We start from the raw sequence: 72,089 nt of genomic DNA on the forward strand, positions 1-72,089 counted from the left end.
GGAGGAGAAACTGGAGGAATCTTAGGGAACCACTCGAGATGCTGTTATCGCTGTCGGAAGACACGTGAGTCCGCTTAGAGGTAAGGGATGAGTTATTCACAATTGGGGATTAGTGAGAACATGTGTAGGGATCCTTAGAGGATTAAATTGGGGTTTTATTTTGGGATGTTTGTTAAATTACAATTTTTCCTTTATGATTATAAATAAAATATTGATGTCCTAATGAAGATTGCTTGATAAATTGTGCTCTTGATATTTGTATGTTTCGACCTATGATTTTGATATAATTGTGTAATGTTATTTGAGGGGTTTTAGTCCTCATGTTGTGATGGCCTTTTATATAAATTATTATATTGAGGATATGAAATGATGATTCAAATTGTGAGTATGTGATGAATTGTAGAATAACATGTTCCTTTGAGATTATAATATTGTTATTGAGATTGAGTATAAGTGTAAAGTTGAACATGTGTTAATTTGTGAGATACGTGTAAACATGTGATGGTGGATTGTCACACTATGAGATGTGAAATTGTGAATGAGTTCTAGTTGTGGATAAGTGTGTAGTTAACACTTGATGTGAAATTACTTGTGTTGTAAGCTATGAATTGTACAATAACCCGACCAGTGTTATCTTGAGAAAAGCGTTGATGCGCAATGTTAAAGAGAAAATGTAGGTTTCCTATTTAGGAACCAGTGTTAAATCGTAGCGCAATTGTGTTGAACGTGTTTAAAACACGAGTGTAAGGTCGTGTGTATTGTATAATTCATGAGCAGTGTCTGCATGCAAAAATTATTTTAGGGGTTAGACCTGAATCAGGAGGGAGAGGCCCTGACGGACTCTTCGGAGTGTAGGCCTTGGGGGTCACCGGGTTTGAGTGCTCCTTTAAGCCTATGCTGATCTCATATGGTTGGAGCATTCTCGCAAAACATCGTGACCCTGACTGGTCTCCCTATGATCTTACTTAGTGAGAGTGACCTGACAAACTCATTGTGTGGTGTGTCTTGTTATGTACTCCTAAGCGCCCCAGGGTGGTTTTTCACTGACATGGTACCACATTGCATATAGGATTGAGTCTTAGCATAACTGTTGCATATGCTTGCTAATTGATGTGTTACTATATCTTGATCAGAGTGTGAGATTCTTGTGTAATGTGATTGATGATTGAAAAGTGAATTTTGAATGACGAAGTGGTGAAGTTACGTGAGCTATGTTTAAACAAGTGGTATCTCATTTATATAACATGTATATTTAATTGTCTTGTTTCTCTATTAGCTATGAATGTGATAACTCACTCCCTGTGTGTGGTTGTGTTTGGATCTTGTGATGATCTTAAACTTGTGTTCGGGGGAGCAGAAAATAGGTGGATGACTATGAAGAATCTCATGCTAGAGGACACGGGAACACAACGCTCTGATAGGATGTGACATTAGGATATAGGTTCTATATTAATTGTATGAAGCTTAGAGGACCTTGTTGTGTCGAGAATACTTTATTATTTATTTGGACAAGTTTGAATATGATGTAAAAGAAAATGAATGTGAACCTTTTTCCCCTTTGAAAGACTTGTAAAAAAAAATGTTTTAAAAATACTTTTAATTAATATTTGAATTTTTTATTCCTTATTAGTATATATGTGAGGGGTAGAGGGTGTCACATAAACAAACTAATTATATTTAGCAAAATAATTATATTAAAAATTTTAAATTTTTTACTAAAATAAATATATTATTATACAAAATTTAGAATTTAAAACAAATATTCATCCAAAAAATATCTTAAATAAATTAAATAATATAACAAAAATAATTAAATTTAATAATATCATTTTCTTAATAACAAAATTAATTTAATCAACCCTTAAAAAATCAATTTAATAATTAAGTAATTTTAAAACCAATTAAAAATAATTTTATATAGTATAATATTTATATTTTATAATATTTTAATTTATATAAAAAAAGATCAAGCAGGGAAGTCGGCGTGGCCAAACCCGACTTCCGTGAAGGGAAGTTCAAGATGCATTTTGGGAAAAAAATTTGAAAGGGGTATAGATTGGGAGTTTTGAGGCGAGAGAGAGTATCTAGAATGGTAAAAAAAACCTAAGTGAGGTTGAAGAGAGAAGGATTAACATGAGTTTATTTATTATCAAAATGATCATTTTTTAAAAATAATTTAATTTGTAAAAAAATTAATTTATTAAATTTTCTTAAAAATATAGATAATCAAGTCTAAAATTAAAAAAATATATTAAAATTACAATTTTTTAAAAATAGGAGATAAAATATTTCAATTAAAAAATGAAGATTAAAATCATAAATTTTTTAAAAATAAAAGATAAAATATCTCAATTAAAAAATACGAAAATTAAAATTATGAATTTAAAAAATAAGAAGACAAAATTATATTTTAGTCATTTTTTATCATTGTTTTAGCCGTTAATATAATACTACATATATTAATTTCAATTAGCTTAATTAATAAATTATGAATATGTTAATCTGACAAATTAGTTTAAATTTTCAAGTAAATAGACATTTTGGTTCTTGACTTTTGACCCATTTTGTAAATTAATCTCTATATTTTTGAAATGTAAAAAATAGTCTCTATCTTTGTATAAATTTTATAAAATAATCTTTGCCGTTAAATTGGAAAGGAATGCATTAATGAGGTATATTATTGATAATTTTAGTGTCACATAGACCACCTAATGTAACAAATTGTCTCATATTGTAGAGGCCATGGCTCTCAACCTCCTTCGGATCCGGATACCTATGATCAGCATGCTTACTACTTCCGCATGAATCTTGCCCAAGTCCACTGTCACGATCTTGGATGACACCACTTGAACGATCTTGTCTCCCATTAGCAACGACTTCATCTTTTACCAATCTTCTAACCTTCTATGGCAAAACCATCCAGATATTTGCTTTTCTGTCAATCCTAACTCCTCAGCAAGTACTAATTTCATTTCCTCTGTGGGGTATTCGTGCTCTGTTAACAAAGGTAAAACAAGGAAATTTCTCAAAAATTACCACTTTGCAAAATGCATTAACACCCATTTACAAAAAAAAAGTCTTCTTACCATTATAAAAATCCTCCAAGGCTTTAAGCTGGGCTGGTGTTTTCAGCTTTCTTTTCTTATTTTTCTCATTGGAGACTTTATTTTCTTCTTATTGCAATTCACTTGATTCTAAACACCAACAGAAATGCAGGAAGTTTAGTACATGTCTTTTGTGTTGGAATGGAAAAAATAATTCCAGTAATATATGCAAGAAGACACAAGACAGAAGGGAGCTACAATCCCAAGAGTGAGTATTGTGCAGTTAAAAAAATTAGGGAAGTGAAAAGCCAAATAAATCAAAATTTAGATAGTATTGTACATTATCTAAGATATCAAACCTCATCGGTACCCTTCAGTTTGACTCACTTTTTCAGACCCCAAATACCCCAAATTGAAGACCTTGGAGCCATACCCACCATTACCACGACATAACACAAACAATCCATATTATGGGTTCCAATAATCAATTTAAAAGCATGGAAATTGAAGTAATCTGAGAAAAATCAACCACAAAATCAAAGACCCAAATCTTTGATAAAGCCAAAGCTGAAGAGGAAAACACAGTACCTTCCATTGGGGTGAAGAATTGCGATAAACAACGACCTCTATTAAAGTTTAGGGGCAAAAGGAGCAAAATTTTTCAGTGGCTTGTGAGAAAAAAAAAAAACGTGTTTGTTGTAATTGAATGCGTTTTCAATTTGCCCCCCTAACTCCTCTTAGAATCAGATAAAGGAGCTTCTAGTGAAGGTGGAAAGACAAAAGGGAGAAAGAAATAAATTCGGTCAACTTGTCACAATTTAAAACAATTTGTCACTATCGTTCATGTGATACTAAAATTATCAGTCATGCACTTTATTAACGACAGCCATGCACCTCATTAACCGCATTATTTTTAAATTTAATGATAATGATTATTTTACAAAACTTATAAAAAAATAGAGACTATTTTTTATATTTCAAAAAAATAAAAATTAATTTATAAAATGAGTCAAAAGTCAAAGATAAAAATATCTATTCTCCCCTAAATTTTAAAAAAAAAAATATATATGTAATAAGTGAAAAGATTAGCATAAAGAGAAAAAAGTATTATAAACTAATAACATAGAAAATTTATATACTTATCTAATCATAATTTATCACATGCATCATGGAGACTATACTATAATTACCCCAAGTATGCTATCTTCAACATTAGTATACTTCACAGATCAAAGGTAGCCCAATCCTCTGTGCGCCGACAGAAATCACACTATAACGCGCTGGTGTACAAGCTTAAACAAAGGCATTTATTGATAATATATTACACGAGTATTTACATACTCAAAACACACGAGATATTAACACCAAATTACGCAACTTATAGATGCTGATAATAAGATTGTAAACTTTGTAATGCACCCCATATCAACAAACAAGTTAACATAAAATTACAATGTCCAGTTACTTTTGTTGTAATGATGGGGCATCACACTCTGTTTGAACATTTACTTCCAGTCAAGCATGTCCAACAGCCACAAGACTTCTTCCTTAGAATTTGCCACATCACAGAAATTCATTTGGATCGCAAATACATCCATGAGATCTTCATTTTTATCTTCCATGAATAGCAAAGAGATCCATGCACGGATGCGAGACACAAAAGGGTAGCAAGGGGATATGTCTAGGTAATCAAAACCCATGGCTCTATGTAATGAACGATCGATGTAACCAAACATGGACTTGGTTACTACAATGCAATCAACCGTGGACTTGGTTACTATGCGAGCAACCTTATTTGAATCCTTTCTCCCAACCATCACAGAGACACTAACATTCTGGTTTTGTCCTGAAGGGATAGTGAACCTATGTTCCACAGGAAAAGTCATCTTGTATTTAGAACCTTCCAATTGAAATTTGAGCACGTTGCAACCTCCAGATGCTGGAATTTTAAAACCTGCTTGAAGGACAGAGCCAGGCACCACTTCCGAGAAGAGTAATGTGTTTTCAGCCCAAATGTCAATGAAGAACTCCAAATCATCAAAAGAAATTCTCAGAGGGAGAAGAGTTCTGTGATGCTGGCGTTTATGAAAGGTTTTGTACAAGTTGTAGTATGTTAAAGTTGAAGGATTGGGTCGCTTGCAGATTGAAGGCCATCTCTTGGCACACAGACATTTCCAAAAGAAATCATCGCTAGCTATGTCTTTCCACTGCGTACAAACACCCATGCAAGAAGCAAGATCAACACTGTCCAGGAAAGGGAAAACAGCCTTCAGAACTTCTTCAGATGCCATTGCTAGTTCCAAGTTGCAATAAAAAATTGAATATATTATTGATCATACACTGCAATGAAGGATCCAAAATCTTAAGAATTCCAAGAAAAATAAAATAGAAGATATGAAAAATAAATTATCAAGACCTTTCAAAAGCAGGACTCAACATAAACACTTTACTAATAAAACATAATTTCCACATGGAAGAGAACTCATAATAATTCATGATTAGCAGCACATTGAAATGCATACAAAAATTAGTATATGTACTTTCCAAATAAAATTCCTATAATAAGAGATTTTTCTGTTTGATAAATTGAGAAAGATTTTGAAAGGAAAAAACACAGAAGTGAGGACCATATGAATATAGTTAACACAATTCCCTCTTAATGCAATTAAGGTTGGAAAATTCAAAATTTTCAAAATGTTCCATTCTATTAGAATGCACCAAAGCAAACCAAATATTTTTCAATTCACAAAACAATTACCCCTCCTTCTTTCAAAATTCCAAAGGAAGAATTGGGCAGATTAGAAGGAAAAAATTTGAACTTTTTTAAGTCAACACTAGTTTCACAAATCTACAACATTTGTGCAGGATTAATGTTGAAGAGAGTCCCTGACTTGAATGCTAAAAACATATGAAATGATTTTTTCAAAAAAAAAAAGATTTTAAAACTAACTCAACAGTCCTCTCCCCCCAACACTATACCTAATATTGAAGGACATAATCTCATTTCTCCACATTTAATGAGAATTTATTTGTTAGAAAAGTTAAGGGCTCAAATAAAATTCTTTCCTATCACCATGAAAGGAAAACAAAAAAAAAAAAAAAACAAAAAAACTGATTTTTTTTGCATAAAAATGTTCTTGCTTTTGGCTATCCTCATCCTCACAAACTTCCATGTTAATGCAAGAGTAAAATGAACAACGAAATAGATACAGAATTTAGAGCTTAAGCATACAAAAGGACAAGCAACAATTAACTCTTGCAAGATCCATCATAAAATTCTAATACAAGACTCCTATTTAATCCTTGAAAAGATTCTGCTCCTTCAGTATATAAAATCTATCCAAAAATTTTCTTTCCAGATACAGGGTGTTCAGGTGGAAAACAGAGATTGAAAAACAATTAGCAACCAAAAATGAATATATTGCAAATTTTGGATTAACAAATCTGTAAGCTGAAGTGCTGAACTTGCTGATTTAAAAATGGGAAATACATTTGCGAAGTTTTTTTTATGGCTTTTTCCTCTCTCTCAATTTAAATAGGTTCAAAGGCTTTCAGATAATGAAATCAACAACGATTTCTTACAATTTTGGCTCCTACCTCATACAACAAAAAAATAAATAAAGTTTCAATTACATCAATTAACACTGTACACAGAAGAAAAAACATTGATAAATTCCAAATAAAAGTAAACCTAGCAGTCTAGAAAGTATGTCTCCAGCAATGAGATGTCGAGTTAGAAGGAAAAATGAAGAAAAGATTAGAACGCTAAATCAAGTTAACGAAGAAGAAAAACCTAAGACATGACGAAAAGATTAGAACGCACGATTTTGACAAGATAGTCTATGTAACACGGGAGGGACGAATTTGTCAGTCTGAACATGTGACGACTTTAAAATAAAATTCTAAGGATTTCATTTGCAAATAAGGGCAACTAAAAACTGTTATTATATATTTTTTTCTTTTATTTTTCTTAGTTTTTAACTCCCTCCCATTAACACACATGATGTCTCTCTTTGTAAAAGAAAAAAAAATAGTGTTTGCAAATGAAACCACCAATTTTTTACCATAACACTGCCATCTCCAATTTGATGGAAAAGATGAAATTGATTTATCTCTTACAAATTTGAAGATCAAATTAAATCTATTAACAATTTGAGGATCAAATTAAATAATTTAAAATAATTTGAAAATCAAATTAATAATTAAATAAAAGAAAATCCATAATCTCAATAAAAAAATGTTAGCATGCAGCACCCTTCTTTTTATCTGATTTTTTCTAATCTATTCTTTATGACACAATCTATTATTTGTTAAAATTTATTTAAAAATACATAACTTGAGAGAGATTCACTAAATATAAAATGAAATTCAGAAAATTTTATAATTTATAATAAATTTTAGTTAATAATAAAATGTGTTAGAAAGTGTTTAGTTAGCATTTCTCTCTAGCTGTATTCAAACTTATTTTTTAATTATGGATGTGCAATGGGTTTGATCAGGTATTAGGTTGTTGCAGTTATGTCTGCTTTGCGTCTGTGTCGCCCTGGTGCTCTTTTGTAGTGAGTTTGTTCTCCGTAACTGTATTGCAATTTTTAGTTCATAATGTTTTTATCTTTTCAACTTTTGAGTTTATATATTTTTCTTCCAACTCTTTATGTGCTCTTTTCTTTCTGCTAGATTATTTAATTTTTTATTCTCTTTATCTTGTTTCTTTATGGTGTACATCATTCGTTGTTTTTCAATTCATCTTTTTTTGTTTTGAAATTTCAAGTTTTTGATCCCTTTTATTTTCTCCCTCAGATTTTTTGTATGATAAGTTCTTATGATTTTTTTTAATCTTTCCGGGTATTTTTAAATAAATTTTCTTTAAATATTAATTTCTTTCTATCTTCTTAAGTTCTTCTTCTTCTTATTATTTTTATCAAATTCTAACAACGGTGTAAAAAAAAGAGAGGTGTAAATCTAAAACTATCCATCCCAAACAACCAAAAGGCATAACTCCTAAGCTGTCATATGAAATTGCCTCTTGCTACTAACCAAAATATGGTTTCACAAACTAGCAAGTTAACTCTCACACCAAAGGTCAAAGACCAAAGTTACCTCCTAATCTTCCTTAAAAGCTAAGTAGTTAATATATATGGCATCTCCTTTCTCTCTATATGCCACTCAATGTAAGGAGAAAATGAACCCCACTTTCTCTCATGACTTGATAGTAGAAATTTTATTGAGGTTGCCAATCAAATCTATGTCAGGAGCATAGAAAGGGAAAAGAAACAAAGCCTGTGTTAGTTGTTCTCCCACACCTCACAGATATGTGAACTTGGAGTTCCATTAATGGAACAAAAAAAAAAAAAAAAACAAAAGGGTAAATGAAAATGAAATTCAGAACATGCAAATATCAATTCATTAAAACACATTATTACATTTTCAGATCAGTTCCACCACTTTGTCAACAACAAAAATTAACCTTCCATTATGTGGATTTGAAAGAAATTCAGAACCATTAATTTAAAACAAAATAAAGAGGAGGAAAGGAGAGGAAAAAAAAGGTAGCTTGAGAGGGAAAAAGGCTAAGAGAGTATGAGACCTTTGCTGTGTTATTTCAGGATTTGTTAAATTTTCCAAATGGTCATGCTTGCTTCTCAAGTGTACCTTAAAACGCAAAAAAAAAAAAAAAAAAAACAAAAAAATAATTCAGATTTTTTTCTGTTTTTTCTCTCCTTCATCCATCTGAAACAAAGGAGTTTGTATCCAGGACAAGACCTTAAATCCAAGACCAAAGCTTAGAAGCATTTTTTGGAGCTGAATTTTCAAGTTTACTTGTATTAATAGAACTACCACATTATCAAGTACTCATGGGATTTAGGAGATTCAAAGGATTGCAAGGCTCTCATGGTTCATTGATGTTTTTTTTTAACGTCTGATGTTATTTTTTCATTCAGCAATTGTGCATCTAATTGGATTTTAATATCCAGTGTCAAACATTGAACAAACAAGAAATATTTGAAGTTCAAGAAAGTGTTAAGAAAATGGTATCTGGTAGCTTTCGTTGATATCAAACAGTGAATAAATACATGATCATCTCTACCATCTTTTCATGATTATTGAGGACAAAATATCATAACAGAATCATAAAATAAAAAAGGAGAAAATATACAGAGATTTGGATAAATTACAATATAAATTCAAATTGTAGCTAATCCCTACAATTAATGGATTCTAACACTCCCTCTCAAGTTGGTGCATAAATGTCACACATTCCCAACTTGTCAAGAGAATTCTTAAGGGCCTTGGATGCTACTGCCTTGGTCAGCATATCATCAAGTTGTTGTTCTGATTTTACAAAAGGAAAGACATTAATACCATCTTCAATCTTCTCTTCGATGACATGTCTGTCAATTTTCACATATTTTGTATAATCATGTTGGACGGGGTTGTTAGCAATCTCTATGGTTGATTTATTATCACAGTAAAGCTTCATTGCAACCTTTTGTTCATATCCAATATCCTTTAAGAGACTTTTAATCCATAACAGTTCACATATTCCAACTGACATCCCTCAAAACTCTGCTTCAGCACTTGATCTAGCAACTATTTGTTGCTTTTTACTTCTCCAAGTTACTAGATTTCCTCCCACAAAAGTGAAGTAGCCAACATTAGACCTTCTGTCATCTGTTGACCCAGCCCAATCAGCATCCGTATAACCCTCAACTTTGAGGTTATCATGATTTGAGAAAAACAAACCTTTTCCTGGTGTAGATTTTAAGTACCTTAATATCCGTTCAACAACATCCATATGTGGTTTTTTTGGGTCATGCATAAATTGTCTCACGACATTGACTACATATGTTATGTTTGGTCTAGTATGAGACAAGTAAATTAGCTTTCCCACTAGTCTTTGATATCTTCCTCTATCTGCACTGGTTGCATCAGCACAATGAAAATTCTTGTGGTTTTGTTCTATGGGAGTATCAATTGTTTTACACTCAAGCATTCCTGTTTCAGCTAACAAGTCTAAAACATTCTTTCTTTGAGAAAGAAAGATACCATGCTAGGACCTTGCAACTTCGATCCCTAAAAAATATTTGAGATCTCCAAGTTGTTTCATGTCAAATTCAGAAGCTAAATGTCTTTGTAAGCTTAAAATTTCATCAGGATCATTTCCAGTCACAATCATATCATCAACATATATTATCAATGCAGTGACTTTACCTTGATTATGCTTGAGAGATAAGGTGTGATCAGAATTGCTTTGTGTGTAACCGAAAAACTTCATAGACTTTGTAAATCTTCCAAACCAAGCTCTTGGTGATTGTTTCAATCCGTATAAGGCCTTTTTAAGCTTACACACCAAAGGAATATTTGAGTACTTTGGTATACCGAGAGGAGGATCCATATAAACTTATTCCATTAAATCTCCATGTAAAAAAACATTTTTTTTACATCGAATTGAAGAAGTTGTCAATCTTGATTTGCTGCTAGTGATAATAACACATTCACTGTATTGAGCTTTGCAACTGGTGCAAAGGTTTCTTGGTAATCAACCCCAAAGGATTGAGTGTAACCCTTTGCAACTAGCCTTGCTTTATATCTCTCCACACTTCCATCAGCTTTATGTTTGACCGTAAACATCCATTTACAACCAATTGTACTCTTTCCATCTGGTAAGGTTACAAGTTCCTAAGTATCATTTTTATCCAATGCTTCCATTTCTGTTTTCATTGCCTGGATCCACCTAGAATCTGCTAGAGCTTCTTGCAAACTACTAGGAGTAAAGGCAATAGATAATTGAGATACAAAATTGACATATGACTTGGACAACCTTTCAGATGACACATAATTGTTTATGGGGTATTTGACTTTACAATTAAGAATGTGTTCATACTTAATTTGGGGTTGTCCTCTATTAGTACGAGGTGGAAGAGTTTAAGGGCTCACTATAGGGTCAGAATTTGGGGTAGAAGAGACATTGCATTGTATATCAGTGAAAACATAGTTTTGTGTATAAAAAACATAATGAAAAGGAGTAAGAGTTTCACATGATACCTCTACAAAATTATTTTCGGATTGGATCAACAGTGGATTTGAGGTTGAAGGAGAGATTATACTATCATCTTCGACCATATTCTTATTTACATTATTCTGAATTTGATCCTCCATGTTCTCATCTCCATTATCTTGAATTCCATCATTTGTTGGCATAACATTAAATAACTTGATATCTTTGTCAAGTCTATCATGATTCTGCACCTCCAAATCACCCCTCCCTTTGAGGTGAAGAATGAAGTGTTTTCAAGGGAAAAAACAATTCATGCTCATGAAATGTAACATCCATTGATACAAAAAATCTTTTTGTAGATTGATGATAGGCCTTATATCCTTTTTGAGTGGTGTTGATTCCCACAAAAACACATTTCATTGCTTTAGATTCTAATTTTGTTCACTAGTGAGGATGTAAATACACATATATGACACAACCAAAAATATGAGGTAGTAAATGATTGGCAAAATTAAGGGTGAAATGATGAGAAAGGGCATCAAGAGGTCTCTTAAAGTTTAACACACTTGAGGGAACTCTGCTAATAAGATAAACGGCAGAGCTTAAAGCTTCACCCCATAAGTAAGAAGGAATATTATCGCCAATCAATAGTGATCTAGTAACCTCCAAAAGATGTTTATTTTTTTCTCTCGGCTACTCCATTTTGCTGAGGGGAATTAGGACATGATGTTTAATGAAGAATACCAACATATTTCATAAAATTTGTCAGCTCATTTTTGTAGTATTTCCCTCCATTGTCAGACCTGACTATCTTTATTGGAGTATTAAATTATGTGCTTATCATTTTGTGAAAAAATTGAAAAACCTTACACACATCACTTTTGCGTTTAATAAGGTATAACCAAGTCATTCTTGTACAATCATCCACAAATGTCACCAACCATCGCATAATCAAGTCATTCTTGTACAAGTCATTTTGTGAGAATTACCTTCAAGATAGTATAATCCTTCACTTCTTTTACCACGGCTAATCTTCTTCTTCGTATGTATATTCTGTAGAGTACAATATGTGGGAAAGAACAAGAAAACACAGTTATGGGACTAGGTTAATTGATTAACAGAGAGAAAATTGCAATTGAGAGAAGGAACAAAAAAGCACATTAGAAATAGATAACAAGGGAGAAATGGATACTGTACGACTACCCATAACTGGGGAAGAAGCACCATTAGTGTTTATAATGACTGAAACAAAACTATTAGAGGAAAATTGTGTAAACATATTTCTATCACAAGTCATATGGTTTGCTGCACTTGTATCAATTATCCAATTATTACCCTTAGTAGTAACAGAAAAACCACAAATTGGTTGAAATGTACCAACAAATCCAGTAGCGGTGGTGGAGTTGTCCTTGGGAGACTTCACATTTTTTCCATTTTGGTGCCATTCAGGATAACTTGTACCATCAAGACGCTCAGGTGTAAGGATTGAAGATAGATCCTGCATATGTGGAGCAAAATCTGATTCATTTGACCTATTCTTCATTTTCATACTCAGAAGCTAATCTCCAATTTTTAAAGAAGAGAGTTAATTGGAGTTGGCTCTGATATCATGTTAAAAAAATGATATCTGGCAGCTTTCATTGATATGAAACAATGAATAAATACATAATCCTCTCTACCATCTTTTCATGATTATTAAGGACAAAATATCATAATCGAATCACAAAATAAAAAAGGAGAAAATATACATGGATTTGGATCAATTACAATTTAAATTCAAATCATAGCTAATATCTACAATTAATGGATTCTAACAGAAAGCTTATCACTTTTTCCTTTAGCTTGGATACATGTAAGTGGTCCACTAATGTTGGCTATTACTTATTCATTATTTTATTTATATTCATGAGCAAATGTTATTCTTCCTTGGGTGGTGACAACAAAAAAACTTAATATAAAGCAATGTTTTTTCGACAAAATTCAGTTGGTTAGAACTACTTTGTTTTTTAGGGGAAAATTCACTTGGTTACATAGCAAAAAGCAGCATAGAAGGTACAATTAGCCTTGATCAGCTAGGACAACAAAATGGTTCTCTGGTTTCAGTTTCTTATAATTTGGCCAACTGTCTATTCTAATGAACCAATGCCTAGAAAAGAGTTTGTAGGTGACAATTGTAGCAAGGGGTGACTAGTAATTGGATGATCATGGAGAAGCTATCAAGTTGGATGAAACATTAAGGGGAACACATATAGCTGAAATTGACTACACGGACAATATTCTTTGTCTTTATTAATTTAGTACTTTTGTGTCTCTCTCTCTAAATTCTCATATTTTGTTTCTTGGTTCATGACATGGAATTCATTAACTAACAATGGAAATTGGTTGATTCTTGAATGAGAATCAAATGTACAACAATAAAGATGAAGCTGAATGATGCTCTTCCAACTGCGAAAAGCCATTTTATTAGGTAGAAAAGAAGCAAGAACAAACCAGGATATCATAACTTATTTTCCAAAACATAAAACTACAATTGGAATGATGATAATCATAAAAAAGGATGGCACTCCCATGAAATTTAAGTATGATATTTTCAATTTAATCATATAAAAAGAATTTGGTGAACCAAAACTGTAGAAGATATTTTTCCAAAGGGAAGTAAATAATTGTTGAAGTTATTTTTCCTAATGACATAAATACTATACTAAAGAACGATATAGATTGCATTTTTCGGGAGGATTACAAAATTATCCTAGAACCCTAAGAGTGTGTTTGGATGAGACAATTTAAAGAATTTTAAATTCTTAGAATTTCAAATGCTCCAATTTAAATTTCTTTATTTTTTAAATTTTGTGTTTGGATTTCTTTATTAAAAGTCGAAGCCTCGTGAAGAATAGCATCGCATGTGCGCGCGGGAATCTCGACGGCGAAGGAGAACACAGTGTGTGCGCTGCTAAGACTCTCGCAGGTGGAGGAGAGCAAGGCGGCGATTGGGCGGTCCGACGCGATTCCACTGCTGGTGAGCCTCCTGGAGAGTGGGGGGTTCCGCGCAAAGAAGGACGCATCGATGACGCTGTACTCAGTGTGCAAGGTGAAGGAGAACAGGATCAGGACAGTGAAGGCGGGAATCATGAAGGTGCTAGTGGAGCTGATGGCGGACTTCGAGTCGAATATGGTGGACAAGTCGACGTACGTGGTGAGCGTGCTGGTGGTGGTACCGGAGGCCAGGGCGACGCTGGTGGAGGAAGGAGGCGTACCGGTGCAGGTGGAGATCATCAAAGTTAGGATGCAGCGGCAGAAGGAAATCACGGTGGTTATTCTCTTATAGGTTTGCGAGGACTTTGATGGAGAAGAGCATCACCGTGAAGATGTCGTCGACTCTGGCGTCGACAACCACGTCAAAGTAGTCTGCGATGGTGGCGTTCTGGTCACCAGATTTCTTCTTCAGCGCGACTTCCAGGTAGGTGAGGGCTTTTTCAGCGAGAATCCCGCGCATGCCGTCGCCGTCAATGGCGAGAATGCATATCTTACCGTCTACGGCGACAGTAGTCGTCAGAGTCTAAGAAACTTGCTTTCGATAATTTGAAATTCACTCTCTTGAAGATAACATTTGAAATTCTATTTTTTCAATTAACTAAAATCTCTTTTAAAATTTTTAAATTTTGAATTCCTTTTACTAAATATCCAAACTGTTACTTTTAATAAAAAAGAATTTAATTTCCTATAAAAAATACATTACCTAGTTAAATTATCCTATCCAAACACACTCTAAAGGATTTGACCGAATGTCTAATTCATGAAACCTGGAATTGTAGAATATTGTTGTAGCAAGAATCCTAATGGAAGGTGTTAATTAGCAAAACGAAATAGATACAATGTTAATCAATAACACACTACATAACCATGTTCTATTGTAAGGGTGTGACAAACCTAAAGATAGTAACAATGAGAACTGTTAACTATAAAGCAAGTTTTTCTATCCGATATTTCTTCTCAGCATTAAGTACCCTAAACACTTCAGCAACATCAGTGAGATGCTCTCTTTTGACAAACCTGAAACATGTAAATGGAATATTCATGACAAAATAACATAAAACATGCTTAAATGATAGCGGGCCTAAATGAAAGTATGAAACAAGTACAAACAGGTTCTCAATATACTCAAAAATATTGTTGTTGACACTTGGCATTTCCTATCCAATATATATGACACCCAAATTAATTCAACATTTGGATATACAAGTTGTAAAATTTTTAAGCATGAAAGTAACCGGGTCATCTGGCATGGACCAAGCAGGTTGATATCTACAAATTTGACACTTGGGATCTTCCAATTAAGACACATACCTTTCTCTTAGTTCATATTACACTAAACTTAATTAACTTCTTTCTCTATATATATTGTTTTGCTATTTTTTATAGGTCTTTAATGACTTTAGTTATCTAATAGATTTATGATTATTATGTGTGTAGAGTTGGCCACCACAGGAGAGAAAGACATGGTATTTCTACTGTCCTAGGGATAGAAAATGCAGAAACAGTGCAAGGCCTAATATGGTAATTGGAGTCAGGTTGCGAAAAAGGTTGGCATGCAAACTCTTATGAAGGGCCAGTCCATTTAGTTTGCATTTGATTCACTTCAGGTGAGAGTACAATTAGAACAACATGGAACAAGTTCTTGAGTTACAGCACAAGCTTTAGTTCTATCTGTTGTTGGGTGCAGATGCACAACACAAGCTATTTTTGGTTGTGTTGTTTGATATTCATGAGTACCGAAAATAACAGTGCAAAATTTACTTAATTATTAGTATTAATTATTCGTTATTGTTATTTGTTGTACATCATTTTTAATAAGTATTTTTTTTATTTTATGATGTGTTTGTCTAAATTATTTTTTTGAAAGTAATTTTTTTATACTTTCTGTAAGAAGAAAATCCTATTTATTTATTTATTACAAAAATGTTTTTAAAATAATTACTTTTTTTAAACTATTTTTTTTTATAAAAAATTGAAACAAACTAGCCCATTTACTTTGATTCTTGTTATTTTATGTAGAGAACTATAGTTTTACTTATTGCTATCTACCACTTACTTAACTCCATCATTCAAACGACCTTTTATTCTATTCCTATTTTTACTTCATCTTCTATCATAAAGAAGTCTACTAAAAACACTAAATTAATAAACTTAAAAAAGACTTGGCCTCTGTTTGAAATAACTTATTTATAGTTTATTTAGATTTATTTTATGAAATAAGCATTTGTGTAAGTGTTTGGAAGGTATGTGCTTTTTTATTTTTTATGTTATTTTTTTTCTTTATGTGGCAAGGTACCGGGAGCAGTTCCATGACATGAGTATAGCTTGCATTACATATGTCAAGATAACCTTGATCTCTCTAGTCTCGTGAATGTGGGAGCATTATTTCCATTTTAAGAGATTTGGCAGTTTGTCCAACTTGTACCTTCAGTGTTCCCTCATGATTAGATCCCGAATTGTACTTCTAGAAAAGGTTCTTATTAGTATAAGTTTATGATTGTTGTCTGACTCTGACAACACAGTAGATAGGGGGGAAATCTAACGTAAATTTGAATTTTAATTCATTAGTTGCAATGTATTCAACAATTCAAGCATGCATTATTTCATTTATTTATGATTTGAGGGAAACAAAGTATGGATTAACATTTTGTTCATACATAAAACATGTTCTAGAATCAGTTTCATTGTCCAAACACACTATTAGCTACTAGTTCAACATTTTCTCCTTGGATCTGCTGTATTGTTTCCTTGCATAGCAGGGTGTGACGGGATAAGTCAAAATTGGAAACAAATTTTTGCAGTGTTGAAATGGGTTTACTCAAGTGTAACAATTAGTTCTTGTATATATGAGAGGCCTCGTTAAATAAAGATAGTGCATGTACAAACTATTGTCCATATGACTCAGACATTACAACCGGCCTAGGTGTGGGTTCCTTGTTTATCCTAGTTGCCAATCAAGTGATCATTATGACTCCCAACTAGATGCCTGTGCTGTGGGAGAGCTATGAGACCCAATGGATCAAGATCATGGTCAATTAGCTTGTTCATTCACTACTTAGAAAGACATTACTATAGTTGGGTTTATAGATCAGTTGTATGAATAATCGCCTTAGAAATACAATATTGTAATTGGTTTTCTATATCGATTATCTGAACAACCGTCTTAGAAATGCAATACTGTAGATGATTTTCTAGATCGGTTGTCCAAATAACCGCCTTAGTAGCTGTACCATTCTAAGATGGGTTTTACATAACCAACTTAGAATTTGTATTTTTTTTTGGTGCTATCATAGCTTTAAGCAAGACACTACTGGCTGTACCTCAGTCCATCAATCCAAAAAGATTTGGAGGAATAGAAACTATGATAAATACATAATTCATAATTCATAAAAAATTCATAAGTTTATCAGCATTAAGTGCACCATGGACTTGTTTAGATAAATACATTAAAAACAAGACAAAACCTAATTTAACAACATGCTTGAGCTCAAGGAAGACCAGGATTTACACCCTGAAAAATTAGAAACACCAATGGCACTTTAGAAAAAAACTAAACAAGAATATAGGAGGAAATGTAGGAAGCCACCTAGTCTCAAGTTACTATAGTGTAGATTCTTTGGGAGATAAAGAAAACAAAACTAGTCTTGTTGTTATGAGGCAGCAGGCTAAAAATTAATAGGAAGTATGGTATTCAAGAACAGAAAACTAGTCTTGCTTGTATGGTATTCATACAAGCATACATTGTCAAATCTAACCTATTGGAACATGGAAAACCTTTGGAGAAAATTGGCACTGTGACAGTTATACATAGCATGATATGCCCTGAAGAGCTTGACTAGAAAGAAAGACATCACCAAAATTTTTCAGTTCATACTTATATATTATGACCATGAATTAATAAAAAGTAAATAATAGATAAATAACAAAAGTTACAAAAGCATTGTATTTGTTGAAAGGGGATGTGAATGCAAAGAACTGAGCTAGCTTAACACATTGAGGCCAAAATGGAAAGGCAAAAATAAAACAATCATTAGACAGAAATACAGCAAAGGTTTCAGAAACCAAACTGGGTTGTTGTGTAGGTGAATCCTTGGATTCATCATTAAGATATTGGTCGTCTTGATCTTTAGCGTTGGAGTAAGTGAATCCGAGAACATGAGTTGCACATCTTCCATGACCTTTTAGGAATAAAAATCTGAATAGTTATTTGCAACATAACCTTTTGAAAGGAATTACATAATTAATTAGGATAAACATATGTTAGCCACGAAATCAAAATCCAACTAAATACTTGCTGGCAATACATGATATATATACTAACCCAGAATTTGTAGTGCTGGTTCGGTCATTAACTAAACTTCATAATTAAGTGGCGCAAGTTATTTTGATGATAAATAAAATAACTTTCTAGTCAACCAATGTCATGTGGATTAGTAACAAAACAATCTCTTAGAGAAAGCATGCAGGTTATTTCAGTGAGTAAGAAAGTAACCTTCTACATCAACAATAGGTTCAGTGAACAAGAAAGAAAAAGACACTAAAATAATAACCATGACAGAAAGTATCTCATAGACCTTTTCATTTGTTATTATGCAACTAGCAGATACTACTATATCATCTGTTGGCTCGTCAAATCAGACCAGAATTGATATTTTTTTGAACATTATGTGAATAATAATAATAATACAGATCAAATAGGTTCAGTGATTTTCAGGCCAACATTTTTCATATCTGGCGTAGCCCATTTGGTTTGTTTAGCCAAAACAACATTTTATTTTAATTTTAACAAAAACTAATAACTAAATTAATATATTATTTTATTAGATAATTTTATGAAACATAAGGTTATATCTAGATGTCAAATAAACAGGAGTTCTCTGCCTCATATCTTCGATTATGATTTGGGTCAAAGCAAATGACTGTGCAATCAAAGTTCTATCTAGATCAAGGTTGTCAAAATATTAAGTGCCCTTCTAATCTTTGATTAACTTGTGTGATATTAATGTGTTCTCGTTATACATTATGTTTTTTTTTTTAAAATCTATTAATTGGTATTTTTTGGATCACTATATAATTAATGTGAAGTATACACTAAGTTTGTTGATTAATTGTATTTTAAGCCAATAACATCATTTAATTTGTTTAAAGTAAATAATTTTCAGCTATAATTATCCTACAAATTCTCTCCGATGGATGCACACCCAGACTTAGATGCTTTAGGTACAAATCTTATTTCATACCTTCAGATGATGCAAAAGCTTTTCAGATAATAATAACAGTAATTAAAATAAATAAAAAGATACCTCTTCAAGCAAATGAAGTGGTCCCCACGGATCGTCAAGCACAAATAAAAATGCCATTTAAGCCTTCCTTTCTCTCATAAATGTCCAATCTGGTGCCTCTGAAAACTAGCAGGGGAAACACATGATTAACGTTGCAGTTCAACTTTGTATGATATATCTTAGTATACAAGAAGGTTGATTAGAAAGCCCATAAGCCCACCATCCTTGTAATATAGCCACAATCAAACACGAAATCTACAAAAATTTCGATACTGAAATTTACAAAAAATATCATTTACTGTTAATAGTAAACAATGTGGTTGAAAAAAAAAAAGGAATAACAATTTGTAAAATTAGATGCTAAACAATAATTTTTATAAAGTCAAGAATAGAAATGATACAAAAACCTTATTGAATTATTAATTGTTTCTTAACTGCTTAAATATTTAAACCTATTGAATTGAAGATTGAGTTGTTTTATCAGTTCTAACATGCCATACCTTTTTTGGTGAAGACGTGAAATAAATATAAGAGAATGTGTACGAAGACTGTCATACCTTAAGAATACAATTAACTGCATTTAATGAAAAACAATACCTTAACTATTCAGCCATATCAGTGTATTGAAAATTAAGGCACTCGTCACTTTTTTAATATACATTTATTATTCAATTCTGATTTATCATCATATTTGGAATAATAATGACAAATAGAAAATTCATACATTATTGCCACCTAAAAATTATATACTTTTAAAAGAATATATGATTGCAATTTGGACATGTGTGGGTCATATGTGGATCATATGGATTAATCATGTGTGGGTCATATTTTTAAAGTATATCACTTCTCCCAAGTTCTTTTCATCTCCTCCTTAGTTATGTGTGCGTCATATGGATTAATCATAGGAGCCAACATTACTGCACCTGCAATTTGGACAATATAACTACTAACAAGTTACAATCCCATAGTTCTTAGTAAACAAAAACCAAGAATCTTCTAAAATAACTCGTATAGAATTTTAAATGCAAAATGAGCTTCTACAACTTAAAATAATGATATTGGGATGATTTTTAAAATTTTAAATCCTCGTAATTCAGAATAGCAAATTGGCATAGTTTGCTCCTTCTGTAGCATATCAATGTCTAGAATCTCGATTTTTGCTACTAATAATAATTAAGGATTTAAAATGTGATATGCTCTCATGAAAGAAATGCCTAATGGTCAAAAGACGAGAAACCTGAAAAGAGGGGTTATAACTGAAAAAAGTAAATGCAGTCGATTTATTTTAATCTAAAGATTGACTTAGAGTTGCAATCAATTGAAGTACTTCAGGTATTGTGCTTGAGCTACTATTTTTCCTTTTGCCCAGTGTGCTTGAGTTACTTACATCTGGTCAGAGCAAAACAATCCATTGTTAGGCCTAAAAAACAGTATCATATACGTATTTACTCACCTCAGTTACTAGGGCGACATGCATCTGTAGGAGATAGTCTCGGCCTTTGTCTGGAATTTTGATTTTGATTTGTTCTATTGGTAGGCTGAAAATTACATGAATCCCCATCATGATTTTTCATGATGCCACCAGCTCCAAATAGTTTTTCTAAACAGTTGAGCACATGCTCTATTGTCAGCTCCAAGATATTCTGCTTAAAAGAAAATTTTATCAGAAAAAAGAGGGAATCAAATCAGACAAGCCATGATTAAAGCCAATCTGGTTAATTTATGATATTATCAAATATCAATTCATCAATACAGTGGAAGTGTTATAAAAACTAGCCCAGACCAGCCAGTCAAACCAGTCTGATGAAGAATCAGCAATACAAATGGTTTGAGCAGGTTGTTGGATGAAAAATGTTATGGAATTGATGACTCGGTTAAGTTTTCAGTCGAACCAGTATACAAAATCATTTAAAAAGGAAACAAATTAAAATTTGAGAACATTAGAGATACAAGAAAGTCAGGTAGATAAGTTAAAAGCAGGAATATGTTTAAAAAAGAAAAAAAAAAAGAGTTCAAGGATTCTACTTGCCTTTGACAATAATGTAGAAGAATCAATCTTAGTTTTCTTCCTCTTTGTATCACTGTTGTGTATGCTACTTCTGCCAATTATCAACAGTCATTTGGACAGCAAAGGCAACATATGCCAAAACAGGACATATGTCTATGTATTCGTGGTGCCCGCAATGCATAATGCTGACCTCAGAAATCACCTTAAGAGAAACAAACGACATCTCTAAACTCGGAGATTCCAAAATAGCTTTTCTGGTATCTTCTTGCAGAAGCAAATCTCTAACTTGCCATGTCACCCCAACAGCTACTAAATAATCATCCTCAAAAGATTGTTTTCTGTTAATTATCTTTGATTTAATTGAAAATTTTCCAGAGGACTTAGATTTCTTTCTTTTAGCAAATGAAACACTATGAGATGGCATGTCTACACCAAATTTAATGTGGCAACGATAGGCAACCTTATGCAAGGAGGCCGTTAAGGCCTCAATCAAGTCATCAAAACCACCCAGTGAAAGCAACAACTTGTGTGCAGACCTGATTTCAATTTGTCGATCAACATCCTCGGGTAAACCACTGCAGTTTGTGACAACACCCATGCATTCTTCAAGAAGTCTAGCAACATCATCTGGACAGACATTGGAAAAAATGTTGAATAAAGAAGATTGGGCTTGACCTTTAGATGTTGTTAAATATATATTGTAGACAGCTGTATTGTATAGACAACTGTGTAGGTAAAAGGCTGTTTTGAGTGTGTGTGTGTGAGGTTGAGTGTGTATTAAGCTTTATGTGTTATCATGTTGAGTGTGTGGGAAGCTGAGTATCTAATCCTTATCCAAAGGCAGCTTTCCCCCCTCTCTTTCTCTTTCTCTGTACTATATATATGTATAAGCAGTGACTGAGAAAAATACTTAGCACTTCTCTAATATAAGCTAGGTGTATCTCAAACCTTCAGCAATGTAGTCCTATATTTTTAACATGGTATCAGAGCGGGTACGATCCTGTTCTGACTGTCTCCGTTCGCCGCCGCTGTCCGCCGTCGCCGTCAAATTTTTCGGCGAAACCAGGGTTGGGTGTGCCTCGAGGAGCGCAATCCACCCCTGCAAGTCGTGTGACCAACAGCGCAGCCACGCGTCGCCACTGCAATGCCTCGTTTCCAGTGCGTGAAGTCCACGCATCGCCCTCCGGCCACCGGAAACTTGCCGGACCAGTTTCAAACGTCTCGTCCTTTTCTTCAGGTATGTTTCAGCCCTTGTTTCAGCCTTTGCTGTCCAGCTCTTGTGTTCCCTTCTCGTTCTCCATTAGGGCTTCGTCTTTTTGATAAAAAAAATGGCCTCTACCAGTCCTGCGTTCTCTTTCTCTACTATTAGCCACTGTCTCTATTGGGCAGCTCTCTCTCGTGTTACAAACAACAACATTGTTACCAAGCTAGAGGGTACCCATTGCTTTGGCTTGAAGTCCTTCCTCAAAACCAATTGCTAAGTTTGGTATGTTTTTGTATGTTGTCAAGGCTCCCCTTCCAGCTGCCTTCCAAGTTCCATTGTGTTCTGGTTCTAAAAAATGTCAACTTCAGGCCCTGTTCTTTCTATTTCTTGGACATCCTCCATTGGACTTTTGAAGAAAGATTGGTAGGGATGCTACTGTTTTAAAGTTTTCTTTTAGTTTGGCCAAAAGTGCTCACAAGGTTTTTGTGTATATTCCTCTTTGAAGGAAAATTTGAGTTTGTTTAGTTTGGGTTTGGAGTTTCTACCATGCTTGCAAGGTGTTTGAGGTTATTCCCTCCTCATTTGTCTCTCTTAACCCTTTGTTGTGCAGCTCCATTGTCTCCTGTCCTTCTATTAATCTGTTGTGTGGTCTGCTATTTAATATCGTTGTCCCCAGGGTTCGATCTAGTCAAGAACCCTACTATAGGTCATTTGTTGATCCAATTGTCCAACAACTTCTTCCTTGTCTTTGTCCTTGAAGCAATTGTTGTCCTTGGGGTTCAATTTGGTCAAAAACCTCTATTATTAAAAAACAAGTCATTAAGTTTCTATCCATGGTCGTTAAGCATTGATGTCAAGCTTCTACCAATGCATCAACTCCTCATTTCATTCACTCTGGCAGCAGCAGCCTCTACGTCCACACAAGTTTGCAACCTGCCTCAGTTCAATCAAGTTTTGTATTTGGAAGCATCAACTCCATCAGGAGGGAGCCCTTTCCAGTTTGGCAGTCAACTGAGTTTCAGTCATGGGTTTCAATCAAGCAATCAAGCTTCACCACAACATCTAACTTAGAAGAAGAATCTTTCTTATGCTTCAGCTCATGTTCCAAGCTTAGAGCATTTAATTTATATGCTCCATCTTAAGGGGGAGTGTTAAATATATATTGTAGACAGTTGTATTGTGTAGACAATTGTGTAGGTAAAAGGCTGTTTTGAGTGTGTGTGTGAGGTTAAGTGTGTATTAAGCTTTATGTGTTGTCATGTTAAGTGTGTAGGAAAATGAGTATCTAATCCTTATCCAAAGGCAGCTCCCCCCCCTCTCTCTTTCTCTGTACTATATATATGTATAAGCAGTGACTGAGAAAAATACTTAGCACTTCTCTAATGTAAGCTAGGTGTATCTCAAACCTTCAGCAATGTAGTCCTATATTTTTAACAGATGCCAAAGTTAGTAAACCTTTCATTTTCTCTCCATCGAGTAACTCTTTGAGAGCATTTTTATAGCATGGCTCACAAGCCAAGCTATCACAAACATAGCTAGTAGCAACAAGGAAACCGTTAATCTGATTTGCATCTAGCTTATCTGGTGACAAAATTAAACTCAGAAATACTTTGACCAGTTCCATAAGATGAGATTTAGATGCTCTTTCCAAGATAGCAAACTGGAAAAATCTTGCGCCAGCCATTGGAGCCCTTTTTACAAGTGTAACACAACGATTACATGCCTCCTCAATAGGTACTTTTGAGGGAAAGTGCGAAGGTAGAAGTAATTTTGTTATCTTCTGAGCTACGGGAGGTTGATCACTTGTAAGCACAGACAATAGCACATCTAGCTCCACCGCCTATATACCAAACAGAAGAATCGATCAGTCAGAACAGATACTACTCAAAAATACATCAATTATTAGAGACAACTTTCTTAAACAAATATAATTTAAAGAATATGTGTACCTTGTTGAACTGAAAATCTCGAACATCCTTTAGATGGAGTAAGAGATCCACTGCAGCAACTCGTATTGCTAGGACTTTGTCCAACATTAGGTGCCGAAGTCTGGGCAACAACACCTTAAGAATTTCGTGAGATTGGGGGTTGCCAAGTAAATAAATGATGCCATTCAACATAGAAAGCCTAACCTCATTGCATCCATCGTGTGATATATCATCAACTATTTTTGTTATCATCTTTGTTATGATTAGTGAAGGAATAACTTCCCAAAACAGATGAAGGATGCGACAAGAACCCTCAACAACAATTGTTCTCACTTCCAGACAATCATATCTGTAAGTAGCCTTTCTAATAAAAAAAACTGCTTATCAAGCAATGTATCTTTCTCCTCATTTGTGGCATCAGGATCTTCAAGGGGGAACATGTCTAGAAGTAGATGCAAAGTATTTTGACAAACATTTGAATTTGCAACCTATTGAAAAGAAGGCAAAGTAAAGCTTTGGAGTCTGGACATAGAGAGACAAGTGACAAATTAACATAATTCACAAATATTAAACATTTCCTCTCCTCTCCAAATCCCTCAATATTTGAGGAGAGACATATAAAAATAGGTATTTCTATAAAGCCTATCCCTTCCCTTTCATTCCCCTCCAACCAGACACTATTAAAAAGTCCTATGCTTCCTTTTTTACATCTAAGCGTGTTTGATTGCATGCTGCGATGTGATTCTCCACATTTAACCAGAAGCTAATATGTATGGTTTATCCATATTGTTGGGCTAAATTGACATGATTCCTTGATTTCTGGTGTATTTCCAAAACATGCACTACACAGGCTACAAGCTGTGGTATTTACCTAGGGTTGTGAAAAGCTACCTATTACAAGAGAATTCATATAAAACCATTACAAAAAATAACCTTGAGGAACCTTTAAAGTACCACATCACTTCTGCCCTAACACTTCTCCTTTGGCAACTGATCCTAACAGTTAGTTAGCACCCTAATAATAAATACACAGTGCTCACATGTAAAACCAACATTCAAATTCAACAAGGGGCGTGTTTCACCTATGATGCATTTACCTGTAGAGACCTAAATATGACAGGCTCGGCGAGTCGATAAAGGATTTTCTCAACCCCATCGGTGGTCCTGTGGTTAATAAAAGCTTCCAAAACCCTCATAATATATGAAGCAAAAGCTCCGAAACTAGCGTGTATGGCAGCCTCAATCATTTCCTGCAAGAACCCATTCTTAATCTCAGTCCTCGAATCCCCTTGCGCAGCTGGCCATGCCCAAAACAAAATATCCCCATAAGCCTCTAGCATCGACTTCCTCCAAACGGAATTTTTTGTAGAGGAAAGAGAGGGAATAGTAATGAATGAAAGAAAGAAAGTGGAGTCCAAGAAGGTTGGAACAGGTGAAGATGGTAACTTGCACTTTCACATGTGGCTATCGTCAATGGGGGAGGATGAGCAAATGGCTGAGCTCGCAAGCTAGGGTTAGTAATTAGTAAACATTATAAAGGAACGAATATGAAGGTGGTTTTTCTTGAAACCCGTGGATGTTTAAGCTTTTGATAATTACAAATGTCATTGTGTCACATTTTATAATCACCTTAGAATGTACGACGTAAAAACAAATTTTTATTTCCCTAATTACAAAATTTTCACCGCGTCATTTTCTAAAACAATTCTCCAGAACCGTCGTAAATACAATGTTTTCTAGTAGTGATCACTAGTTGGTATGTGTTAATTGTTAAATCCTAGTCTTAAAAATAGAAATTATATGTTTGGTCTAAATTATTCATTTGTTGATTTCAATTCACAAAAACAATTGGTTTATTTAGTTTTTAAGGAAATGCTTTTTCTTGTTTTTGTTTTCTATCTTCACTAATAATTATAAAAATATCAACTTATTTTCATTTTGTCCTCAATGATTTTCACTCTATCACCTTATAACAACATTGTTTTTTGATGATTTCTAGCACACAAAATTGAAACAAAATGAAAATAACATTGCATTATCAGTTTATCATTATTAGTGAAAATATACAACTAAAAAGCACATATTCTTACATAGACACAAGACATAACACATACACAACATATATAATTTTTAGAAGAGTGTCAAGAACACACTCTCTATTAGCTAATTGTTTTTAGAAAGATTTATTAAATAAGATGTAGGAGCCACCACATTTTTGTGATTTTTAGTAAATTTCAACCAATAAAAAGTCAAAGGAGTGAAAACTAATTGGATGATCAATGAGTTCAGGCCAACTTCTCTCACTAACTCACTATCCCCAAAGTACATGCAGAAGGTCACCATTATTGCTAATGAATGTTGGTGGTCAAAGAATGAATTGATTTTAGTGGACATGTGTTGTACACTGACATGTGTTGTGATTTTAGTACATTTCTATAGTGATATGAGTTGTGTTTCTAGTGTACTGGTTTAAAAAGGGGTTGGCAATTTATGTGTTAATTTTGTATAATGTGTAGTAATTAGTAATATGAAATCAGTTTTGGTAGTTGTATATTGTACATTCATTTAAGTTAATTTTAAATGGTTATTATCAAATATCAACTAACTATGTGTGATGAACAAATGTAGACAGTAGGTAAACTATTTAGGAGTTTCAATTTTCAAGTGTGTGTGGTTGTCAAGAACATCATTTTTGGACTTCTTTAATTAACTTGGTTTTCAACATATGCAGGAATATTGGGCTATCTGCAGAATATTCTACAAAACCAATGCTATAGCTCAAAGAGCTTTGTCTCACGCTTTGTCCTAACTAAAGATGAACACAACACTACCCAATTTTGTTTAGAAAACATTTATCAAATGACAAAGAAAACTACCTTAGCCAACCAGTATTGTTCTAACAATTAGAATGATTCACAACCCTTAACCACTAATAGTAGTAGTAGTAGTACTCTTTGTCCCTTACATGTTGCCTCATATAAATCCATCATTAACCTATTACTTTAGAAAGCCTTTGATCATTTTCCCATTTAAAATGAACACCTTAACACTAAGCTTCGAACTAACAAGATATTAATGGTCTTATTAGTAACATTTTCAGTCACAACCTCTTAACTCTCGTATGAGTTGTATGCATATCCTTAAATGTCAATCAAAACAGAGTCCTATTTATAGCATAAACAAATAAAGTTTCTAGAACTACATGAACATTGAAAAAATCCAAAGTAGTGTAAAACTACGAATGAACTAGCTGCTTTGTACCAAAAATACAAAATTAAATTGGTGTTCAAGTCACTTCCCAATAATGAATGAGGAAATAATTGTAAATAATGTTAACCCAATATCTTGAGAGTGATTTGCAACACAATATCTTCAATATAGTATTGAACACTATATATATTGAAGGATATTGCAATTAATATAACAAGTTGAATCATAATCTAATAAATTTACTGAATTAATTATCAATCATTACATATGCAAAATTTTTGGGACCTACATATATGAATTCAACCTTGAGTTCAAAGTGTACCTAGTTAAATTTCCTAAAATCACAATGAAATGACAGCTGTGATGTCTTTAAATCATAAGGCATAATTTTGTGGACCTTCTATTTTCCCTTCTACATAAAGGCCCATTACAAGCTGACATTAATTATTTATACCAATAGTGGATACAACTAATTAACATTAGTATCAATACTACTATATGTAAAACTCACAAACATTGACTTTAATACCTTATATGTACCTACCTAGGGGTGATGCAATTCCAAATTAAATGATAACCTTTAGACCAAATCTAAAAACAATATGTATTGTATAGCATCATTCAAGGCTCATGAACACCACATTAAAGAAGCAAAAATATACACAGTCCATAGTATATAATCATTTTGCCCTGTGTATATACAAGCTCATGCTTGTGTATTTGTGTTGGTATTCTCTGTAGTGATGACTCGTGCTTGGCCTTTCCTTATAAGCTGCTAATTTTTTTTTATTTTCCTATTTACTATGATTGTACTACTATGAATTTGAAATGCCCCACGATGGCCAGAGGCTACTTGCCACTTCTTGTGGCCTCCTCTGAAACAATGACCATAATTTGAAATTAACAAGAGAAACATAACAAAACTTTATTAACAATGTTTGTTTTCAAAAAAGTGGTGGGTTGACAAGTCAAATGTTTTAAGTTGAGGCAAGCTAGAGAAGTTTAGCATAATGAAGCATTCTTATATGTATGGAATCAAAAGTTTCTTCTAGAAATATATCAATGTGTTTTAGTACATGTTTGCTTTGGATTTATGTACACTTATGATCCAAGCAGTGGGGTACTTCCAGTGGCTATAGTATATTTTTTTGGGTCTAACATAAATAGTTAATCTTCAACGTACTTTTAAAGATATAGTATGTTTTGGGGTACTTTTAAAGCTATAGTATGTTTTCTTGCATCAAACGTGTTCGTTCATACTTCAAAGACAAACAAAACACCATTCAACAATAAACACAAGCACCTATGTATAGTATAGAATGGTATATTCCCCAATTGGAAATGTAATCTATCAAAAAATAGAAACATATAGACTATACAGTGGTAAAACAAAAGTATTTTACCGTAGGGTTCATACCTTCAAGGTTTATACAGTTCATTCTTTGACTCCATATACCTCTTGGTGAGCATAATGAAGTAAAAATTAAATAAAGTAAGAGAAAATTGTATATGCATTGCTATAAAGTAAGCAATATGTTAGAAAACCAATCCAAAAAAGAAGAGAAGAAAATAATTGAATCATGGAATTTTATCACTATTTTGAAATTATTGATTTCTGGTTTTCATGGACTTATTGAAAATTTCGTTTTCAATAAGCCCCAATAATATTGTTCAAGCCATGTAGCCCACAATATCTAGGGGGATAAGGCTTTAGGCTTTGATTCATGTCGTGTATGGTAGCAATTTCCAAACTCCTATCTGAGAATTATGGATGGGCTCCTATTGGGGGTGGTTATAAAGCCCATCTTTTTAATAATTAGAAGGGTGGGTTAAGGGTTTATTTAGGTGATGGTCATTACTTCTTACTTCTTAGGCATTATTAAATTTGTTCTCCCATGTTTCTTATTAGGTACAATCTCAGAAAGTTTAAATTCAAATAGCAAGTTTGTGTGATTATTCCTAGAGGAAAAACCAAATGTAGTTAAAGCCAATTGTTTTACCCAAACTCTAAAATTTGTGATACAGGTAGCAAAAGCCATCCAAAGTCTTCTCCTTGTACCAAGAGCCAAGGCGCACAAGTCAATAAGAAGAGAATTCAAAGTAATGGAGAAAAAGAAGTTGGCCATTGACAACAAAGTAGACACCATGGTTCGACATGAGCTCTGGGGAGGGTTAGGTTTTATGATGGTGCAAACAATGGCATTCATGAGGCTTACATTTTAGGAACTCTCCTGGATTGTGATGAAACCCATATGCTTCTATTTGACCTCAATGTACTGCATGGAAAGCTACACCTTCTTCCTAAGGACCTCAAAAGAACCTTCCTTTGAAGGCTTCTACCAAGTCCGTTTCAGCTCCGAGCAGAAGCACCTCATGAAGCTTCATAATTTTGACATTGAAAAGTATAATCACCTCAGGGCTGCTTGCTCTTCCAGCACCATGCCTCCAAAGTTTGATCCCTCCATTGCTCTCCCATTTGAGAATTCTTCCATTCATCAATGATATTGAAGGTGGTGTGGTAATTAGCCTAATATGCAAATAAAGATGATATGGAAGGCCCTCAATGCAACACCCTGAGATATTATAAGTTAAAAATCGATGTTTAATTTTATTTATTGTGTTGTTTGACTATATGATAGACTTGAATGAGTTGAAGTATGCCTTGAACTATTCATGGGTGAATTCCATAATATGGATGTTGAATTATGTAGAGTTTTGTTGAGCTAAGTTGAAAGTATGAGATTTTAGATTTTACCAAGACCTAGTTCAAAGAAATCGCGATACTGGATTTGTTAACCGTTGGATCGTCTTAAAATTTTGTCTGGCTATCCCTAAGATATGTTTCTACAGTATGACCGTTGGGATCTTGAAAATAATAACTTTTGATTTCTCGCTAAGGGAGAAAGGCGCGCTAAGCGCATTTCCAACCGAAGGGAATTGTGCTGAGCGGCCCAAAGTTGCGCTAAGCCCAACTTTAGCCGAGAGGAAGTGTGCTGAGCGCCCAGAAGGACCGCTAAGCAAAAGTTGCAGGTTATAAATACGTCCTTAGTGTGAAAAACATGATTTTCACTCTCTTCTCCCAAAAACGTCCCCCAAACCCTAAAACCTTATTTTCCACCACCCAAGACCACTGGTGGCCGTCGTTGCTTGTCGTTGGACCCCCACACCAAGAGGAATACTTTAATCGGAGCGTAATCCTCAAAATCCTCCTCGAAGATTTGGTGGAGAAAATCCCTCAATCCTCCATTTCAAAGTTTCTTTGAGGTAATCTTGACTTCTAAGCCTTCTCCTAACTAGTTTGAGTTTCTCTTAGTGTCTCTTATGTATTGGGTATTGTAATGGGGTGTTTTTACACTTCCTTTGAAAAACCCTAGAGAATGAGACATTGTAAAAGTTATATTTTTATAACCTTGAGATTGTTTTTGTGACATTCACTGAACCCTAGTCACATTGGTGTGATCGGAATTTCAAAAAGATGTTTCTTTTTTGTAGAACCCGAAATACCCCTCAGCCCTTTATGTTTTGACAGTGGTATTTGACCCCAAATGTTGTCTTTGACCTTGTTTTTGAAATCCATACTAAATTCCTTTCGTTTTGGCGTAATAGAGATTTGCGTTGGACCGAAAAGCACGAACGAGAGAGAGACCTCTAAGTGACACAAAGAGAAACTGACGTAGAGCTCACGATAGGTGAGAGGATTTTGACACCATAGTTAAGGTCAGGGAACCTAGCTATGAGAATATCTGTCTGTCCCTGTTGCATGCTGATTTCCTTTCAAGAAAAACTATGTTTTTAACGAATGGGATGCGATATATCCATTGTTGATGAATAACATTATTGTTTATTAAACTTGTGTTGTTTGAAGACCTGGGGAGTGTGAACCTCAAGCATGGAAAATATATTTACATGTGAAATGCGACTCATTGTTGATGTTGTTATTGGTGACTTTAAGTGATACGTGGTGATGTTGATATTTATGATGATATTGATTTGAGATGACGTTGTTAATGGTGATCATGTCACCATGAATTGATGGTATTGTTGATGATTATGTGAATATGAAATGAGGTTGTTGTTGTTGTTGATAACGTCAGTGAGACGAGATGATGTCTATGTTAAGAATGATGTGAAAATGGAATGTTGATTGATGTTGGAAATGCTTTGGCATGGGCATATTGTGTATGTTCGTGGGGGGCGAAGTGCACTGACCTTCCAGGGTCTTTGGCACTTGCTTTGGGCCACATTCATACGTCGCATGTAGTGTATGTCATGGGGGGTTAAGTGCACTGACCTTGTCGGATGGCCCAGATGTGGGTGACAAGTGTGGTTAAAGAATCTAAGCATTTCCGAGGGATGCTTAGGCGCTTTAATTGGTCCATGGTCTTTGGCACTTTCTTTTGGCCATGTTCATAGCTCATACGACACAGGAAATAGAATAACTATGGTAGAGTGTACTTTGTATTGAGGGGGGGCTTGCTACCTGGTAGGGAACTCCTTTTGGCCCCAGGCTAATCACCTATGGGGGGCAGTTACGTGCACAACCGGGTGGTCTCGATGAACTCTGCATGGTTTCCTAAGTGAGAGTGTCGTGTGGACACGCTTAGGCTATTTCTTGGGATTTGGTTGTTGGTACGTACCACATTGCATATGAGAGCTGAGTCAGGTGCATGCATCATTCTGTGCAGTCTTGATTGGATCCATGGATGGATGATGAGTAATTGTTGAGTATGGATGATGAGTAATTGTTGGATATGGATGATGAGTAATTGTTGAATATGGATGATGAGTAATTGTTGGATGTGAGTGTTGGATAATGAAGTTTATGTAAGCTCATGATGTTTGCTCATGTTTTCTTGCTAATTGTGATTATTTGGATTTAACATTGGTTCTTGTTATAATGGAATCACCCTTGCAATTTTGTATCGTGTGGTTGATATCTGTGATGATCACGAACCTTGTTCGTGGGAGCAAAATGACAGTAGTAGGGTGCAGGGATGAGATTCTGTGGAGGAGCCGCCAAGCCGAGACGATGACGTTGAGATTATTTTGGGGAGAGAGTTGTGTTTTGTTAATCAACTCCTCCATAGTAGTTCATGATTTCTTTTGTTGGATTAAGGATGTAAATCACAGATTTAATCACATCTACGAACTGGTTTAATCTTCATTATGTGTATGATGTGTACTGAACTACTATATTAATATTCATGTATTCGGTTAAACATTGGTGTGTGTTTGGAAACATATATATATATATATATATATATATATATTCGTGAAATTCAAATTTACTATGATTTCCATAAGCAAAGATAATGGAGTTTTCTTTAAAAGAAAGAAAAAGAATTTAATTTCATAAGTTATTAGAGTGGTGATATCGTAGCGACGAGGCGGGTCGTTACACTCAACAACATTAATCATTTTGCATTCACCACAGAATACAACACATTGTTGTCCCTTTCGACAAATATGGGGTTACAATCCCCTCCACCAATTCATCACCGATTCATCCCTTTAATGGTGTTTTAGAATTAGATAAGCCTTATTCCATATTTCTATTTAGTGTTTAGGATCTTTTGAGGCTTGCTTTTCTCACCCTAACCTTTAAAACCTTAATTATGCAAAAAAGTAGGGTTCATACCTTCAAGGTCGCGGCGTGGCAGAGGTGAAATCAACATTCACCGTTCACTGGTCATTCATTGATGGCAACACAAGATGACGATGCACGGTGGCACAACGGACAAATGACCACCACGCGACAATTAACGGAGACAGTGTTGGGTGCAACGGTAAAGTGTTTGAAGCCGGGGAGCAAAGGTTGGGTGTGAGGGCACATGTAACACATCCCTTTAAAATTTACTTCGTTAAAAAGAGGACGGTTTCTCCATAAAATCGTTGTTGACCAACTACAATCTACGCCACTTAATTGCAAAAAAGTCACCATGCCTTTATTTAAGCCAGTTTTAAAACACCTGTCGTTGGTTGGCCGTCATGAAAATCCTTTTTTTTAGTTGTGCCACACGGTCAACATAAGTGTAGTAATAAGATACTAATGGGGTTGGCTTCTTGGATTCAATGATTTTAAAATTATATTGTGTCATTGTTGATTCAAACACATAAAAGTATTAATGGTCCTGATTTTACTACTTGTTTTAAAAGATATTCTTAAATTTAATTATTAATTTATATTTTAAAATCACAAATTATATTACTTGACTTATAGATTAACTACTATAAAACTATCTTTATTTAACCATATATCTCCAAAAAGAATTTTATCCATTATAGTAGTCTTATGCCAATCGAGAATGAAGACTTAATAGAGATGTTCAAGGGATGCGATAAAATAGGTAGAGATATATAAGAAGAAAAAGAAGTGAAAATGAAATGGACATAATGTGTTAGAAAGGGAATAATGGCTCAACAAGATACTATAGGCATAGGTATGAATGAGAGGCCCAAAAGGAAGATCAATCCATCAAGGCATCTAAAGGATTTCGTTTAACAAATTTGGTTATTGGTTGTTGAGCTAGCTTGATAGCATTGGATAGCTAGAAGATGTTGTCTACCTATTGTCTTCCATTTTCCTTTCTATTATTTTTCTGCATTTATGTTATTGTAGTATCTTACACACAATATCCTATATGCTACTTATAAATACCTATGTATCGTGTAAGAAGGTAGAAAAGAAATATAAACTTTCTTTCTCTTCTCCTTTTTGCTTTGGAGGCTTCCTAGACCTCAAATTCTAGGCCTTTTGTTCTGAATTCCTAACACTTAGTGCTTTCATTGAGCTTCATGGCCAAGTCTACTCTTTCCAAGTCCAATATGGGCCGCATCGAAGAAGCCATCATGAAACTAACCTCCAATCAACTCAAAACACCATGTCCAGCAAACTGGACGAACTCTTCAGAAAATGGCCGATCTTGAAACCAGTCAACATTTGCCCATGGCTTTCACAGTGCTGACTCCATTTCCGTTGCAACCACTCAAAACAACTATCCACCACCACTACATTTATACTACCCTCCATATGACCTTTTCCATTCGTTACCGTGCCCACACCCATATCCATAACCAATTTTAGAATCATCATCATTATCTAAGAAATTATTTCATCTTTGCCCTTCCAACCAAAAGCTCAAACTCCATCATATTAGGATGGAACCATTTAAAAAAAACCACATTGACATTCAATTATTGTGCAATGATGTAACTCCCCACTCTTATGTTTGTGCCATGTGGTTCCTCTAGCAATTGGATGTCTACTTCATCTTACTTGATGGTTGGGTAGCTGATGCATGCCGACTATTTGATGATACAGTCGGGTAGTAGATGCGGCATTTGTGTGCCCCTTTATTAAGAGGTTCTGTTCTGGAGCTATAAGGAGTAAAAATTTGGCACATGCCCAACTCAATCCGTATGAAATGCTTCCACTGCATCCTGCATTTCATGATTTTGCATATCTATTAGCTAGATTGGCAAGTGTACCAATTCGCTCAAGTAGTAATTAAAATAGTAAGACTGAGTATCGAGTCCATAGGAAATTTGTTATACTTAGATGCCGAATATTCAGTTTGTAAACAATTTCAATTATAGTGAAATAAAATGAAAGAACTTATTCATGTTTCAAATTCCTGAATTAATTTTTCTAAAATAAAAGAACGCATGACAAGACAAACACGGAATTGTATAATAGAACAAATACCTAGATGAATATGTCGAGGAGTATTCTACTAAACTTTTTCTTGATGTAACTAAATAAGTTTTTCTCTATTTAATATTGCTCTAATGTTCTTGCACCGTTAAATTACTCTAACCGTAATTCCTCACATGAAAAAGCCTAGCCCTCCTAGTTTCATTCTTAATTCCTCAACAAACTCATTTTAAGCGAGCTGCATTACGAAAAAGATGCAATATTTATTAGATTACTGCACACTATTCCTAGAAATGCAGACTTCTAGTTACTCTACCAAGTTCTAAGGAATAAAAGTATTTTCCAATACTCAAAACCTAACAAAACATATAAATGGGTGATCAAGCTACAAATATGGAAAAATAAATGCAAATAGAAGCAGAGAACACTAACAACAATATTAAATAGATAGTTAGAATTTTTACATCAAGAGTGCTTAGTGGAAAAACTCTCCAACAATGAAGTGTTTAGCCCTCCATTAGTAAGGAGGGCTCAATACAAGGATGAAAAAAATGTAGGGATGGAATGATGAAGTAAAAATGTGAAGAAAAATGTCTTCTTTCAGCCTTGGTGCCTCGTTCCTTCCTTTCCATGCTGCTTGGCGCTTCATTTCCCCTCTTATCTCAGTTTTTAAAGACTTTTGGGCTTCTCAACTTACGAAGACGCGCTTAGCGAGCATGTCTCGCTAAGCAAGAGTTAGTGGTTGGGCGCTAAGCGGGCTAGGATGCACTAAGCGTGAGAAGAGACAAAATCCTTGCTGGGTGGGCTGGCTGCGCGTTAAGCGTGCTGTTCTCAGACTCAACATTCTCTAGGGTTTCATACTCGCTTAGCGAGCTAGCTTCCTCGCTAAGTGGATGAACCTCGCTCAGCCAATCTGACTCCATGAGCGAGCCCTTCAGCAGTATTTCAAAAATCTTCTCTTCCTTAGCCTAAGAATTCAAATAAATTCAATATTAGTCATCCAAATGAAGTTTTCCCTGTACAATTTCACACAAGGATAAATTATTCACAAATCTCACAAAAGAAACCATAAATTAGAGGTACATTGCTACTTTTTATCTGATTTTTTATGCATTTAGTACTCATGAATAGCAATTAACAATATCCAAAAAGGATGTTGGATAAGAGAGTTGCAAATCTATTTTGTGCCACATGGAGCTATGTGCTATTTGGGAAATATGGTATGATGTTTATGGTTGTGAACTCTGAGACAAAGGATTCTAATGTGAAGTTGCTGATGGAGGAAAGCTTAGGTCAAGGCAACTTTTGAATGGTAGAGGAAAAAATGCAACACTACCTTTAATCACTGAAAAAGATTGGGATGATATCACGTTTGGAGTGGATAACAAAGTTAACTTCTATATTGTTTCCTTTGTTAAGGATGCTGAAGTTGTTCATAAACTGAAGAATTATTTGAAAAGTTGTGGTGCTGATATACATGTCATCGTAAAAATTGAAAGTGTAGACTCTATACCAAATTTGCCTTCAATTATCGCTGCATCTGATAGGGCTATGGTTGCTAGAGGAGATGTTGGCATTGAGCTCCCTATTGAAGAAGTTCCACCTTTGTAGGAAGAGATAATAAACTTGTGTCAAAGCATGGGAAAGACTGTTATTGTGGCAACAAATATGCTAGACAACATGATTGTTCACCCGACTCTAACCAGAATAGAGGTATCAAATTTAGTAATTGTTGTTCAAGAAGGTTCTAACGGAATAATGTTGTCTAGAGAAACAGCTTATGAAAAGTTCCCACTAAAAGTTGTGCAAGTAAGGCACATAGTAGCATTGCAAACAAAAGCCACTATACCAAGTGGTAAAATGCCACCTAACATTGGTCAAGTGTTGAAGAACCACATGAGTGAGATGTTTGCCTACCATGCAACCATGATGTCTAACACCCTTGGAACCTCAATTATTGTCTCCACTGGAACGGGTTTCATGACTCAAGTGGTGTTTCTTGACCACATACTTATTGTAAAAGACAGAGAGAAAACCGCAGAAAATGGTTCCCCCACACAAAGCAACACCTTTGTTTGATAAGCTTCCATTTGAGAAGACACAACAAGCACTAGGTGGACTTGTTCCTATCTTATTACTAGGAGACTTGTGGAAGAGATATGTTTCTCATATATAGAAATTAACAACCTTTTCCTACATGTCATGGGTTGTAGCTGTGGTGCTTATTGTTCTTAATATATGTATATATAGTGAAGGGTTTGAACTTGGTGCTTAGTTGGCAGCTTGACAATAACTATCACCTTGAAGACAAGATGTTTTTCAATGGCATAAGGGATGTTAGGAAGGGAATAATGGCTCAACAAGATACTATAGGCATAGGCATGAATGATAGGCCCAAAAGGAAGATCAATCCACCAAGGCATCTAAAGGATTTCATTTAATAGATTCAGTTATTGGTTGTTGAGTTGGCTTGATAGCATTGGCTAGCTAGAAGATGTTTTCTACCTATTGTATGCCATTTTCCTTTCCGTTATACCTTTTTGTTATTTTTTTTTTTTGCAATTCAATTATTGTAGTATCTTACACACAAACATCCTATATGATGCTTATAAATACCTGTATCAAGTAAGAAGGTAGAAACTAAGTATAAACTTTCTTTCAATTCTCCTTTGTGCTTTGGAGGCTTCCTAGACCTCCAATTCTAGGTCCTTGTTCTGAATTCCTAACATAATGCGACAGGCTAGAGAGGATGAAATAAGAAAAGGTAGATAAAGAAAATAAGAAATATGATAAGTGTTGCAAATGAAAAGGAGGAAAGAGATAAGAAGAAAATACGTACAGTAAAGACTAGGTAAAAGAGAAAGTAGTTATATATGATTCTAATTTGTTTTAGAAACCGGAACCTCTGTACATTTTTCATTTGTCCCTGCTTACATGAATGTATTTATTATTTCATTTGGTGTATTTATCTATTTTATTATGTTCACCGAGACGCTCAGTACTACAGGTATACACCTCTGGGGTGGCAAGTCGTGTGTTCATAAGCATTGGTGATTTGAATCAAGTGGAAAAATTGGCAGAACCTTTAAATCAGGAGAACGCAGGAATTATAGCAATCATGAAACCACAAGTACTATTTGCACTTTCATTGTCAAATACCTTGCTGTGCTCCCTCAAAATATTTATGAAAATGTCTATCAAGGTACGTGACCTCTATCATCTCTTTTAATATAATGAGGAGGTATATTATTGGATTTTTGTTTAATACTCAATTAATTCTTCTCCCACCACTCACTTCACTTTTGGAAAGTAAAGTGATACTCTCAATCCCAATATTTTCACTTATTCCAAAACTTATTTTCATATTTTACACTAATATTCCCTATAAAGGATGTGACTAAGATGGTTAAAAAACAAGCAATGCTTGTATAATTATCCAAAACCTCCATAGTGATCAATATAATTTATTTTAAAAGTTTTAATCATCTTTATATTTGTATGAACTAAATTTAATCATCTCATTCTTAAAAAACAGTCTGTAGCTAGATACATATCTTATATACAATTTTAAACATTAAACATGCTAAAACTACAACACAAGAAAAAATTATTTCAATAGGTTATTTTATTTAAAAATATAAATAAAATGTAAAGGTGTATCATAGTATATACTTTATTTTTTATTTGTTCAAAAGACATGTTTGCATTTGTTTATAAAAAATCCCAGCGAAGCTCAATTTTAATTCTGGGTTTTAAACCTTAAAAATAATAATGCACCTTAGTCTATTTAGTACCTTAAAAAATAGATAAAAATAAATATAATAAATAATATAATATGACCAAAAAAATAAAAGATATGGAAGAGTGTCATGTATCACTGTAAAAAATTAATAAATACCACAAACCCAAATAACCATTCATTATAATCACAGAGCATGCCATGTCCTCAAAGCATAGCTTTCCAAGGTGATTTATCTGTTAGTTTTAATTTATAGGACAACAAAGTTATAGAAATAAAAATCTTTGACCCAAAAAATAACTCTTCTTAATAATGCATGACTGTATAAAAAAATTATATTAAACTCTTATAAAATTGTTTGTTTTCTCTATCTTGTAATTTGTTCAGAACAAATGGCAATTGCAAAATCCAAAGCTCCATGAGAGATGTTGAATTGGGATGACATCCGGAAGATGAAATATTTATGGAACGTAGCTTGTGAAGTAATAAGGCTTACCCCTCAAGCCCAAGGAGCTTTTAGGGAGGCTGTGGAAGACTTTGTCTTTAATGGATTCTCAATTCCAAAAGACTGGAAGGTAAATTATGTCAGAATTTTTGCCAAATGTACAAGCAGACTCACATGTACACATAATGATATTCCCCCCCCCCCCCCCCCCCCCCCCCCCCAATTTTCTTCTGCATTTATGGTTTGAAACGTTTGACTTTACTACTTTAGCTAGAATTTAGCTAAACGTCAATGCTTAAAAATATCCTCTTACAAAACAAATACTTGATCTTTTGTCTTTGCTCATAACATGAAAAATTTGTATATATGTATATGTTTTACTTTTGTAACAAGAACATTCCTTATTATTTTCATTTTACTAAAAAAAAACCTAAAAACCATGTGCTAGCTATAATACATATGCAATGATTGAATACTAATATGAGGCACTAGGAGTGTGTGCTTTTACGACAACCATTCTACAACGGTTTTTTTGAAACCGCCTTAGAAAACAAGACGGTGACATTTTTGTATTTATTTTACTGAAAAAGTCCTTTACGATGCACATTCTAAGACGGTTATTGAAAACCGCCTTAGAATGTGTGTTGGTCATAAAAATTACGACAACTTTTATTAAAAATCCATCGCTATCTCAATTGAATTTAAAAGCCCAAGAGTGGTCCATGTGCAACCAACAAAACTTCCACGATCTCTCGAACTCTTGAGCTCGATCTCTCAAACTTTCGCGGTCGCCCTCTGTCAACAAGTTTGCCTTCCCTCAGTGAAGAGCTCCCTCGCGTGTGAAGCCCTCTGTTGAAGTGCTTAGTTCCCCTTAGTGAAGCCCTCCCTCGTGCATCATCTCTCTCTCTCACTTGCGGCATCGTCTCTCTCATTGGGTAGAAACCCTAAGACCCAATCCCGCGAAGGATCAGAAGCAAATCTGTTATGATGGAGAGGCACGGGGTTAGGCCTGAGCATGGTAGTGTGGAACATGGAGGAGGGTTGTCATGCCCATGCTAGTAACTCTCTCTCTCTCTCTCTCAACACAATCACAATGGGCACGGTAACTCTCACTCCCTGCTTTGATTTTGTTCTTCACATGTTAATACTTAATTTGTTAAAGTGTGTGTTGTGTTGATGATGTTGTAGAAGAAGAAGAATGGTGGCAGAAACGGCAACAACAAGGAGAATGAAGACACCACCACCACTGTCGTCTTAAAGGTCGAAATGCACTGCAACAAATAATTGCAGGTGAGAATTATTTATGGTAAGATTCTCCTTAACCGTTTATTTATGGTGAGATTCTTGATCGTTATGGTGAGATTCTCCTCAATTAAAGACTAAATCTTCAGAAATATTATTTATGGTGAGATTCTCTTTAACCGTTTTCCTCTAGTGTCATTCTTGATCTCCTTCTCCTCCATGCAACCTTTATCATAGAAACATCGGAAAATAATACATTCTATGGTGTTGTAAGTAGTAATGTTTGATCTTTGGTACAAGAGGGTCCATAATGGGGATAATTGCAGGAGCTATCAAAGGCCATACAAGGGCCATTGCAGCACTAGAATTGCTAAACGTTGCTGCTTGTGATGAACCACTTTCTGTTATTGTGTAGAACTTAGTTTTGGAAATTATAAAAACTCAATCGTGATGATATGAATATTGTTTTTTGTTGTATAGTGTGTTCATGCTTCACTCTAATTTAGTTTTGTTATTTTGGCTCAGTGCTGAAATATGGTGATGCAATGCTAATGTATTGTATAATTTTCTGATACTACTTTGAACAGGTTGCTGTAATTACACCTAATATTCTAGCTCTTTATGAAGCTTACTTTGGGATTCCAATGGCAAGGGTTTTGTTGAACCCTCATAATATTAGGCTAAATGCATCCACAATAGCTTTTCTTCTTGGCCATTGCACAGCTGCAGTAGTAATAGTTGACCAAGAGTTCTTTTCTTTAGCAAAAGAAGCTTTGAAAATATGGTTTGAGAAGGCCAAAACCTTCAGCCCTCCATTTTTAATAGTCATTGGTGATGAAAATTGCGACCTAAGTGATGAGGACATGACCAAGAGCAAGGGCAAGGATCCACTTGAAGGACTTGGAGGACCTATGACAAGGGCTAGAGCAAGGAAAGCCAAGGAAGCTCTTCAACAAGTGTTGTCCATACTATTTGAATACAAGCCCAAGTTTCAAGGAGAAAAGTCCAAGGTTGTGAGTTGTATCATGGCCCAAATGGAGGAGGACTAAATGACACCACTTTGTCTCAATTTTAGAGTGTTTAGTTTGTCTAAATAATGGCCCAATCCTTGTAAAGTTGGCTGACCAAAAATATGTTTTGGGTTAATCAACTAAAAGGGCTTTAGTTAGGTTTAGTTCAAGTTGTAATAAGGGCCCAATTGGCAACCTAGGCATCAGTCTTTTGGGAGACCAAATGGTGGCTGACTTGTTGGCTGTTGGGGGTGACTTTTGGTTGCCACAATTTCAGTTACACTCAGCCATTAAGTTTTTTTTAATTCCCTAGGTTAATGGCATTAAGTTATTTTAATTCTAGGTTAGTGGGTCATTACTAAAATCTGCTGTAAAGCTTCTATATAAGCTGAACCATTTTATCAATAAACACAAGTTGAGTTTTATTCAGAAAATTAGAGTTTATCTCTTTTATCTTAGTGAGAGTGATTCTCCTAAATTCTTGAGTGATTCAAGAACACCCTGGCCGTATCAAAGGACTTTCACAACCTTTGTGTGTTGCCCTCACTGGAAAGAGTGATTCTTTCCTTCCTTTCATCTTCACCCTTGTTCTTTCAAACCACAATTCTAGAAAATCCACCTCTGCCCAGAATTATCTCGTGGCCATAACTCCCGTTTTACGCACTCAAATTAAGTGATTCTTGAGCCTAAATTGAATTTCAAAACGAGACCTTTCACCTCGTTTTGGAATCATCTCATTTGGAGCCCTGTAGCTTCAGTTATTGCCATTTCTATATTTCTGTCCAGCCACCACTTAACCTACATTTTACCATCCCATTCATCCATTTTATGCCAAGAACCACTTTATTAAGACCCACAAAATTAACCACCTTATTTTCCATCCTTTCCTTAATCAATTTCCGCATTTTCCATCAAGGTTTAATCCTAGACGATCCTAAGTCAGCCCTTGTGCCCATGAGGGTTGATACCATTTGGTATCAGAGCTCCGGTTCTAGGATCAACACTTCCTTTGCTGGAAATATTGGGTAACATCCTTCTTTATTCTCTTTGCCATTTATATTACCTTCTTATTCATATATTTTAGGCTGAACCATTGCAAAAGTTAAGCCTTTTGATCTCTTTGTTGTAAAAAAAAAAAAAAAGAAGCAGAATTTCGTATAAGAAAAATTAAAAAAAAAAATTGGGCTGAATGGTTCATGCTTGAAGAACTTTAAAAAAAATCTCTTTAAGGTAATATATTGGTTGCATGAAGGATTGTTACTTGAATTCCTAAATTCTGAATTTTATTTCCTTCATATGTGCCTAAAAACATTGTTAGCCTTTTTCTTGGTTAACCTTTTCCTTGTCTCTCTAGCCTTACCTTACACATATTGGTGAATTGTTCTTTGTTGTGGCCATAATCTCTTGAATTGCCTAAGAACTCAAGGGGAATTAGAGTGGTAAAAGGCAAGAGTGTTTCATTAGAGAAAAGCCATAATTGTGTGATACACTTGAGTGGGTGAGGTATTCAAACAGCAACTATAATTGTCTTGTTACGTTTGATTTGTTTGTTTGAGATGTCAGGTACTAATCCTAATGATGGAGTGGGGCTTTCGCAATTCCAAATGCAAGCTTTGATGCAACATTTGGAGAGGTTAATGAAACAACGAGATGATGCGCTCCATGAGAGGTTGGATCAAATGGAGAATAGAGATCATAATGAAGAAGAAAGGAGGAGAAGAGGGAATGATGGTGTTCCTAGACAAAACCAAATTGATGGTATTAAACTCAACATTCCTCCATTTAAAGGAAAGAATGATCTGGAGGCCTACTTGGAGTGGGAGATGAAAATAGAGCATGTATTCTCATGCAACAACTATGAGGAGGACAAAAAGGTGAAGCTTGCCGCCACGGAATTTTCCGACTATGCCCTTGTGTGGTGGAACAAGCTACAAAAGGAGAGAGCAAGAAATGAAGAGCCAATGGTTGATACATGGATGGAGATGAAAAAGATCATGAGGAAGCAATATGTGCCGGCTAGTTACTCAAGGGACTTGAAATTCAAGCTCCAAAAACTAACCCAAGGCAACAAGGGGGTTGAGGAGTATTTCAAGGAAATGGATGTGCTCATGATTCAAGCAAATATTGAAGAAGATAAGGAGGTAACTATGGCTCGATTTCTTAATGGTTTGACTAATGATATCCGTGATATTGTTGAGCTGCAGGAGTTTGTTGAAATGGATGATTTGCTTCACAAAGCAATCCAAGTAGAGCAACAATTAAAAAGGAAAGGAGTGGCTAAGAGGAGTTTTACCAACTTTGGTTCTTCTAGTTGGAAAGACAAAGGTAAGAAAGATGGGGCTGCTACTTCTAGTACTAGTTCCTCACCTATCCCATCAAAAACTCGCTCAAAGTCCCAAGAGGAACCCTCTAAAAGGAGTAGAGATGTGAAGTGTTTCAAGTGCCAAGGCCTAGGACACTATGCTTATGAGTGCCCTAACAAAAGGTCCATGGTTCTTAGAGATGGAGAATATATAAGTGAATCTGATGTTGAAGAGGAAAAGGAGAGTGAGTACGTAGAGGAAGAGGAGACTCCGGAGGGAGATTTGTTGATGATTAGGCGGTTACTTGGTGGTCAATTGAAGCATGAGGAGGAGAGCCAAAGAGAAAACATCTTTCACGCTAGATGTTTAATCAATGGCAAGGTGTGCATGGTGATCATTGATGGAGGTAGTTGCACCAATGTGGCTAGTGCTAGATTAGTGTCAAAGCTAAATTTAGCTACTAAACCACATCCTAGGCCATACAAACTTCAATGGCTTAGTAAGGATGGGGAGGTGCAAGTGAGGCAGCAAGTGGAAGTGGACGTTTCCATTGGGAAATACAATGATAAGGTACTTTGTGATGTTGTTCCTATGGAGGCCAGTCACTTACTTTTGGGGAGACCATGGCAATTTGATAAAAGAGCCAATCATGACGGTTACACCAACAAGATCTCTTTCATGCACCAAGACAAAAAGATTGTGCTCAAGCCATTGAGTCCACAAGAAGTGTGTGAGGATCAAAAGAAAATGAGAGAAAAACTTCTTCAAGAGAAAAGAGAAAAAGAAAAAGTGAGCAAAACACTTGAGAGTGAGAAAAAGAGGGAAACACTTGAGAGGAAAAAGAGTGAACAAAAGAAGAGTGAAACACTTGAAGTGAGGGAGAGCTATTTAGCCACAAAAAGTGAGGTCAAAAGGTTGTGTCGTGCTAAACAGTCACTATATATCTTGTTTTGCAAAAATCAGATTTTGACCACTAACACTTTTGATGATTTTGAAGTGCCTTCTAGTGTTAAAACTCTTTTGCAGGATTTTCAAGACATGTTTCCACCAAATGTGCCAAGTGGACTACCACCTTTGAGGGGAATTGAGCATCAAATCGATCTCATTCCGGGAGCTTCTTTGCCCAATAGGCCAGCCTATAGAAGTAATCCACAAGAAACCAAAGAGATTCAAAGACAAGTGGATGAACTCATTAGCAAAGGTTGGGTAAGAGATAGTATGAGTCCTTGTGCTGTCCCAGTGATTTTGGTCCCTAAAAAGGATGGGACATGGCGCATGTGTTCCGATTGTAGAGCCCTTAATAACATCACCATTAAATATAGGCATCCTATACCTAGGCTTGATGATTTGCTTGATGAATTGCATGGTGCATGTTACTTCTCTAAAATCGATTTAAAAAGTGGATACAATCAAATTAGGATTAGAGAAGGGGATGAATGGAAAATTGCTTTTAAAACAAAATATGGTTTGTATGAATGGTTGGTTATGCCTTTTGGCCTAACTAACGCTCCTAGCACTTTCGTGAGACTAATGAACCATATCTTGAGAGAGTTCATAGGAAAGTTCGTTGTGGTGTACTTTGATGATATTCTTATCTATAGCACTTCACTTGATTTGCATATTGATCATTTAAAATCTGTCTTGACTGTGCTTAGAGAAGAACAATTGTATGCCAATCTTGAAAAATGCATCTTTTGTACTAACCATGTTGTGTTTCTTGGTTTTGTTGTGAGTTCAAAAGGAGTGCAAGTTGATGAGGAGAAGGTTAGGGCCATTCAAGAATGGCCTACACCTAAGTCCGTGACCGAGGTGAGGAGTTTTCATGGCTTAGCAAGTTTTTATAGACGATTTGTGAAGGATTTTAGCACATTGGCAGCACCTCTCAATGAAGTGCTCAAGAAAAATGTTGGTTTCAAATGGGGAGAGAAACAAGAAGAATCTTTCAATGTTCTTAAGCAAAAGCTAACTAATGCCCCCATACTTGCGTTGCCAAACATTCAAAAATCTTTTGAAATTGAGTGTGATGCTTCAAATGTTGGGATTGGGGCTGTGTTGATGCAAGAAGGTCATCCAATTGCTTATTTTAGTGAAAAGTTAAGTGGTCCTACCCTTAACTATTCAACTTATGATAAGGAGTTGTATGCCTTAGTACGGGCTTTGAAAACATGGCAACACTACCTTTATCCCAAGGAATTTGTCATTTATAGTGACCATGAGTCCCTCAAATATATCAAGGGGCAAGGCAAGCTTAACAAAAGGCATGCGAAGTGGGTGGAATTCCTAGAGCAATTCCCTTATGTTATCAAAAATAAAAAGGGAAAAGGTAATATTGTAGTCGATGCTCTTTCTCGGCATCATGCATTACTTTCTATGCTTGAAACAAAATTGATTGGTCTTGAATGTTTGAAAAGCATGTATGAAAATGATGAAACTTTTGGAGAAATTTTTAAAAATTGTGAAAATTTTTCAGAAAATGGTTTCTTTAGACATGAAGGCTTTCTTTTCAAAGAAAAAAAATTGTGTGTGCCTAAATGTTCTACTAGAAATTTGCTTGTTTGTGAAGCACATGAAGGAGGTTTAATGGGGCATTTTGGGGTCCAAAAGACTCTAGAAAAATTACAAGAACATTTTTATTGGCCTCATATGAAAAAGGATGTGCAGAAATTTTGTGAACATTGCATTGTATGAAAAAAGGCAAAGTCTAAGGTAAAGCCTCATGGATTGTATACTCCATTGCCAATTCTGGAGTATCCTTGGATTGATTTATCCATGGATTTTGTTTTGGGGCTGCCAAAAACAAGCAATGGTAGAGATTCCATTTTTGTGGTTGTTGATAGGTTTTCTAAAATGGCTCATTTTATTCCATGTAAAAAAAATTGATGATGCTTCCCAAGTGGCTGATTTGTTTTTCAAGGAGATTGTGAGACTCCATGGTTTGCTAAGGAGCATTGTTAGTGATAGGGACTCTAAGTTCCTAAGCCATTTTTGGAGGACTTTGTGGAGCAAGTTGGGCACTAAATTGTTATTTTCAACCACTTATCACCCACAAACCGATGGGCAAACGGAAGTTGTTAATAGGACTTTGGGAACTTTGCTTAGGACAGTTTTGAGGAAGAACTTAAAAACTTGGGAAGCTTGTTTACCCCATGTTGAATTTGCTTACAATAGAGTTGTTCATAGCACCACTAATTGTTCTCCTTTTGAAGTTGTTTATGGTTTTAACCTACTAACTCCTCTTGATCTTTTGCCTATGCCTAATGTTTCTGTTTTTAAGCATAAAGAAGGTCAAGCAAAGGCGGACTATGTGAAGAAGCTTCATGAGAGAGTCAAAGATCAAATTGAGAGGAAAAATAAAAGCTATGCTAAGCAAGCCAACAAAGGGAGAAAGAAGGTTGTCTTCGAACCCGGAGATTGGGTTTGGGTGCACATGAGAAAAGAAAGGTTTCCAGAACAAAGGAAATCAAAGCTTCAACCAAGGGGAGATGGACCATTTCAAGTGCTTGAAAGAATCAATGACAATGCTTACAAAGTTGAGCTGCCCGGTGAGTATAATGTTAGTTCCACCTTCAATGTCTCTGATTTATCTCTTTTTGATGCAGATGGAGAATCCGATTTGAGGACAAATCCTTCTCAAGAGGGAGAGAATGATGAGGACATGATCAAGAGCAAGGGCAAGGATCCACTTGAAGGACTTGGAGGACCTATGACAAGGGCTAGAGCAAGGAAAGCCAAGGAAGCTCTTCAACAAGTGTTGTCCATACTATTTGAATACAAGCCCAAGTTTCAAGGAGAAAAGTCCAAGGTTGTGAGTTGTATCATGGCCCAAATGGAGGAGGACTAAATGACACCACTTTGTCTCAATTTTAGAGTGTTTAGTTTGTCTAAATAATGGCCCAATCCTTGTAAAGTTGGCTGACCAAAAATATGTTTTGGGTTAATCAACTAAAAGGGCTTTAGTTAGGTTTAGTTCAAGTTGTAATAAGGGCCCAATTGGCAACCTAGGCATCAGTCTTTTGGGAGACCAAATGGTGGCTGACTTGTTGGCTGTTGGGGGTGACTTTTGGTTGCCACAATTTCAGTTACACTCAGCCATTAAGTTTTTTTTAATTCCCTAGGTTAATGGCATTAAGTTATTTTAATTCTAGGTTAGTGGGTCATTACTAAAATCTGCTGTAAAGCTTCTATATAAGCTGAACCATTTTATCAATAAACACAAGTTGAGTTTTATTCAGAAAATTAGAGTTTATCTCTTTTATCTTAGTGAGAGTGATTCTCCTAAATTCTTGAGTGATTCAAGAACACCATGGCCGTATCAAAGGACTTTCACAACCTTTGTGTGTTGCCCTCACTGGAAAGAGTGATTCTTTCCTTCCTTTCATCTTCACCCTTGTTCTTTCAAACCACAATTCCAGAAAATCCACCTCTGCCCAGAATTATCTCGTGGCCATAACTCCCGTTTTACGCACTCAAATTAAGTGATTCTTGAGCCTAAATTGAATTTCAAAACGAGACCTTTCACCTCGTTTTGGAATCATCTCATTTGGAGCCATGTAGCTTCAGTTATTGTCATTTCTATATTTCTGTCCAGCCACCACTTAACCTACATTTTACCATCCCATTCATCCATTTTATGCCAAGAACCACTTTATTAAGACCCACGAAATTAACCACCTTATTTTCCATCCTTTCCTTAATCAATTTCCGTATTTTCCATCAAGGTTTAATCCTAGACGATCCTAAGTCAGCCCTTGTGCCATGAGGGTTCATACCACTAAGGCACTTAAATATGCTCTGGGCAAAGGAGCCGTTGATTATGAGGATTTTCTCCAGAGTGGAGATCCAGAATATGCATGGAAACCCCCAGAGGATGAGTGGCAGAGCAATTCATTGGGTTACACATCCGGTACCACTGCTAGTCCGAAGGGTGTGGTTTTACATCACCGTGGAGCCTATCTCATGTCTCTGAGTGGAGCTCTTATTTGGGGAATGACTGAAGGAGCTGTGTATCTTTGGACACTTCCCATGTTTCATTGCAATGGTTGGTGTTACACTTGGATACTTGCAGCTCTGTGTGGTACAAACATATGCCTTTGGCAGGTAAACTTTTGACAGAACTCTGCATTTGTTTGAGTGATTAACAAATTGGTGTGAACTTGTTATCTCTATTGAATTGAGTAATATTCTGTATAGTGTACATGTCTTGTTGATATTTTGTAACTCTAGCTTCAAGTTTGATGCAATGGTTCCCTTGTTTGGTTTGCATGTGCGGGGAGGAAAAATATGAGTAATATACTATAATGCCTTCATAAATATTAATGGGGGATGAGATGTAAGGATCTTAGGCCAATTATGTGATACAATCTAGAAGTTATAAACCATTTTCCTTCTTTCCAAATCTCCCAATATTAAATGAGATTAAAATAGGAGGAGTGGGATTTTTGGCCCCCCTTATTTCCCCTTCTCTAAATTTTTTAATTAGGGTAAAATTAAAAAAATCCCTCTCTATTTCCCTCAAACCAAACACAATGCAAGATCTTGGTTGAGTTTCACGAGTAAAAAAAAAAAGGCAGTAAGGGAGTTTTGACCACTTAAGTGGTCAACTCGGCTTAACCTGAATACAATGTGGCTTTGGGATTACAAGGTTCTTTGAGCACAATATAATTAAATACACTGCTATCTTGTTAACCAATATTGTTGTCTACTTTCTTGAGAGTTGTTGTCTCTAACAGCTAGATACTGATAGTTGATGGTCATAGACTTAGTCTTACAGATATCCATCATCAATGAGTTTTTTGTCATGCGTTTACTCAGGTAACAACGATGGTAGTATATGAAGCCATTGCCAAGTATAAAGGGAGTCATTTTTGTGCAGCACAAGTGGTTCTTAACACATTTTGTTTGTTTAAGCAAATATTTGACTTAAAGATATGTTTTAAAAATTATAATAATTAAAGTAACATTTTAGAATATAGTGAAACTTGAAATGAAGTCTAAATAAAGTACATATGTGATACTTAAGAAATTATTTATGAAACATGAAATGAAGATAACAAAAAAAAGATTTTCTCAACATATTCTAAAAATAACAACTTAAAAAAATCCTAAAAATATATATCATAGAATCAATGTATTAGGCTTATGCCAACTAGCAATAACATCCTCCCATTTATGAACTCTTAAATTTGATGTTGATATGCAGGTTGCCCTGTTGAGAAGTTTATTAAATGGAAAGCTATTTGTGGAATGGATATGTCCAGCTGTTGCACAAGTCTATCAATGTCATGTAAGGATAAGTAGACAAAACTTATATAAATGTCAAATCAATAGGCCCCATTAGAGTTCTTGATATGATAACAAAGCTTTGATTAAATTATTTTTTTTCAGATCAGTGCACATGCTGTTAGAACAAATCTCTTTTAACCTGTGATATTACAAACTACAAAGAAACACAGGTTATTAATAAAATGCGGAAATTACAGATCAAAACATACCTCCAGCCATTGCTATGAAGAGTTTCTTGTTTTGGTTCTTCCAAGCTCTCTCTCTTCCACTCTCTAGATGGTGTATAAGACTGAATTCGAAGGGATGAGCTCAGGGACCAAATTCATGTGCTTATATAGGCATTCTACCATCAAGAATGCATTTATCAGCCATTACCACTCATTATTGGTTGTTACAATTCTTTATTGGCCATTATCATCCATTAACAACCATTCAAAATGGCTTTCAAAACTGATGAGCGTTACAAAATTTCAAAATGTTATGACCATGAATTATTACATTCTCCCACTTGGTCCAAACATTTTGACTTAATGCTCAATCTTCTTAAGAAATGAATATATGAATCATAGTGATAGTTCCTCTTATAACGAGTAATATCATCTATGTATTACAATATACTCAATTTCCCAAGCAGTATACTTAAAGTGGTAATAAAACTTCATGAATAAACTCAATGTTTATTCTTGGTCCAAAACATAATTTTTCTCAAATAAATCAATGTGCACCAAAATATGAGAAAATATCATAATATAAAAGTTTCAATTTTTACATATATGTATACAATCATAAATTGGAACCAAGTCCCATTCTTTCTACATGATCCTTAAATTTAAACGGTGGCATGCCTTTAGTTAAAGGATCAGCGATCATCAACTCAGTGCTTATATGCTCAATGACCACTTTCTTGTCTTTTACTCTTTCTCTAATGGCTAAGTACTTAATGTCGATGTGCTTACTTTGACTTCCACTTTTGTTATTCTTAGCCATAAAGACAGCAGCTGAGTTATCGCAAAAAATTCTTAAAGGCCTTGAAATAGTATCAATTATCTTCAGCCCAGAAATGAAACTTTTAAGCCATACACCATGTGATGTAGCCTCAAAACAAGAGACAAACTCAGCTTCCATGGTAGAAGTAGCAGTCAAAGACTGCTTAACACTCCTCCATGAAATAGCTCCACCAGCCATCATGAAAATGTACCCAGATGTTGATCTACGAGAGTCAACACAACCAGCAAAGTCTGAGTCTGAATAACCAATCGCATCTAGATTGTCTGTCTGTCTATACATAAGCATGTAATCTTTGGTCCCTTGAAGGTACCTCAACACTTTCTTAGCAGCTCTCCAGTGGTCAATACCTGGATTACTCTGATATCTTCCTAACATTCCAACTGCAAAAGCAATGTCAGGCCTTGTGCATACTTGAGCATACATGAGGCTTCCAACAACTGAAGCATAAGGAATGTTTTTCATTTGTTCCCTCTCAAAGTCATTCTTTGGACATTGGTTCAAATTAAACCTATCACCCTTCACAATGGGAGCAACACTTGGTGAACAATCTTTCATCCGAAATCTCTCTAGAATTTTGTTAATATAGGTTTCCTGTGATAGACCCAAAATACCTCGAGATCTATCTCTATGAATCTTAATGCCGATGACATAAGATGCATCACCCATATCCTTCATGTCAAAATTCTTAGAGAGAAATTGTTTCACCTCATGTAGCAAACCCCGATCATTGGCTGCAAGTAAAATATCATCTACATATAAAACAAGAAAGCATATTTTACTCCCACTAACCTTGTGGTATATGCATTGATCCATGGGATTTTCATCAAAACCAAATGAAGAAATTATCCCATGAAACTTAAGGTACCACTGACGGGAAGCTTGTTTTAAACCATATATAGATTTATTAAGCTTGCAAACCAAATGCTCACCACTATTAGAGGAGAAACCTTCAGGTTGTTTCATATAAACCTCCTCCTCTAAATCACCATTAAGAAAAGCTGTTTTCACATCCATTTGTTGCAACTCAAGGTCAAAATGAGCAACTAATGCCAAGATTATACGAAGAGAATCTTTCTTAGATACTGGAGAAAAAGTCTCTTTGTAATCTATTCCTTCCTTTTGAGTAAATCCCTTAGCAACAAGTCTTGCCTTGTATCTCTCAATGTTGCCTAATGAATCCTTTTTGGTCTTAAAGACCCATTTACATCCAATGGCCTTCGCCCCATTAGGCAACTCTACAAGGTTCCAAACTTTGTTACTCTGAATGGAACTCATCTCATCCTTCATGGCATCATACCATAAATTTGACTCTTTACAACTCATGGCTTGATCAAAAGTTTCAGGATCATTTTCAGCTCCAATATTATAGTCAGATTCTTGCAAATATACAATATAATCACTAGGAATAACTGATTTTCTTACTCTAGTAGACCTCCTTAATGTTGCATCAACATTTTCTTGGGGATCATGTTGTTCAACTGGTTGTTCATCATTTTCATGAATTTGATGATCAACTTGATCTACTGGATTATCAACAACAGTTTGTGGAATGCCAATCATGTGTTGTTCATCATCCCTTTGAACTTGAGGGGTATGAATTACAACCAATCTTTCATTTGACGTGGAAGGTTGAGATTCTATATAATCAATTTCAGAACCTAAGTCCCTCAATTGATCACTCCCACTGATCAAATCATTTTCAATAAATTTGGCATTTCTTGATTCCACAATCCTAGTAATATGATGTGGACAATAAAACCTATAACCTTTAGACCTTTCGGCATATCCAATGAAATACCCACTAATGGTCCTCGGGTCAAGTTTCTTCTCTTGTGGGTTATATATTCTCACCTCAGACGGACAACCCCAAACACGCATATGTTTCAAACTCGGTTTCCAACCTTTAAATAACTCAAAAGGTGTCTTTGGGACAGCCTTGGTTGGAACACGATTTAATATATACGCTGTCGTCTTTAGTGCTTCAGCCCACAAGGATTTAGGAAGATTGGAGTTGCTAAGCATACTCCGCACCATGTCCAATAATGTTCGGTTCCTTCTTTCTGCCACACCATTCTGATTCGGAGAACCAGGCATAGTGTATTGGGCAACAATCCCATGTTCTTGAAGGAACTTTGCAAAGGGACCAGGTGCTTGTCCATTCTCAGTATACCTGCCATAGTATTCTCCACCTCTATCTGATCTCACTATTTTTATTTGCTTGCCACATTGGTTCTCAACTTCAGCCTTAAAGACTTTGAAGGCATCCAATGCTTCGTATTTGTTATGAAGCAAATAAACATTCATATATCGTGAATAATCATCTATAAAGGTGATAAAATATTTCTGACCATGTGCATCCATATCTGGACAACAAATATCAGTATGAATTATTTCTAATATGCTTGAACTCCTATTAGCACCTTTCTTAGACATGTTGGTCTGCTTACCCTTAATGCAGTCCATACAAGTCTTAAAGTCAGCAAAATCTAGAGTATTGAGTACCCCATCTTTCACTAACCTTTTAATCCTCTCAATGGAGATATGTCCTAATCTCCGGTGCCATAACATAGAGGAATTCTCATTAATATTACACCTTTTAATACCAGTTTGAACATGCATAGAACTATAAGTGGCATTATTTTGTAAACCAAGAAGATAAAGACCATCAGACAATATACCATTCCCAACACATTCAGAATTATAAAATAACTCAAATGATGTGTCTTTGAAATTAAAGGAATATCCAAACGGTACAAGCCTTGAAATAGAAATCAAGTTTCGGGAAAAACTTGGTACATAAAAAGTCCTTTCTAATTTTAAAATAAAGCCACTACTTAAAGTCAAAATGCAAGTTCCAATGGCCTCTACATGTGAGCCTAGCTTATTGCCTGATAAAATGCTTTGCTCACTTCCCACTGGTTTCCTTAGGTTTTGCATACCCTGTAAAGAATTTGCAATATGAATAGTAGATCCAGAATCAATCCACCAGGTGTTAATATTAACACTAACCATATTAGATTCATAACATACTAATGAGATTGATTTACCTTTCTTCTCAAGCCATTTCTGGAATCCGGGGCAATTCTTTTTCATGTGTCCCTTCTTCTTGCAAAAGAAACACTTTGCCACCTTCTTAATATCAGCTTGAGGTGGTATTTTACCATTCCCCTTCTGATAAGCTTGAGACTTAATTGCTTTGTTCTTCCCATAAGCAGTAGTCAGTAGTGCACTCTCACCCATCTCCAGTACAAGCCTTTCTTCTTCCTGAACACACATGGTCATTAATTCATTGATAGACCATTTATCTTTATGTGTGTTGTAGGAAATCTTAAATGGCCCATATTCATGCGGAAGGGTGTTCAAAATGAAATGCACTAGGAAGGACTCAGACATATCAACCTCTAGTTTCTTAAGTTGAGCTGAAATATCTCGCATTTTCATGATGTACTCACGCTCACCTTTCACACTGGTGAGCCGAAGAGAAGAAAACTTCATGATCAAGGTGTTTGCTAAAGTCTTATCTGAAGTGATGAACTGGTCATCAATGGCCTTAAGCAAGTCTCGGACCTTTTCATGCTGGTCAACAGAACCACGTATCCCAGCCGAGATTTTAGTCTTAATGAACATCACGCTGAGCCGGTTGGATCGTTCCCACCGCTCATATAGCGCAACGTCAGCTGGGCTACTTTCATTTGTGATTGCAGGTGGTTCGTCTTTCCTTATAGCATATTCTATGTCCATCCACCCCAATTGTAAAAGAATTCTCTCCTTCCATATCTTATAGTTATCTCCTTTGAGTTCGGGAACATCACATTGAATATCAGAAAAATTAATAGTTTGAGAAGCTGCAAAATTCAAAGGCTTATGTCAAAATTTGAGGCATACTAATCTTAATTGTATCTTTTACCAATGTAAACATACCATAAAATTGAATCTTGTGACATAAAAATTGCCTGTGGGCTAAATTTTTAATTCAATAAGAAACAATTAAACCTTATGATAGAATAATCAAATTATTTGCTTAATATTCATGCTTTACGGGTACAATATGAAAATAATTTAATTTCTATCGTAAATTTTTACTTTATGATAAAATCGACAAATTATACATACATCATGATGCCTGTGGGTAAATCATGAAAAATAATACGTCATTTTATCCCAATTAATTATACAGATATAATAAAAATTCTTGTGAGATAAAATTCATTATATAAGTATAATTAATTATAATATTATGTCTAATTCCTTATATGATCTTTAACCAACTTAATATATAATTTTAATCAAATATAGATGCTGTGGCTAATCCATAATTAATCAAAATCATAAAGATCACTTAGACATAAAAATTTATTATATGAGAATAAATAGTATTTTGCATTTCAAAATCAAGATACAATATAATTATGAATAAGATTCTCATATAATTTTATAATTGAAATATAATATTATGCATTTGATTTCATATATATATGCATAGAATAAAATGTTCTAGAATATATTCATGCATAAATTAAATCAAAATTCAAAAAACTGTAAAGCACAATGTGTATATAATGTATTAAAAACGACAACATATCAAAAAAGCCTTACTGGTTTAGTGGTCTGCACATACATTAGTGTTCTTGGAGTCAAGGGTTCGACACCCAGCTAGCACAAAATGTAGGAGTTTTTGTCTTTTTTTTTTTTTTTTTTTTAAAAACATTGTTCATCATCTTCAACCTTTAGCGGGTCAAACCCGACCCATACGCAGACCCGTTCGTTTTTCATTCATTCGGACACCATTTTTCACGATTCAAAAGCCAAAATTAAGGAAATCAAACGAAATACATATTTCTAATTTTATTTTTTAAGAAACAAGGCCCTTCATACCATAAACAAAATCAAATCGGAAAATACCGAAAAACGAAAATGGACAAGGCAGAGGCAATTCTTGCTCTGATACCAAATGTTAGAACAAATCTCTTTTAACCTGTGATATTACAAACTACAAAGAAACACAGGTTATTAATAAAATGCGGAAATTACAGATCAAAACATACCTCCAGCCATTGCTATGAAGATTTTCTTGTTTTGGTTCTTCCAAGCTCTCTCTCTTCCACTCTCTAGATGGTGTATAAGACTGAATTCGAAGGGATGAGCTCAGGGACCAAATTCATGTGCTTATATAGGCATTCTACCATCAAGAATGCATTTATCAGCCATTACCACTCATTATTGGTTGTTACAATTCTTTATTGGCCATTATCATCCATTAACAACCATTCAAAATGGCTTTCAAAACTGATGAGCGTTACAAAATTTCAAAATGTTATGACCATGAATTATTACACATGCAACAACTTACAGAGAAGAATCAGATATTTACAATGACGATATTGTCAAGAATCACAATCAAAGGGATGGCTTGGAATATCATTCAAAAGCTTCCTGTTCAACAATTTAATTCCAAGTAAAATGTTCAAATTATACAACGACTCTTGCTGCTCAATTTGCTTCCAGGTGAGAATTTTTTTTCTGAGCCTGTGAAAATGCACGAGTTTAAGAACCAAAAGCAGTGAAATTTTTTTTTAAGATGTTCCTAAACTCTGAATTTAACATACAGATACCCACATATAGTATATAATTTTCCTTCATTTTTTGGTCAGGTATTTCTGGTGACTAGTTTATCATTACCTTGCCATACACAATGAAATTAACCACATTGTCTTAAAACATTAATGATGACTTCTATTTTTAGTCATTTTTTTTCATAGCAGTTATTTTTTAGTCATTAATATACTCAAAATAATCTACTTCCGAGTTGGAACACCAACATAACATTTATTTGAGTTATTAATTTTAGTTATGTCAAAGACCATCAAAACACACTCCTAAGATTATTTCTATTATTTTCATGCAAAGGTATACTCGTAGAACAACTAGACGCTGAAAAGGCAATAAAATCCTATATGGATAAAGTTGAAAAATTTGATCAGGCCGACAATGAACTCAAAGGTAAACTTCCGATTATTATCTCAAATATTATAACTCTTTACTGATTACACATGGAAGTGAATTTCGTCAGGTCTAGTACCTTTTTTTGTTGCTTTTAAATTTTATCCTTTTATGATCTTATGATTATTAATTACCTTTGTTTAAAATTATATAAATTATTGATGAATAATAAAAATATTAGTTTCTTTAGTTTTGCGATATCTTGCATAGGTAATTCATTTGCTATATTATTATAATTTTAATTTTTTTATTTGATTAACTATATTTTTTTATGTGAAACGTATTATTCTAAGAACATTTTAATTTAGTTTTAATATATTTTGTAATGGCTTTTTAATCTACTAGCTAGAAAGATGCCTTTAACAAAATAGAAGATCTTGTATTACAGGAGGTGTCTCATTTTAATGAAATTTATGTATGATTGTTATAATACTTACACATTAGTTGAATGGTCACACGATTTTATCAATTATTACGTGACACTTAAGTAGCAGTGTATTGGTGTCAATCATTGTAATATAGTTGGCATAAAGATGACTACACAAAATGAAATTAATTTAAAAAAAACAATACATTCTAAGACGGTTGTCTTTAAGACCGTCTTAGAATGTTGTCCTTAAGATCATTTTAGAATGTACCACATTCTAAGACGGTCCTAGGCCGGAACCCGTCTTAGAATGTTATATATTCTACGACGGTTTAATACAACCATCGTCGTAGATGTCTACACTTTCTACGACGCCTGATACAACGATGGTCGATAACCAGTGTTGTAAGCCACAAATAATCGATGTAGTACGCTTTTATTGTAGTAGTGCATAAGATAATTTTGTAGTTGTTATTTAAACTATTTTGTTGGTCATACATAGGGGTGGGAATAGGCTAGGTCAGGCTTTGAAAGGCCTGAGCCTAGCATACAATGAATCTTTGAGGCCTGAGTCTGACCTATAGTCTGTCAAAGACTTTTATTTTGGCTCGGCCTGACCTTTTTAAAAGTCTGGTCTAGCCTGATAGCCTCTTTAAAAGCTTTCTTCATAATAAATATTTAATATTTTATGTAGTAGAAACGTAATAAGAAAGTTAAAGAAAAAAGAAAGTCAATCAAAATAATGAGGAATATAAAAGGGCACATGACTCACACCTAAATTGTAATTAAAGTTTTACCTGATTATAGGAATAGAAGTTATGGGACAGTAATGTGTAATCAAAGTCTGATAGTTTAAAAAAAAAATAATTGTATCCAAAAAATAATATTATATATTGGTACCCAAAAAATAATATAAGTATATATATATATATATATATATATATATATATATAGGCCAGCCTATCAGGCTTATAAGGCTTTTTAATAAGCCCAAGCCTGGTCTATTTAATTTAATAGGCTTTTAAAAAAGCCTAAGCCTAACCTTTTAATTAAATAGGTCAGTTCAGACCAGACTTTATGTAGGTCAGGTCGTAGGCCCCTATAGGCCGGCCTGATCTATTCTCACCCCTAGTCATGCAGTTGTATTGGAGTGCTAATTCAACACACAAAAATCGAGTACTTCCCAGAGCCAGAGAAATTTGATCCGAGTAGATATGAAAGGATTGGGCCAGCTTATACTTGTGTGCCATTTGGTGGAGGGCCAAGGATGTGCCATGGAAAAGAGTATGCGCGAATGGAACTATTGGTGTTCATGCACAACTTAGTGAAGAGGTTCAAATGCGAAAATTTTATTCCTAATGGGAAAATCACTTATAATCCCATGCCTATTCCTGCCAATGGCCTTCCTGATCGTCTTATTCCTCACCGATCTTGAAGGAATTATATTTGGATTGTTGAACCTATGTCAACTCTTATGCAGAAACGATATGGCATAAAGCATGCATAATGTCTCTTTGTTTCGATCACTGTTTTAATAGTCGTCGACATCCCTTTTCCCTTTTGGACTTTTGGTGCTTTTCTTCCTTTTTATATGTTTAGTTATGGATGATGATGGTTTCTATAATGCAAGTGAATCCCCATCTCAAAGGTGCACCCAACAAAAGTTGTAGTAGGTTAAAGTTGAAGGATTAGATCACTTGCAGATTGAAGGCCATCTCTTGGCACACAAACATTTCCAAAAGAAATCACCGCTAGCTAATTCTTTCCACGGCTTATAAACACCCATACAAGAAGCAAGATCAACACCGTCCAGGAAAGGGAAAACAACCTTCAGAACTTCTTCAGATGACATTGCTAGCTAGTTCCAAGTTGCAATGATAATCAATCCCTTTTGGACTTTTGGTGTTTTTCTCTCTCTTTTTTTTGGGTACTTTTTAAGAATTTTTTTAAAAAGATAATAAAATAATATAAATAAATAAAATTAATTTAAAATAATAAAATTAGAAAATAAAAATAAGGATAAATTAATTCTAAATAGTATTTTAACATGTGTATTTGCACATAATAATAATTTATTTTATATTATTAAAGTTATAATACACAAATAATTTTATAAAATTATGTTATAACGAAGGTCTGAGATAAAAAAATATTATAAAATAAATTATCTTTTATATTTATGATAAATATTTCATATTGTGATATAAAATTATTTTTAACTCTTGATGACTTATTTAAAAATATATTTAAATAGAGATTACAAATAAAAATATAAATAATATCTTGAAGAAAATAAGAAATTGAGAAAATCCCTAAAAGCACTTTAGTTAAAGAAAAATAACTAAAAACAATCTCGTTGAAAAATTCTTTCTAAAAGCATTCTCGTATGAGATAATTTTTTCTAATTTACATATATAGAGTGATTTAATTAAAGCATATAACTTGCAACAAAATTAAATACATTGATAACATAATAGTAAATAAAAAAGAAAATTAAACTACTTGACTAGAACTTCTAGGACGGTGAGGACACTTATTCTTTGAATGACCTATTAACCTGCAGATTGAGCAACACATTAAATGGACTGGTGCATCAAGTAGCAGAGTAAAATAACAGTCAAAATTGACAACACTTCTTAATTTACCCAATTCTCTGAAAAAAGCAATAGATGCTTCACCGACAAAACTAACAATGAATTGACAACTCACAATTTAAATTTAAAGTATGAAACTGATAATGAACGGGTACACCAAATAGCAGGATAAAATCACAGTTGAAATTGACAATACTATGCATTATATCGATAAAAGCAAAATTGGAATAATGACATGTCTCAATCAACATTGGATTCCAAACAATCCTCTATTAGAAAGACAATTCTAACCTTATGAGAATCCAATAGACATCAACGGAAAAAATATTCAAACAACTATAAATAACACCAAACACTCTTAATACAACCATATACTTCCACACGACATACCTTCATAAACAAAATTTAATGTCAATGTTATGACATTCTTTGGAAAAACAAGCACTCAGACCATTACTAACTCGAAGTTAGCATTCATTTTTCCAAATGGATCAATCAAACACAACCAAACTGATGTTTATTTTCAGTATCTTACTCTGATACCAATGCGAGTTCCTAATGAGTGTTCTTTTGAAACACTTAAGAGTAGAATGCACCATACCCTTAAACTAATCAATGACAAATTTGTGCATGAAATCTACTACCGACAATCGTCCATAGATGCAGGTCAACAATCTTTATTTCATTCTTTGTAGTTGAAAAATGATGATGATGTTCACACAAGTTAATGTGCAATAAGCAATATCCGCTTGTTGGCCCTATAGAATTATTATGTACCATCAACAACACACCCAATGATATACTCAACCTACTTCGATCCACCATCACTCCTAATCATGATGCAATGTTGTATTATAACAGCAAGTGAAAGAGACTACAACAAGACAATTTTTTGGGTTACTCTTTCATTGGGACTAACCTAATAAGATTTTAAATTCCCTTGGGATGTAGCAGTGAAACTCTCAAGGATGTCATCAAGCAAGTTGCGCTTCTAGGGGTTTTCTCTTATGGAATTCATTAATCTCAAATGGTTAGACAATTTTTCTTTCGACAATCAAGTCATACAAAATATTATGAAAAATTAGTCGAATATGAAACAACAAAGTTGAAAAATAATGAAGACGTATTAAAGGTGTTAGCAGAATCCAACTACTAGAAGAGTTTTTTTCCAATACAAATTTTAGATAATTTTTAGCATAGCAGTAACCCAGCTAGCCCCAATAACAAATCAACATATTGTAATAACCAATGAAGATGTTGCACATGATGAACAACTGATTATAATGGTTCAAATGGAAGAAGACATGACTGTTGTACAACATCTTTCAAATTATGATTAGTTTTGTCATTTTTGTTTTTCAATTGTTATTATTAGTATGCTCTATTATTTTTGTTTTAAGGAAAAAAAACCTCCAATGAAACAAAAATTGAACTTCAAAAAAATTCACAGCATGTTCAAGTGTCTTAAGTTTGTAATTTATTTAAGTACCTACATGATAACTAAAAAATTATATCATAATTTAATATGATTATTTTCATGTCAAGGAATCTAACGAAACAAAAATTAAAGCTTATCAAATTATCTAAATTTTAAATATACAAAATATATTAAATAAAAAATATAATATATTTTAAATAAAATAACATTAAAAAATATATAACATATTCAATAAAATCATAAAAAATGTAATATATTAAATAAAACTAATATCACAAGTAAAATTAAAAATATATATTTAATAATTAAATAAATAAATTTTTGATAATTTTAAAAAAAATTTAAAACAAAAAAAAAATAAAATATAAAAATAGCATGAAGTAAAAAGAATTATGACTTTGAAGTAGTAATTCATAAATAAAATAAAATAAAATATCTTATGACTTCAAAGTCCCAAAAAAAAAATTTACGACTTTGAAGTTGTAAAAAAAATTAATCAAATTTATTTACAATTTCAATTAAAAAAAATTAAAATTATAACAAATATTACAACTTTTTGAAAAATAATTTAAAAACTACCCCTCTTTTAAAAAAGGCCAAAAAAATTACACTAAACCAATAATGCAAAATTTGCTGGGGTACCAGAAGGAAAAATCTCAACCTCGATAAACGTCCATCTAAGAATTAAATAATCCTCGTGGAAAACGCTTGTGAATATATAAGAAATATTAAATAGTATTAATGTTTATTAATTTCACAAAGATATTTATTTATTATTTCTTATATCTTTGTGTGAAAAGTCTCCGCGCAACCGTTATATTTACTTGCGTTTTTCACGAAAATTATTTAATTCTTAAATAGAGGTACCCAGCAATGTGATACCCGCGTAGTGTGTTTTTCCATTTAAAAGACGAGCATTTTTCAATTAATTAATCACGCGAGGATCCAAATCCAAAAAAATCATGGAGCAGTTGTACTACCTCACCCTTGTGCTACTGTTTGTGTCCTTCGTCTCTGTCTCTTTTTTCATCATTTTCTACAGGCATCGTTCTCCGTTCAGCGTCCCCAACTTGCCGCCGGGGAAGGCGGGGTTTCCGGTGATCGGCGAGAGCCTGGAGTTTCTGTCGGCGGGACGGAAGGGGCTTCCGGAGAAGTTCTTCTCCGATCGCATGACAGAGTACTCTTCCAAAGTGTTCAAGACCTCCATCTTAGGGGAGCCTACAGTGATTTTCTGTGGAGCCGCATGTAACAAGTTCTTGTTTTCTAACGAGAACAAACACGTCATTTCGTGGTGGCCTGAAAATGTCAAGAAGTTGTTCCCAACGAATATTCAAACAAACTCTAAGGAAGAAGCCAAGAAGTTGAGAAACATTCTCCCTCAGTTCCTCAGCGCCAAAGCCATCCAACGTTACGTTGGTATTATGGACACTGTTGCCCAAAGACACTTTGCTCTGGAGTGGGAGAACAACACCCAAGTCACCGTATTGCCCTTGGCCAAGAGGTACTACTTTTTAATTATTAACGTTTTTCTTTTTAAAAAATCAATTTTGATGGAAAAAATTATGATGAATTAAAACAAGCACAAGTAATTTTTATTTTTATCAAAACCAATTTTAATTAAATTTTGTCAGATTTATACTCACATCAATACCGTTTGCATATGTTCGTTATTTGTATTTTTTAATTTAGATACACTTATGTTGGATGCTTATGCTAATTTAATATTTTCATTATTTTATCAAATTATAATGTTTTATAAGGATTGTGGTTCTATTTTAAAAGTTCACGTATTATACACATATTGTCTTAAACAACCTCGCCGCCACCCTCTTGGACTCCATCGACAAACAACTTCGCCGACCCCAACAGTATTGCCCTCTTTCAACAACTTCACCGAAAGGGGGTTTTGACCTGAGGGGAGGTAGAAAGTGGAAGCCACGTCCATTATGGCGAAGATGGAAAACCAAATCGGGGGTCTGGGATTTGGTTTTTAGGCTAACGGTTGTAGTTTAGAAAAATGGATTCATAATCATGGGTTGTTGTTTAATGGTTCTGGGTAAAAGTTTATCGTTTCTCACTCCCCATTTTATTTTATTTTAAATCAAACTTTTACTTTTGAATATGTCACGTTGGTCGATTGGAAGTGTTGGTGGTTTGGAGCGTCGCAGAACATTGAAGATTTTGGTTTATGGCCTTTATTCCTTAATTTCATAGAATGATTAGTGAATTTGTTAATCTGGCTTTTGTATTTGGTGAGGTGGTTTTTTCTTGGGTTTGATATGAGAAGAACATAGGTAGTTATGATGTATGATAGTAATTTTTGACTATTTTTAAGAGTGAAAAATTGAATAAGATTAAATAATATAAAAATAGCATATGATAATCTTAGAAAATGTTTGACCTGCTAAATTTTTATTTAGGAATTAAAATTTAAAATTTAAAAAAATTGATGGATTAAAAATTTATTTAATTTTATAATAAATTATTATAAAATTATTGTATTATTAATTAATGTATTATGTTATCACTAGTTCACTACACATAATAAATATGAATTATATGAATTTAGTTTAGTGGTAAGTTGTGTGTGCCTTTTAAGTTCAAGGTGGAAGGTTCAAATCAGTAGCCTTGCAGAGATTAAAAAGTGAAAGTTCACATGAATGGCAATGAGATTTAGGAGTTTTAATATTTAAATTCGTTGGTGCATTAATTTGTATTAAATTATTATATTATGATTAATATATGTAATATATAATTATTTTTAATTTTTTTTTTAAATTAAATATTATTGACTATTGATTATATAGACTTATCAACCTGAATTAAATAAGCATCAATGTATTCTTAACCTTTATGATCAAAATCACAAGAATTTTATTGATTAAAACCACTCTAAATGAGCTTCTAAAAATCTTTCCAATCTATTAGCAAATAATAGGCCTCCAACGGTTCATTAATTTTGATAGAAAAAAGTGTTTGAAACTCATCATCATTATACTTATTGAAATTTCTTATCTTGAATATGATATGTTTAATTTTTCATCTCTCATGGATGGATAGAAAGTTAGGAGTCACTAGAGTGGAGTGTGGTAATATTACAATTTTTTTAATAAAAAATATAACAAGAAATAGATGTATCTGATTCATTTAATATTTAAATTCGTTGGTGCATTAATTTGTATTAAATTATTATATTATGATTAATATATGTAATATATAATATACTTTTAATTTTTTTTTTAAAATTAAATATTATTGACTATTGATTATATAGACTTATCAACCTGAATTAAATAAGCATCAATGTATTCTTAACCTTTATGATCAAAACGACAAGAATTTTATTGATTAAAACCACTCTAAATGAGCTTCTAAAAATCTTTTCAATCTATTAGCAAATAATAGGCCTCCAACGGCCCATTAATTTTTGATAGAAAAAAGTGTTTGAAACTCATCATCATTATACTTATTGAAATTTCTTATCTTGAATATGATATGTTTAATTTTTCATCTCTCATGGATGGATAGAAAGTTAGGAGTCACTAGAGTGGAGTGTGGTAGTATTACAATTTTTTTAATAAAAAATATAACAAGAAATAGATGTATCTGATTCATTTAATAAAAATTTTAATTTATAAAAAATATTTTGTTTTAAAAAAGAACCGACAAAATTAAATGTTTTGACTCATTGATCCAACCCAAACCAACCTATTCAAATTTGATTGGATTAGGTCTTCGATTCTACCAAACCCAACTCAAACCGACCTGCACCCCTAGCCAGATTCAACCATAGGTCTGATCCTTAGTTCAATCCATCATAGATCTGGTTATTGGTTGAATCAGTCAGTCAGATTTAATGATTGTGGTCCAAAATTTGTAACTTGTTTTAAAAGATATTTTTTAAAATTTAATTATTAATTTATACTTTTATATTACAAAAATATTACTTAGCATATAGATTAATTAGTATAGAGTTATATCTCATTAATCCGTTATCTCTTATTAGAATTTTATTATTCATAATAGTTTTTACCCCGGATTGAGAGAGAAGACTTAATAGAGATGTGACAAGGGATGTGATAGAATAGGTAGAGATATATAAGATGAAAATGAAATGGATATAATGGGAGATGTTATAGAGGTAGATATAAGAAAAATGTAGATAAAGAAAATAAGAAATATGATAAGTATTGCCGTGAGAGAAATAAGAAGAAAATAGAGTGAAAAACTAGATAGAAGAGAAAGTACTTATTCTCTTAGAAACTGGAACCTCTATACTTTTTTTGATTTGTCGTTTCTTACATGAATGTATTTTTTTGTTTTTAATTTTTGTTTCACTGAGACGCTCAGTACTACAGGTATACCTTTGGGGTGGCTAGCCGTGTGTTCATGAGCATTGATGATTTGAATCAAGTGGCGAAATTGGCAGAACCTTTAAATCAGGTGAATGCAGGAATTATATCAATGCCCATTAACTTCCCCGGAACTGTGTTCAACCGAGGAATCAAGGCCTCCAAGTTCATTAGGAGGGAGCTGTTGAGGATTGTCAAGCAGAGGAAGGTGGAACTAGCTAATGGAATGTCCACACCAACACAAGACATTTTGTCTCACATGCTAATATATTGTGATGAGAATGGACAATATTTGGCTGAACATGATATTGTCAACAAGATCCTTGGCTTGCTGATAGGTAGCCATGAAACCACAAGTACTGTTTGCACTTTCGTTGTCAAATACCTTGCCGAGCTCCCTCAAAATATTTATGAAAATGTCTATCAAGGTACGTGAGCTCTATCTCTTTTAATATAACGAGGAGGTATATTGGGTTTTTGTTTAATACTCAATTAATCCTTCTCCCAACAAGTCATTCCACTTTAGAGGTGAAGTGATACTTCTAATCACCATTTCATGCTCAAATTGAAAATCAAATCTCAGAACTTAGTTAAGAGACATAAATATAAATCACCTATGCTAATACTTTTCTGAGTCCTTAAATAAGGAGTGAGTCTATCAAGGTATTTGTGGGCTTCTTATTAGGCATGCATGTCTTTATTTATATCTATATGTTTATGGGTGTCTCTCATATCTTACAGTACTCTAAATCTAAATCTAAATCATCATTAGAGTATTTCCAATGTTAGTTGTTTAACGAATTGCTTATTTTTAAACATGGTTGTTAAATTTTTTTATCATTAGAGATGATTTACTTGTCATTGGATTGATTAAAGTTAGGTTCCCATTGCTTATGAGTAAAAAAAAATTTATTATCATTTAAGAATTATTTAAAGGGATAATATAAAAGTGTTTAACATAAGATAAATAACATAAAATAAATTACTTAAATTTCACTCATTAGGATGTTCTTATATAATTGTATGACTTGTATTTAATGATGTTATTCTTATAAAAATGAGCCTCTCACGTGATACATCTCGAATATTTTTAAACATTAAATATGCTAAACTATAAGACAAAAAAATTATATCAACAAGTTATTTTATTTAAAAAAGTAAAGGGTATAATATATATACTTTATTTTCAGTTTGTTCAAGGCAGCTTTGCATTTGTTTATAAAAAAATCCTAGTGAAGCTTAATTTTAATTTTGGGTTTTGAAACTTAAAAATTCTAATGAACCTTAGTCTATTCTCTTTTTTTTTTTTTTTTTTGTGAATAGCACCTTAGTCCGTTCAATACCTTTAAAAAGAGATAAAAATAAAAAAGAATATAATATAATAAATGATATAATATAACAAGAAAAATAAAAGATATGAAATTAAGAGTGTCACGTCCCTCTGTAAAAAAAACTAATAAATATCACAAACCCAAATAATCATTCATTATAGTCACAGGGATGCCATGTCTTCAAAGCATAGCTTTCATAATTGATTTATTTGTTAGTTTAATTTATTGGACTACATAGTTGTAGAAATAAAAATCTTCGACCCAAACAAAGAAGTGACTTTTCTTAATAACGTAACATATGCTAAGTTTATCAATTTTAAAAAAATCATATCAATAATAATAATTTTTTATCGATTGATAATATAAAATTATATTAACAAATGCAAGCATATTAAACTCTTATAAAATTGTTTGTTTTCCGTATCTTGTAATTTGTTCAGAACAAATGGCGATTGCAAAATCCAAAGCTCCAGGAGAGTTGTTGAATTGGGATGACATCCAGAAGATGAAATATTCATGGAATGTAGCTTGTGAAGTAATAAGGCTTAACCCTCCAGCCCAAGGAGCTTTTAGGGAAGCCATCAATGACTTTATCTTCGATGGATTCTCAATTCCAAAAGGCTGGAAGGTAAATTATGTTAGAACTTTTGCCAAATATACAAGCAGATTCACATGTATGCATGATGATATATTTTTTTTCATTTTCTTCTGCATTTATGGTTTGAAATGTTTGACTTTACTAGTTTAGCTAGAATTTAGCTAAACCTCAATGTTTAAAAATACCGTCTTACAAAAATTTACTTGATCTTTTGTCTTGCTCTCATAACATGAAGAAATTGTATATGTTTTACTTTTGTAGCATGAACATTCATTATTGTTTTCATTTTACTAAAAAAAAAGGAACCGAAAAAGTATGTGCTAGCTATAGTAAGACGAAAATGCTAAGACGATAGTACATATGCCATTGTTGAATACTAATGAGACATAAGAGATTTTTTTGGTCGTTATTTAAACTGTTTTGTTGGTCATGTAGTTGTATTGGAGTGCAAATTCAACTCACAAAAATCCAGAGTACTTCCCTGAGCCAGAGAAATTTGATCCAAGCAGATTTGAAGGAACTGGACCAGCTCCTTATACTTATGTGCCATTTGGTGGAGGGCCAAGTATGTGCCCTGGAAAAGAGTATGCGCGAATGGAACTATTGGTGTTCATGCACAACTTAGTGAAGAGGTTCAAGTGTGAAACTCTTTTTCCTAATGGAAATGTTACTTATAACCCTACGCCTATTCCTGCCAAGGGCCTTCCTGTTCGTCTTATTCCTCACCGATCATGAAGGAATTAATTATATTTGGATGGGTGAACCTATGTCAACTCTTATGCAGAAACGGTATGGCATAAAGCCTGCCCAATGTCAGCAATTGCATTTTAGTTTGTTATTTTTTATTAATTGTTTGATCAAGTTTTTAGGATTAGTTGTTTTATTTTCTGTTACTTAATAGTTGTTATGTTAATGGTTAGTTATTGTTATGTTAGTAGTTTGTTATTGTTATGTTATTGTTTGGTTATTATTTAGCACATCAGTAATTATTACTTCTTTTTGTTCCAATAAATTGTATTTAAACAGATGATCATTTAATAGAAAAGTGTGTACTTATCTCCTTTATTTTATAACAGATTGGTATCTAGAGTCTTCTTCTTAAGAAGGACATGTGAGTGAATTGAGTGAAATTCATCACAAAAAAGCAAAAGCACCTTGCTTTAATTCATCTGATAGATGGATTTTGAAACACCATACATAGCACTAGCACCACTTGTGTTTGATGCCAACAATTATCAAATCTGAGCTGGGAATTTGTTGAGGAAGACTACGAAGTTCTTTCCTTACCAACTAATCCAACAATGACTCAGATAAAAAATCAAAAAAGAAAGGAAAACAAGAATGTCAAAGGCAAGAGTTACTTTGTTTGCTGCCGTCTCAAAAGAAAATTTCACTAGAATCATGATCATCAAATTAGCATATGAAATATGGAGTTTCCTCCAGAATGAATACGAAGGAGATGAAAGGATTAAAAGAATGCAAGTCCTAAATCTGGTTAGAGAATTTGAGATGCAAATAATGAAGGAGTTCGAAACAATTAAAGAGTATGCCAATAAGCTTCTTAGCATTGCTAACAAAGTTAGATTGCTTGGTTCTAATTTTTCCAACTCAAGAATAGTTGAGAAAATACTAGTGACTATTCCTGAAAGATTTGAGGCTACTATTACATACTTGGAAAATACTAAAGATTTGTCAAAACTTACCATGGCAGAACTTGTAAATGCTTTACAAGCCTAAGAGTAGAGAAGAATGATGAGCAAAGAGGAGGTGGTACAAGGTGCTTTTCATACGAAAGCACAAAATTCAAGAGGTGGCAAAGACAAGAAGAATAAAAAATGGAGGAACAAAAAATCAAATGGCTCCAACAAGCAGCGAGGTGAGACCCTTCCTCCTTGTCCGCATTGCAAAAAGACAAACCATCCTCAAAGAAAATGTTGGTGGAGGTCAGATGTCAAGTGCAGAAATTGTGGCAATATGAGACATGTAGAGCGAATATGCAAGTCTAAATCAGAGGAGAGAAATGTGGTTGTGGAGGAACAAGAAGATGAACAACTCTTTGTTGCAACATGCTTTGCTACAAGCAATAGTTCCAGTGATTCATGGTTGATAGACAGCGGTTGCACAAACCATATGACCAATGACCTGAAGCTCTTTAAAGAGCTTGACAAAACCATTGTTTTCAAAGTAAAAATTGGAAATGGTGATTTCATCTTAGTCAAGGGAAAAGGAACTATAGCCATTGAAAGTTGTGCAAGTACAAAATTAATTTATGATGTTTTGTATGCACCTGAGATTCATCAAAACTTGCTAAGTGTGGGACAATTGATTGAGAAGGGGCTTAAAGTCATCTTTGAAAATAAACAATGTTTGATTAAAGATGTCAATGAAAAGGAAATTTTCAATATCAAAATGAGAGGCAAAAGTTTCTCATTTGATCCATTGAAGGAGGAGCAAACAGTCTATCCAGTTACCATAAAAAATACAAAAGTTTGGCATAAAAGATTAGACTATTTTCATCATGCGGCTGTTGAGGAACAATGTGCAATCTCACTCGACCATTATGCAATGAATACTTTAAATAATGCATATTTTGCCATGAAGAGAGCATTGTCAGTGTATTCAAAAGAAACAAACCAATGACTTTCATCCTCTAAAGCCTTGGAGGTTAAAAAGATGGAGTTGGAGATTGAATCACAATTTATGAATGAAGGTCGTTTAGAATTTGAATAATACCATTGAGCATCCAATCCAGAATGACAAAAAAGAAAAAGAGATTATTTGTAAAAGAAATGATGTGTTAATAGGTGAATTGGAACAACTTCTTGCTTTAGTTAAACAAAAAGAAATGGAGATAAGAGACAATGAATATAATTTAGAAGGTGTAGAAAATAAGATAAATAAAGTCGTCTTTGAATTTAAAGAGATGTAGTCAAGCATCCAACAAGGTATAACATCCTTCAAGCAGAGGGTTATTTTCATAGATAAAAGAGTCCCAAAACTAGAAGCGGAAATGGAAGTTGCTACTGCTGCAAGAAATTTCAAGGAGGCTACACGAATAGCTATTGAAGCAAAGTCAATGTGTGTTGAAAAAGAGAGCATTCAGATAGACATGAATATGACCATTAAATCCTGAGCTACTGAGAGAGAAACTTGAACTTATTAACCACTGATACAAGGAGGAGTGTTGAACATGTACCAACAATTGCCTGTTAGTTTGTTAAAAAAAACATCATTGGAAAGTTAAAAATAACATCACAAATTAATATAATTGCATAACATAGATAATTAGATACCAAAATGTTAAAAAAAACATAATTGTCTAAGTTCAAACAAATAAGTAACAAAGATCACAAACATAAATAAATAGTTAAATAAGTTCAAGTCCAACATATGTTCCTAAACAAGTTCAACTTTTTTCTATGGCCAATGGGAGGCACTGAGGCTGGCGTAGAAGGTGAGGCACTAAGGTTGTGAGCGGCGGTGTAGAGCGAGACTACGAGAGGAAGGAAAGTCACTCAGGAATTAGTTTCTGTTAACTCATTGGCAAGTGCACCAATTTGTCTCAAGTAGTAAAGTACTCACAAGTCCGAGTGTAGAATTCACACAGACTTTGTATGTACTTGTGTTGGTGCATACCCCAATTTTTGAGCAAGAGAAGAGTTGAAGAAACGAAGAATTGTAAATGTAAAATTTGGAGAAAGTCAAGAATAAGAATTATAAGAAATTTAAAATAAAAGATAAAGAGAGGTAGAAGATAAGATAAAGATTTAAAGTAAAAGATGATAAAGATGGAAGATAAAGATGATGATAATGAGTTTGAATGCTTAAAGGTAAATTCAAAATTTAAAATATGTTGGCATGCCAAAAGTACTTGTGATGCAATGTAAAGTCTCTCACAGTCATGTGAGACTTTACACTTTAGGGGTTGATGTGGATAGAAGAAGATTGATGGATAAAGGAAGAGAAGGGGTAGAAAGAGGATTTTTCCTATTTGAGATACTCAGGCTTTGGATGT

At 34.0% G+C, this 72,089-nt stretch overlaps 2 protein-coding genes, 1 long non-coding RNA gene and 3 pseudogenes across 11 annotated transcripts; 3 read left to right on the forward strand and 3 right to left on the reverse strand.

Moving 5' to 3' along the window:
• Window positions 1-2,611: 2,611 nt before the first annotated feature.
• On the reverse strand, window positions 2,612-3,863 carry LOC106799647 (uncharacterized). The gene is made up of 3 exons (XR_001389336.3): window positions 3,633-3,863; window positions 3,087-3,194; window positions 2,612-2,995 (listed from the first exon to the last, which is right to left on the reverse strand). It is a non-coding gene; the product is annotated as an uncharacterized lncRNA (long non-coding RNA).
• A 467-nt stretch (window positions 3,864-4,330) lies between these two features.
• On the reverse strand, window positions 4,331-7,131 carry LOC100815109 (F-box protein At5g39250). 9 transcript variants are annotated; one of them, XM_041018388.1, is made up of 2 exons: window positions 7,109-7,131; window positions 4,331-5,384 (listed from the first exon to the last, which is right to left on the reverse strand). In XM_041018388.1, exon 2 carries the CDS (start codon window positions 5,333-5,335, stop codon window positions 4,550-4,552), a length of 786 nt encoding a protein of 261 aa, XP_040874322.1. In that variant the 5' UTR covers window positions 5,336-5,384; window positions 7,109-7,131; the 3' UTR covers window positions 4,331-4,549. The 9 variants fall into 9 exon arrangements, with proteins under 9 accessions (XP_040874322.1, XP_014634058.1, XP_003531848.1 ...); XM_014778572.3 differs by lacking the exon at window positions 7,109-7,131 and adding an exon at window positions 6,838-7,026 and having other exon boundaries at window positions 4,331-5,288; XM_003531800.4 differs by lacking the exon at window positions 7,109-7,131 and adding an exon at window positions 6,838-7,025 and having other exon boundaries at window positions 4,331-5,337.
• A 10,839-nt stretch (window positions 7,132-17,970) lies between these two features.
• LOC102669554 (uncharacterized) lies at window positions 17,971-30,207 on the reverse strand (annotated as a pseudogene).
• Window positions 30,208-36,518: 6,311 nt separating this feature from the next.
• On the forward strand, window positions 36,519-37,444 carry LOC100790653 (plastidial pyruvate kinase 2-like; annotated as a pseudogene).
• Window positions 37,445-37,677: 233 nt separating this feature from the next.
• Window positions 37,678-59,196, forward strand: LOC100791178 (beta-amyrin 28-monooxygenase-like; annotated as a pseudogene).
• A 3,396-nt stretch (window positions 59,197-62,592) lies between these two features.
• Window positions 62,593-69,130, forward strand: LOC100815640 (beta-amyrin 28-monooxygenase). Its single transcript, XM_003531801.4, has 4 exons — window positions 62,593-63,294; window positions 66,152-66,573; window positions 67,917-68,104; window positions 68,510-69,130. The coding sequence occupies exons 1-4, from the start codon at window positions 62,756-62,758 to the stop codon at window positions 68,807-68,809; spliced, it is 1,449 nt and encodes a 482-aa protein (XP_003531849.1). The 5' UTR covers window positions 62,593-62,755; the 3' UTR covers window positions 68,810-69,130.
• The last annotated feature ends 2,959 nt before the right edge of the window (window positions 69,131-72,089 follow it).

Source organism: Glycine max, chromosome 8 (genome assembly GCF_000004515.6).
Source record: "Glycine max cultivar Williams 82 chromosome 8, Glycine_max_v4.0, whole genome shotgun sequence".
In the NCBI taxonomy this organism is placed as follows: domain Eukaryota; kingdom Viridiplantae; phylum Streptophyta; class Magnoliopsida; order Fabales; family Fabaceae; genus Glycine; species Glycine max.

Coding starts and splice junctions, on each gene's coding strand:
- LOC100815109 (XM_041018388.1), bottom strand. CDS start 5,335: ATGGCATCTGAAGAAGTTCTGAAGGCTGTTTTCCCTTTCCTGGACAGT.
- LOC100815640 (XM_003531801.4), top strand. CDS start 62,756: ATGGAGCAGTTGTACTACCTCACCCTTGTGCTACTGTTTGTGTCCTTC. Junction 63,295..66,151: donor GTATTGCCCTTGGCCAAGAG/GTACTACTTTTT, acceptor TCAGTACTACAG/GTATACCTTTGGGGTGGCTA. Junction 68,105..68,509: donor CAATTCCAAAAGGCTGGAAG/GTAAATTATGTT, acceptor TTGGTCATGTAG/TTGTATTGGAGTGCAAATTC.